The sequence below is a fragment of the Lytechinus pictus genome, unplaced genomic scaffold (genome assembly GCF_037042905.1).
Source record: "Lytechinus pictus isolate F3 Inbred unplaced genomic scaffold, Lp3.0 scaffold_20, whole genome shotgun sequence".
Lineage (NCBI taxonomy): Eukaryota > Metazoa > Echinodermata > Echinoidea > Temnopleuroida > Toxopneustidae > Lytechinus > Lytechinus pictus.
In genome coordinates, this window is record NW_026974141.1 from 14,570,752 (window position 1) to 14,642,840 (window position 72,089).

General features: G+C 36.7%; 1 protein-coding gene and 1 long non-coding RNA gene across 2 annotated transcripts; one reads left to right on the forward strand and one right to left on the reverse strand.

The window, feature by feature from the left end:
- Positions 1–17,991: 17,991 nt before the first annotated feature.
- On the reverse strand, positions 17,992–53,123 carry LOC135157813 (uncharacterized). The gene is made up of 20 exons (XM_064114754.1): positions 53,043–53,123; positions 50,546–50,650; positions 50,247–50,322; positions 47,161–47,472; positions 43,333–44,631; positions 42,416–42,498; positions 41,603–41,803; positions 40,614–40,688; positions 39,612–39,732; positions 38,728–38,941; positions 37,831–37,936; positions 37,062–37,114; positions 36,531–36,654; positions 35,507–35,610; positions 34,875–34,974; positions 33,556–33,709; positions 32,909–32,975; positions 23,576–23,734; positions 22,708–22,876; positions 17,992–21,753 (listed from the first exon to the last, which is right to left on the reverse strand). The coding sequence occupies exons 1-20, from the start codon at positions 53,121–53,123 to the stop codon at positions 21,538–21,540; spliced, it is 3,819 nt and encodes a 1,272-aa protein (XP_063970824.1). The 3' UTR covers positions 17,992–21,537.
- On the forward strand, positions 27,153–31,935 carry LOC135157794 (uncharacterized). The gene is made up of 4 exons (XR_010296765.1): positions 27,153–27,227; positions 28,527–28,920; positions 30,275–30,391; positions 31,084–31,935. It is a non-coding gene; the product is annotated as an uncharacterized LOC135157794 (long non-coding RNA).
- Positions 53,124–72,089: the final 18,966 nt, after the last annotated feature.

Below are 72,089 nucleotides of genomic sequence, written 5' to 3' on the forward strand. Positions count from 1 at the left end.
TGAGATGGAAGAGGGAGAAGTGTTTGTTTATATTCTAACGAAGGAATTGTTGCTCATTATACTGATCATCCTGATAACTGTTTTTCATGATTTTTAGCTATATGTTTAACCCTAATAAGACTGGGGGCTAATTCAACCCCCCTCGACGTTTTTCGCGATAAATGCGCGGCGCAACATTTTTAACCGCGTCGCATACTGACTTTTTACTTTTAATTTTTCTCATGTCACAGAAAAGTTTGTATTAGATGAATTATCCAAGTTGAAAATATCAAAAAGTACCGGACTTGACTTGGTTCCTGCTAGATTTTTAAAGGATGGTGCAAAAAACGTCTTTATACCTTTAACTTACATTATTAACCTATCTATTTCAACTTGTACCTTCCCTGATGAAATGAAAATCGCTAAAGTCACACCACTACACAAAAAGAAAGACAAAACTCACGTTGGCAATTATAGACCTATTAGTGTGTTAAGCATAGTGTCGAAAATTTTGGAGAAATGCGTGTATTCTCAAATTGAGAAATACTTTAAAGAATACAAAATCATTTATGAATTTCAGTCTGGTTTTAGGAATGGTTATTCTACTGAAACATGTTTAATTCACTTGTTGGATTTTGTTAGGAATGAAATTTCCGAAGGCCGTTATGTTGGCATGGTTCTTCTTGACTTACAAAAAGCATTCGATACGGTTAATCATGAAATACTCTTAAAGAAATTAGAAGTGATGGGTTTGAATTCAGCATGCTTGAATTGGTTTAGGTCTTACTTGACCAATCGCCGTCAAGTGGTATCCATGCAAAATGTACTTTCATATTCTATGCCTATAAAGTGTGGAGTTCCACAGGGGAGCATATTAGGTCCCATTCTTTTTATGTGCTATATCAATGATATGTGTATTTGTGTTGATGAAAGTAAATTACTTTTATATGCAGACGACAGTGTTTTACTCTATTCTGATACAAGTCCTAAGCTGATCGGTGAAAAACTTAGCTTAGAATTATCAAATTGTGTTAAATGGATGATAGATAACAAGCTTAGCTTACATGTTGGTAAGACTGAAAGTATTTTGTTTTGTTCGCGGGGTATTAGTCTAAGCATACAGATGATTTCAATATATACTATAACAATCAATTAATTAAGAGACAGAATTCCGTGAAGTATTTAGGCCTGATATTAAATAGTGATCTCTCATGTACATCCATGGTTGACTCTATTGTCAAAAAAGCTAATGCTCGCTTGAAATTTCTATACCGGTACCAAAATTGCATGAATACGAAATCCAGACGCATTTTAAGCTTTTCATTAATACAGTGTTTATTTGATTATGCTAATGCAGCATGGTACTGCAGTCTTGGAAAGGTTGATCAAAAAAAGTTTATAATTATTCAAAATAAGATTGTTAGATTTATTACTTGCTTACACCCAAGAACACATGTTGGGAAGAATGAAATCGAAAAAGCTGGCCTTCTTCGCATAGACTTGAGGTCGCAACAACTTATACGTCACCATGTTCATAAAATTTTCTATTCAAACGAATATCATTACATATCAAAAAATTTTACACGGTCATCTAATATTCACGGGCATGAAACAAGAAATAGTCTGTTTAACTTTGTTGTACCTATGAGAAAAGGTCGAATTGGTAACACATTTTATTATAAAGGTATACATTTTTGGAATTCCCTCCCTAATCATGTTAAATCGGTTAAGACTTTTTCACAATTTAAAAGAGTATTGAAACAACACTTTAAAAACGTCCCCACTCTGTAATGTTAAATATTGTAGTCTTATATATAACTATTTAGATATGATTTTTTTTAATCAACTTGTTTTACATTGTTTCATCATCTTTTGTTGTTTGCGTGAAAGTTTGATGTCAAACTTATTTGTACTTTTTCATATCTTAGGTTTTACGATTCATGAATCTTGTATTAGTTACGATGCATTTACCGCTACCTAAAAATTGATTATTAGTATAATTCTCATATGTAACTTAGAAGTAATGATCGTTTACTCAACCTGTTTTACAATTATTTTAATCATATTTTGTTGACTGCGTGTTTTTCATGGCAAACTTATTTGCTTTTGGCTGCGTTTATGCGACCTCAAGCCAGAATCATGATTTGAATCATGATTTGAATCATGATTCAAAACACAAACATGAATCACGATATCACAGAATCAGCGTTTAGTCGACCTTCATTCCAATGCTGTTTCTCCTCAGATTCGAGCCAATCCAGTGCGCATCACTAGTGCGCAGTTTGACAGAGGACGTTTTTCGCACGTGTTTCGGCTCTCGAAAAATCTTTTGCTTCCAGAATTCAGTCTATACCCAATTTTGTTTACTTCTATCATATAGGGTCCATATGCTTCTATTCATCTTGTTAGTTAATCCAAAATGGTGTTCGGAAGTGAATTTCAGCGTAGATCCAATTTAATATTGACACTCTATACTCAACAACAACTGAGATCATTGTCTGTCCAGTTAATTCATTTACTAGAACTTGAAGTTGAAGACATGACCAAAAAATGAAAAGTAGTGGACGATGCGAAGACCAACACAGAATTTGAACATGACAAGAAATGCATGCAGAGTAATCATGTACATACAATGAGCACATAGAGAGCCTTGAGCTTGGCAAGAGTCAAACCGAAAGCCGTATAGCCCGACACAGTGAGGTCATATAATCATGATTCAAATCACGATATCGTTTATTCGAACATTTTCGTACGTGATTCTGCAGAAACGTCTTTCCAAACGCCCCTTTTTTCGTGTTTCATGTTTGTGATTCTAATCATGATTATATTCAATTTCGACTAAACGCAAACGTGATTCTGCAGAATCATGATTTGAATCATGATTCGAATCATGATTCTAGGGTAAAAAAGTGGCGGATAAACGCACCCTTTGTCTTTTTATATATTAAGTTTTACAATTTATCGTGTTAATTTAGTGGTCTAGACTTAATTTATGTAGTTTGTAGATTTCTATAGGTGTTTTTTCATAGATGTACATTGTCTTCAATTACTGATGTAAGGACCCCATTGGAAATAAGCCATCTCGGCTTTCATGGGTTATCCTGTCAAGGTATACACTTCTGTTCATATTTTCTTGTACTTGTTCATAGTTGCCTGACAAATAAAATCAATCAATCAATCAAGTAAAACCAAACTCCCTGGGTACGAAATTACGCAACATTTCGCAAGTGCATGCAGACCCGATATTGCTATAAAAAAAGAGAGAAAAAAAGTGAATTTACACCATTGAACAGAATCATGTTTTACTTCAATTTTTTCTTTTCCAGATTTAGGGGATAGAGTACATTTTTTCAGTTTTTTGAAAGAAACGTTTCAGCTTCAGTTTTCCTCGTATTTGGCTGAGGAACTGTGCATCAATCCACATGTTCTTCAAGAGTGATCTTACAATCTTGATTTAATGCTTGATTGAAAAAAAAAACACATAACCCTTTTTTCGAATGAGATAGTGCGAATGACGTCATAATGGTGCTTAAGACTGCAAACCATCTGCTGTCAAAACTGGACAATCTGTCGCAGAGGAATATACATCTAGGTATAGCAGGATGTGGTGTATCTTGAATTATCATCTCTATACTATTAGGCCCGTATTCTGAAGTCGGGTTTAATTTAAACTCAGGTTTAAAGTTGTGGTTTAAGTATGGGAAGCCAAAAGTATCAACATTTTTATTAAGTTGTATGTTTCTTATGTTTACTGTGCTCTTTCCTGATTCATCGATGGTGAAGACAATAATCTTTTCATATTTCCTAGACAATTATGAATGATTTGAGAGCCAAATGAGCTGAAGTATGATATCTCTTCTGTTAGTGATTTATGTAACAATTGGCTGTCCATACTTAAACCAGAACTTTAAACCTGAGTTTAAGTTAAACCCGACTTCAGAATACGGGCCTTAGAGTTTATTTTTTTTGCGATACATTGAAACGCGTATTTTGGACTGCATGAATTGCCCGTGCAGTATCAGAGCGTATCCCTAGACAGGACCGAAATCCCATCCCATTACATAGGCTCCCGTACAAAAGTTGACATTCTGAGACCGTAATCATCATATGACACCTACCGCCTTTTCACACGGTACCAAAATCGTAATTTGAATGATGATTCCAGTGAAAAATAATTCTGATGACGAATTTTAGCACGTGTGAAACCAAACTAGAATCACGAACGCTAATCAAAATCACGAATTCAAATTCTACTCCAGAGGTGAATTCCATGGCCTTTTCACACGAGAATCTTGAATCATCATTGTAATGATTATTGTAATTCGTCTTTAGAATCATTGTACCATTCACACGTTCACTCGAAAACTGTGATTTAAATTCGAATTCCTTAGCGAAGACGATATTGTGTCCTTGGTGACTTGTCAACATATAGGCGGCGGAAGCGGGGGGGGGGGGGGGGACCTGTCCCCCTCTAAATTTGAGGTGGGGGGAAGATCCCCCCAAATTTTTTTGTCGATAACCTTTTTTTTTTTTTTTTTTTTTTTTTTGCTTGTCAAAAAATTTTGTCGGTCCACCCTTCTCTATGGTCCCCCCTAAAATTTTGGATACCTTTTTTTTTTTTTTGCTTGTCAAAAGAAATTTTGTTGTCCCCTCTAAATTGTTTGGCTTTCGCCGCCAATGCTTGTCAATAAAACCCACTCAAAGCATTGCATCGCAAAAAAAAGAAACTACGATGAGTGCATGACAATTGTATTATATACGGAAGTGCTTGAAAGGTCACGTAAGTTCCGCCTCTCAAAAGATGTTGTGGAGGTCAACCCTTTCAGACGTAAAATTCGTACCGTAATTTGAATGAAACTTAACTGGAATTCACCTCCGGAGTAGAATTTGAATTCGTGATTGTGATAAGCGTTCGTGATTCTAGTTTGGTTTCACACGTGCTACTACAATTGTTTTCACTGGAATCATCATTCAAATTCCGATTTTGGTACCGTGTGAAAGGGCGGCCAGTTAAGTTTCACTCAAATTGCGTGACGAAGTTTACGTCTGAAAGGGTTGACATCTAAAACATATTTTGAGGGGCGGAGATAGATGATAATAAGTATATTGAATGGCTTTATTTCATGGAATATTAGAAATATTGCACTTGTTATAGGGCCATATTCCCCCAATATTTCACTCATCTACGAATCTTGGAATATTTGCCTGAACTCTTTAGAATATTTCTGGCATTCCATTCTGGGCCATCCAATGTAATATAAATATCACTGACAGGGAAAATGTGTTAGTATCCTACATCTAGCACAACCTGGGCCCCGTTGCATAAAAGTTACTATTATGGTAACGTTGCATTCCAATGGTAACTACCATGGTAACGCTGATCAAAAGCCAATCAAAATTAAGGATTCCATGCAAGTTACCGTTGGATGGCAATAGTAACTTTTATGCAATGGGGCACTGACCGAGAGGGGGTGGGGGGGGGGGGGACAAGCGCTTGAATTTTACCATGAAATTTCACCTTGAAATTCAGCCACGAGAGGACTTGGATAAATCTTGCTCATTAACATAGGGGCTTGCAGACTGATTGTTATTCTGCGTTATTTTATTGCGATACTGAACGTCATGCAAGGAGGGACATCATCGACTATCTCATTTGCATGTCACTCAGTTGTGCATATCACTGTTTTGTGAAAAATAATCGAAACTTTAAAATGTCGTAACTTTCTTATTTTACATCCGATTTTGATGAAATGTTCAGTGTTGTGCTAGTTTGATTTTTCTCTATTTTTTTTAATCAACATTTTTTCGGGGTGGACTTGACCTTTAAGAGGTATAACATTTTGTGCAGTTCTAACGAAGGCGATTTTTATATTTTCCCCACTTCCGGTATTTTGATGAAAACAGGAAAAAGAGCTTTCCGGTGGTCTTCAGCTGTCTCTCCTTCATGTCCTATCCATGTCTACGTATGTATATCTGCATCTTTGATCTGCATATCTCTCTCTAGCGCGCGCGTGCGTGCGCGCACACACACTCTTACTCTTACCCCACACGCTGTCTTTCTCTCCCTCTATCCATGGAGCTCCTGGTAGCGCCAGGCTCTATCCATCTCTTGTATTATTGGCCCAATCCAGGCTCATAACCCCCTAACCCCTTTTTTATATTTTGAATGTCATGAGGCATGATAAAATCTTTAAGAAAATAAAGATTATAGCTTCCTACAAATATTTTGACTAACTGGTAATACATCCAATATACATGACCCAGAAAACAAACGGAAAGCAAATTACTAGAATGCCGTTTTTTCCCAAACTTTTACTCAAAATTTCATTAGATATTTTTCATATGATGATATTCCCATGGGGTAGCTGTAGGCATACTGACGTCCCAATTGGAAAAAAAAAATCAATGCTAATAGCCTTTTCATCCCTAATGGATTTTCTTCAAACCTTCGTCAAATTTAAAAAAATAAATTTTGTCTGTTATTTTTACAGTAAACTTTTTCTTTGTAGTTCCCTTTTAATCAACAAATTAACCGTGTCGATATATTGGCTTTAATAAAATCAGACAAATCGGAGAGAAAAGGTTATTTGTGATGGTTTGATAAAAATCTGAAGAATCATGGAGTTTTTATTTGTTACGACATATGCGAGCATCTCCTCATATATATATCTCTCTTACGCATAATAGAATAAGTCGACAATATATATTTTTTTCATTTCCAAGGGGGATCCACACTTTACAAGCTTTGTTTTTAGTTTTTCCATTTATGCTCAATTTTATACTGTTTTTTACGAAGTAAGAATGCTCGAGCGTCTGTAAAATTGTATCTGATTTATATTACTTTGTATTATGTTTTGAATGGACATGGAATAAGGAATTGAAATTGAAATTGTGTAACATAATATTTTTTATTAAAGGGAAAATATAGTTTTTTTGCTCATACACTGTTCCACGGGGTATGAATCGATATATCTAATGACTAGTCAGATAATAACATCCACCCATAATAATAAAATCGCTTTAACTTTTTTTTTTTAGGAATTTGCATCACAAAAGATAATTATGTAAGCACTGCTCGTCTGTGGTGTCACAAAACCATTAGTTTTATCAACAACAAAAAAATTCACAATTCCGGTTTACTCTTAACGGGTTTAAATCAAAGATTGACACATATGAAATAATTATGAGTTTCTGGGTTAATTTCATAGAAAATAATTGATGATTTGCATATTTTCGTTTCCACAAGTAAATTTTCGTATATACTATTCACATTGAGTAGCAATCCCATTGATTTACCTGAATTTGAATAATTGAAATGTAGGGGGAGGGGGGTTGTTTTTCCTGTATTGTAATACTGATTGAAATCTATATGAATTAACGTTACTTTCCTACATTGTATTTATATACCATCATCTTTTTTGCCATGTATTCACTTCTGATTATTTTGTATGTTCTGTTTGTTTTTTCCTTACGTACTTTGCTTGTCTGTTACATTGTAAATATTGGTTTACAGGGCCCCCTGGAAAACAGTACAAGACTACTGATGGGGATAGCCTGTATAAATAAAACGAAATAAATAAAAATGAATAAAATAAAAAACCTAGATATGTTTTCTTTATTTTTTCTGCCTTTATTATGACTAACTTATCATCAGGCTCGATTTCCTCTTTTAAGAGGTATAACGTTTTGTGCAGTTCTAACGAAGGCGATTTTATTTTCCCCACTTCCGGTATTTTGATGAAAACAGGAAAAAGAGCTTTCCGGTGGTCTTCAGCTGTCTCTCCTTCACGTCCTCTCCATGTCTACGTATGTATATCTGCAAGTCTTCATCTCTTTCTCGCGCTCGCATGTGTGCGTGCGCGCACACACACACACCCACACACCTTTTTTCTCTCCCTCACTGCAAAAACTCTGGTGTTGATTTAACACCAGCGCGGAATCAATATACACAGCAGAGAATTGTTAAACAACACCAGTTTCGTTTTGGTCTAACACCGATAGGTGTTTATACAACACCAATTAGTATTAAAACAGCATCGGTTTGATTCCAAACTGGTGTTGTTTCAATACTTCTCTGGTGTGGACATATCTAGATTCCGGGCTTGTGTTAAATCAACACCGGAGTTCTTGGAGTGCTCTATTTATGGAGCTGGTAGCTCCATGATCTATCCATGGAGCTGGCAGTTCTATGCTCTATCCATGGAGCTATTATAGCTCTATGCTCTATTCATAGCGCTATGCTCTATCCATATCCTGTATTATTTGTCTAATGCAGGCTCGTAAAAAACCCTCTTAACCCTTTTAATACATTTTGGATGTCACGAGGCATAATACAATCTTTAATGAAATAAAGATTATGGTTTCCTACAAATATTTTGACTAACATTTGGTAATACATCCAATATACATGACATAGAAAACCAATAGAAAGCAAAATGACTAGAATGCCGCTTCCCCCAAACTTTTAATCAGAATTACATTATTATTTTTTATATGAGGATATCCAATAAAATTAACAGTGTGTCATATTTGATTGCAGCCTTAAAGGGGAAAACCAACAATTTCCTGTTCATTTTGTACGGCGCGAATCTGTGAACATTCCCAATCGTCACCATTTGCTCGCCAGGACCCAATTTTATAAAGATTGTTATAACAAACACCCAATTCCTAGAATAAATCTTAAACAAATTTTAAGAATCAGGTCCCAAACTTCCAATTAAAGATTCAAAGTGTTGAAGACCTCTTTCTTTTCCATTTACTAAAAACTAAACAAAAATGACTAAAATACCAACACTTTTTTTCAATTTTTCTGGGAATGGTAATGATTTTTTTTGAGGGCATATATTGCATGACTCTTGACATGATTTTGACTACCATCCCAGTGGCGTAGCTACATGGGGGGCCTGGGGGGCACGTGCCCCCCCCTGAGATTTGGTGTGCCCCCAAGGTGCCCCCCCTGAAAAAAATTGGCAGAGCAAAAAAAAGAAAACAAGGGAGTAAAAAAGAAAAGGAAAATAAGAGGAAGAGGAGTGAATGAAATGATGTACTTGAGGGGAAGACTTGCAAAAAAAAATCTTTCATGTTACTATATAAATTTTTTGCTCGCGCTTCGCGCTCCCATTATTGAAATATATACCGTCTTCGTGGGTAACTGTAAGCAGTCCTTAACAGGTCCCTTTTCGATAATGCTAGAACAGTTAATATAAATTTCTGCTCGCGCTTGGCGTTCGCAGTTATCATCTAGTTACATACAAATCTTGTTCAGGATCATACATAACATTGCCCAGATTATCAAATTTTCAGGACAAAATACATGAAAGTAAAAAAAAAAATCGCTTCGCGCTCGCATTTTTTTATAAGGCTTATGAGATTATTTCATGTTTATGTTGTTTTATAAGAATAAAACTAAGAAGTGACTGATCGGGGAAAATAAAGATGAAGATAATTTCGGGCTCCTTCCCCTATTGGCGATAGTCGGATCCGCCCTTGTGACACATACACACACACACCGGAAAAAAGTGTGCCCCCCTGAAAAAGCAAGGACCCCCCAGTGCCCCCCCCCCCCAGGAAAACAATCCTAGCTACGCCACTGTACCATCCACAGAGGAAAGGGAAACCACAGAGTCTTGATTGTAATTGTTATTATTCAGGGGCCGGCGCGGCGCCATGGTATTTGATATGAGATCGAGGCAAGGCGATATACCGATGACCTAAAGGCGATTTAAAGGTGGTGTCTTTTTTCTCAATGAAATAAGGGGGTAATATGGGGTTATGCTTCCGGACCTCCCTTTTTTTATACTGGTGTCAACTCTTCCCTTTTTCCTCTTTCACTTTCCAAAGGTACCCGAAAAATTACGAGGGGGCGGCTACCCCCTGCCCCACCCTGCGTCTTTTTAACCTGTCAATATGGGCGCAGCTCTAGGATTTTTTTCTGAAGGGGGTGTATTTTTACCAAATATGTAATGAAAAACGAAAAAAAAAAATCATCACTAATTTTCACGGGCAGCCCCCCACCACCCCTTTCCTTGATCCGTGCCTGTATAATGATTATTTTTATTGTTATTGTTATTATTATCATTTATACTATTATTATTGTGACAATCAATACCTACCATTAACATGATCAGATGGAACGCGCCCATATTGAAAGTTCTCATATTCTCCACATCCTGTAACACTGTCGGTAATTTAAGAAGGCCTATACATTTATCATGTTTATGCTTGGAGACGTAGATTGTTTGGTAGTTGTCATGGTATCCAACACTTTGAAGATATTTCCTGGTTCACTTTTCCGAATTATGTCATATTGCATTGTCTTGGTTAACAATTTTACCAAATAAGGTAAAATCTGTTGTTATTGATATGACTAAGAATGAAATACGATTGTTCTCTACCCGTGTTTGTAACATTTTGACAGGAAAGTTATCGCTTAGAATAACAACATAATGACAATGGACGTACAGGGAATACTGACGTCAAGTGGTGGAAGTAGAGTCAGCAAGTGTATAGTGATGTAGTGTGTGTGTGGGGGGGGGGGGGGTGGGGAGGCGGAGAGGGTGCAGGGGCGTCGCCACAAGGGGGCAAGCGCAAACGACTTATAATCATTTTTCAAATATTGAACAGAAAAAGAGACAAAATGATGATAAAAATAGCTGGATTTACATAGCACATTTTGACTGAGGATACAAAGCGCTCGCTATTTATATTACCCCGGCTCGAGCTACCACCACCGGCGCTCAGTGCATTCCAATTAACCTCACCTGGGTCGAGTGCAGCACAGTGTAGATACATTTATTACTGAAGGAAAATATGCCATGGTTAGGAATCGAACCCACGGCCCTCTGTTTAAAAGGCGAGAGTCGGTACTACTAGACCACGACGCGCCCCGGAGAATGACAAGGGAAAGAAGGGAGAGTAAAAAAAAAACAGGAAAAAAAACCCGACAGGTCTGTGTCCTGTTGCTATGGTTACTCTATACTAATATTGTTATTCAACTGAGATACCCAGAACGTATCATTTAGGCCATCCTTACGCAGCCCGGGTGTGTGGATGGGGTATGTACGGGGAAGGGATGTGTGGATTTGGAAAAGTAAGCCTATTATTACGATAAGATTAAATTCAAAGATTTGATAGAAATAGAACACCGTCAAAAGCAAATACATTGTTGAAAAAATCATATAAAAACTGTTTTTAAATTATTGTTTCAAATCAAATTATCTATCTATTGCCAGTCCTTAGAATACCACAAAAAGAGTGACAAGAACCACTATTCTTTCGAAGACATAATACAGAATGAAGAACCTGCACGATTGTCATGATTATGTCCAGGAAAGCACAACTCAAACTCATAATATTATAGAAGAGTAGCTCCCTTAGAATATGTAAAAACATATTTGATGTGATCGTATGTATTTACCCTTGTAGTAAATGACCTTAGGTAGGGGTGGTGTAGAGGTGATATCTTTAGTATACCCCTGTTTAAACACCTACAGTAGGGTATCGACATCCAAATAGCCTTTCCCGGAAGGGGAAGGGGGTGGGACGAAAGTACACCTCTGAAGCGTATACCCCCCCCCCGGAAACAACGCCTTATACCAAAATGTGTTGCTCCCCCAATATAATATTACACGGCTTGCTATTCTCACATGAAAGCACATGACTAACCTTGTATGTACCAAAGTAAATGGTAATAATGATAATCGTTGAAGTGAATAACAGTATTACAGGTGTTGTGGCTCAGTGGATAAGTCTTCGGACATTATCTACATTTGCCACTCTCCACCCAGAGGTAGTAAATGGGTACCCAGTAGAAGGAATTCCTTGAACGCGTCCGATCAGGGTAGCCGTGCTAAAGCCTGGACAATAGTACGCATCGCTAAGGAACATTAGTATTAAGCTCTATATAAATGTTGCATATTTTTATTATCACTATTTCTTTGGATGCACTGACTGAGGGGGACTAAGGAACTTCCAGCCCCCCACTTTTTTCCAAAACCGTGTACAAAAACGTAAAATGACCATAATATTGTGATTTTCTGCATGGTCAGCCCCCCCCCCCCCCCACTTTGAAAACCGTTCCGCGGCCCCTGGTAGACATAGGCCTACTCGATTGCTCAACCGCGAAGCCAGGATTTGATTTTTGGAGGGGGCGGTAAGTGCACGAAAACCTTTTTTTTCTAAATAAATTGTCAAGGCGGCTCAGAGGTTTGAGCGCACGCCTCATGAACATGAAGTCGGGCATGGGCTCGATCCCCGATCGGATTATGATACAACTCATACTAAAGAGTAGACTAATAAAAGTCGGACAATCTGTCTTATCTGGTGGGCGGGCGGGGGGATGCTATATCTTAGGTATATTACTGACGGCTTGCTTGCTACCCTGGATAACATAACAAAATTATTATAGGCTTAAATTGGGGTGTGAACTTGGGTTTGCACATAATTGGATCCAATATTCTGATCATTATGGAGTCTTTGTCGAAAATTTGAAAAATAAAAAAAACATCAGTTTCGCCCTGGACTCTGGGTCGACTCCTAAACTTAAGACGAAACTCCTCTTCCGGTTCGCCATTTTTTTTTTACAAAGACCTCCCAGCTGTTCATTGTCATTTGACGGATATTTTCAGTACATTTACTGTATTACCGTCTGGTATTTGTTTCATCCCCTTCATTAAGACGCCTTATACCAGTAACCTATAATACATGTGTCCCGAACATTCCCAAGTAAATTGTAAAATCAGATTTTGTTTTCATCTTCAAGCTACAAAAAATAATTACACTATCAACACATAAATAAGTGAATACACAAAGTGAAATAGACGCACAAAAGTAATCGAATATATAGACTTAATCAAACATCAATTTAAAATGTATAAAATTGGAAACGAAAAAGAAAATCACTTACACTGACTAGGGTGAGGATATCGAGGTGAGTCATGTTGGTTGAAAGGCTGTCCTCTATTTTCGGTCCCTATGATAATATTCCTAACGTCACCCAGAGGCGACACGATCACGGGATAACAGATTTCCAAACGAGTTTCAAACTACGTGAAACATCCGCACTGATCTTCCTAACAATATTTGCTCTAAAATGTCAGCGACCGAGAAGGATAAAGCGAGTTTGAGCCTGCAGCTGAGCTCATCCACTCCCCCCCGAGGTTATTGGACGGTATCCTGCGCATGCGCAATCATTGATCGATTGCAAAGTGTCTACGACCAGGATGATGAAGCGATATTGAGTTGTTATTTTTTTCTCAGAAGGAAGTAGGTCACTGGATAATGACAGAGAAAGCCTTCCCAAAATATAATAAAACTCACCTGTCAGACAGGGTAAGACCAACTTACTAACCGTATAGCATCTTCTTACGTCCAAATATATTTCTCTTTCGGTTCTATACATTATTGCTTCGCTCCCATACATACGATTTTATTCCGATGACTGAATGTCAAAAAGCTTCAGTATATCCGTTTTATTTAAAGGCCATTTTTCGATTTATCTTTTAAGTGATATACCCATTTAACGTTAAGATTCTAATGGGCACATTATCTTACAACTTTTACCTTTAGTACTGCAACTTTGCATAAAACGCTGAGAGCAGTGGTGTTAACCGATGCATTAACCTAGAAACTTAATCATCAAAACGTTCATGCTAAAACGTTTTGATGTCAAGTAAAATAAACAGATGTTATCACGGATTAATTGAACTCATGAACTTGAGTATCCCTTTTGGTTACACCTGCTGAAATGTAGGCCTCCACAACATTAAACAGCCTCTTCAGAGTGACGTCATACTCGGTGATTCCTATGGTCACAGTGTTGTTCACGTAGTAGACTTTGGGAATCTGTTAAAATACTCAAATTTAGTAGTGTAACGATCTTTTCCCACTGTGTACACCTCCACAGTGTGACTATTCACAGTGCATTCACATAGGGGACTTTACAAAGGAAGCGATTCGCGTTATTAATATGCTCAAATTGCAGTGTTATGATAATTTCTAACTCTATAGTGTGCAGTCACAGTGCGTTCAAAGTCATATAGTGGGCCATGCGGATATGTGATGAAAGTGTTGCAATGCTAAAAGTTAGAAGTATAACGATCTTTTCACACTGTGGATATCTCAACAGTGTGACTATCCACAGCGTGTTCACATAGTGGACTATGTATTAAGACGTGATTCACATTATGTTCAAATTCTACAGCATAATAATAGTTTCTCACTGTGGATAACTCTATAGTGTGTGATCACAGTGTGTTCATAGTGTGTTCACTTAGTAGATCATACGAAGATGTGATGAAAGTGTTACAATGCTCACATTTAGAAGTGTAAATCATCATTTCACACTGTGAACACCTCTACAATGGCAGTATTCACATTATTTTCACATTGTAGTCTATTTAAGACATGACTCACATAATTACTATGTTCAAATTTTTAACAGCATAATTATAATTTCACACTGTGGATACCTCTATATTGTGTGATCATAGTGTGTTCATAGTGTATTCATATAGTGGAATGTGGGAAGATGCGATTCACACTGGCGAAATATTTAAATATAATAGAGCGAAATTCATTTCACACTGTGGATACCTGTACCGTATAAGTATTCACAGTGTGTTCACAGAGTGAACTATGTAAACACGTGATTCACACTGATTAAATGCTCATATTTATCAATGTGAAAATATTTTCACACTGGGGACACCTCTCCAGTTCCAGGGTCCACAGTGTATTCACACAGTGGACTATGTCAGATCGAGATTCACACCTTTAAAATACTCAACTCTAAGTGTGCAAATTATTTCACACTGTAGACACATCTACAGTGTTAGTATCACAGTGTTTTCACATAGTAGACTGTGTGAAGATGTTATTCACATTATGTTCAAATTTTACTAACTATAATTTCTTACTGTGGATACCTCTACAGTGTGGATTTTCGTGTTCACAGTGGATTCACATAGTGGACCATGCGAACTTAGATGCGATTCACACTGTTAAAATATTCAAATATTATAGAGTAAAAAAATCATGTCACACTGTGGACACTTCTAAAGTGTAGTGCTCACAGTGTGTTCACATAGATGACTTTGTGATTAACACTGTTAAGATTTGGATATGATTTTTCACTGTGGACACCACGGCACTTTGAGTGTTCACAGTGTGTTCACATAGTAGGCTATGCGGTGATTCGATTCACACTGTTGCATTTTCAAATCAGAAAGGTGGATGAAAAAGGCTCTACCTCAATGGTTTAAAATATCAGTGTAAAGCCGATTTTAGATTGTTTCACACTGTGTATACACTGTAAACATACTGTGATATTTCCAGCAGGATATCGTCGGGTGAAGTTCTATCAGCATTCTTTGACAATTCAATAACACAGATATATCAAATTTGTATTTTATTATCACTATCATCATGACCTTCGCATCCCCATCGTCATCGACAGATGTTATTTCACTCTTTTTTTATCCATCTCTTCCTCGTTTTTATGATTTTATCATGTTTATGTAGGCAAGACCTACTTATTCACTACCCCCCCCCCCTACTTCTTCTTCTCGTAATATGGGACTTATGGGGGTGTTGCAAGAAACTTGCGATCAATTGCAAGTCTATTTATGGTCCCTAAATCAATCACATGTCTTGTATTTAATTATAAATTAGTGATTGGTTGCTAATCTGCTCCTTGAAACAACAAGTTTAATCTGATTTGCTACAGCTAACCTTGATCTATCAGTAAATGTGTTTTACGATTTTCCTCTCGTCATGCCCTGTTTAATTTGCTGATATTTCGAGGTTTACTTGAAATTTCGAAATAATTTTTGTAGCATTGGATGGTAGGCCTATACGATGTACTTTTTCAATATTTGGAATAGTAAGAAAAAAGTAATAATCATAAAAAAATACCCCTTAAGTACCTCCTTGCGGGAAGCCGACTGGATGTTATTTTCAAAAACATTTCCATCGGGAACTTCATACTTAAAAACTGCTTCCTCTTATGTTTTTCATACGATATCCTCCCGTTTACATATTCAAGTGGATATTCGATACAAGTGAACGCCTGTTTACACGCATATTTGCCGTGTAAATGGCGTCAAGAGCAAAAAAAGGGGGACACAAAAAGGCAAACTTCCTTGACCTTCCACCATGAAATTATTTTTGGAGGATAGATCGTGACAATAAACATGAAAATATACATTGTATACGCGTTTGTGTCCCCCTTTTTTTTTTGCTCTTGACAATAATATTCCACTACATTTCCTTTTTCCTACATATCTCTCTTTTTTTCCGTGGCCGTCATGGTCGAGGAACTTTTTATTTTTTTTAAGGTCCAGTGCCCCTCACACCTATCGACACGCAAGTAGTTTCCTGGGCCAAGTCGTACAAAGAGTTGTGATTGATCCAATCAACCACACCTATGGAAAGCCAGCAACGTCAACATTATGCATGTTAATTGATTCAAAATGTTCAGAATCATTGTTTTTTTTTTTATTCATTGTGCTTCTTTTTGTTTTAATACAAAGGATATTGTGCAAATTTCCTGTAGAAAAGTAATAACATTGTTGGATTTCCATATACTTGAGGTTGATCGGATCAATCGTAGATCTTTGTAAGACGGGGCCCTGGTATACTAAAAGGACAAGTCCACCCCAACAAAAACTTGATTTGAATAAAAAGAGAAAAATCCAACAAGCATACCGCTGAAAAAATCATCAAAATCTGATGTAAAATAAGAAAGTTATGACATTTAAAGTTTCGCTTCATTTCACAAAACAGTTATATGCACATCTCGGTCGGTATGCAAATGAGGGAACTGATGACATCACTCACTCACTATTTCTTTTGTAATTATATGAAATATGAAATATTTTTATTTTCTCGTCATTGTCATGTGAAATGAAGTTTCAATCCTTCCTGAACACGTGGAATTCCATTATTTTAACATTTTGGGGTTCAGGCAAGGAGGTCCTAATTGTCAAATTCGTAAAAATTGAAATATTGTATAATTCAAACAATAAAAAACAAAAGAAATAGTGAGTGAGTGACATCATCGACTCTCTCATTTGGATGCAACTGACTCGTTCATATAACTATTTTGTGAAAAATAAGCGAAACTTTGAAATGTCATAACTTTCTTATTTTACATCCGATTTTGATGAAATTTTCAGCATTGTGCTTGTCTGATTTTTCTCTATTGATTCAAATCAACATTTTTCTGAGGTGGACTTGACCTTTAAATGGCATGTCTTAGGGTGATTCGACGATGATACATCAAAGGGGGAAGTTCATCCTGACGAATATTTTTTGCAAAACTACCAGCTAAATATGGTAAGAAATGTTGGTGAAGGTTTGAGAAAAATCCATCAAAGATTTAGAAAGTAACTACATTAGAATTTAGTTTTTGATTGTGACGTCATATACGAGCAGCTGCCCCACATGTTAAGCAATAAAACATGCAAAATATTTTTTAATGTCACTTAATGTCAACACGGGTGTGATATGATTTGTCTGTTGACATACTGAAGGTTCAATAAAAACAATTTACATTTTTTTAGAAAGTGGCATTTTATTTTTAATTCACACTACGTGGAAAGCTGCTCGAATATGACGTCACAAATAAAAAATTAATCATCTGATAAATTTTAAAAATATATTATGGATTTTCCTCAAAACTTCACCACTATTCATTATATTTTGTTGTTATTTTAAAAATAAAATTGTCGAAAGGGTGAACTTCCCCTTTTAGAACATCACGCTTCTAAAGAAAATCATCTTTCAAGTATGGATTGCAAAACACTCATATTTCAAGTATGGATTGCAAAATGCAGTTGATTAAAGTTTAGAAAGATTTTGTTACGGGTCTACATGAGAGGATACATATCACAAGGACATGCTGAAAGGTGTTGGCGATGGGGGTAGGGGTAATCGAAATACGAGTTACGAATATTAATCTGATTTATAAATATATATAGAAGACACATCATGGAACATACATTTACAAGCATATTTCAAATAACTTACACATTTATTAATCTTACATTTTCATACCAATTATTTATCAAATATATACACATTTTCAATTCCAAAATATAGAACATAGATTAATAGTGGATTTTCGAATGAAATACGAAATAAAAAGGGACAACGGTGACGGGGCTACGTGGAGGGGGTGGGGTGGGGCGAAGAAAATGAACTAGTCTGAAACGTGTAACTCTATTATCATCCATATTTTCCAATAAAACATTGTGAAATAAATGCCGTCAGTTTCGGGTCATCATACCAAACAAACATCCTGGTGCTTTCCCTGTTGGTAAATACTAAATATTGTCCAAACATAATGTCTGATATGAAAACTGCTTTATTGTGATTGGCTGAAAAGCACTTTGACTATGGTTAATATCGGATTAAATGGGTCTTGTCGGATCCGGCAAACCCTTTCATTAAACGTTCCCAAGGTTTCCATTAGTGGGGGTCTGTAGCATCATCAGGGCCACAGAACCTGGAGGGTGGGGCTTCAGCTCCCCTTTTTTCATAAAAGTGTAGAAAAATTTAAAAATGATTATCTGATTGTGATATTCTATAATTATGTACATCCCCCACCACGTTTAAAACCGTTCCGCGGCTACTGATAAACGGGTCACGTATCCAGACTATATACAATAATAATCAACGAGATTGTTTATTTTTCAGGGATGTTTGATTCCTTCACTTCTAAGTCCTTTTCCTTATTGCACATCATCACCATAAACCAAAGCCATAAATAAAAATATCAATAAAACTTTTGACATGTTTCCGATATACATAACACAATATTATAATGAAACAACAAACTTGACTCTAATTACTCTTAAACTTGTACTGATCGGGCTGATGCTTATAATAACCACAATTTCATTTTTTTTTTCGATTGGGACCTGCATTTCGTTCTTTTTTAATGTGAATATATTCATTAATTTATTTATCTCACATATTAAAAAAAGTAGGCCGATTTCTCAAAACACTGTTTTCCGTTGGGTACCTTCAAATCAATGCAAGGTAAATACGATGCTTTCCGCAAAAAAAGTGATTTTTTTTTGTTTTGAATGATATTTTATTTTCTTTCTCTTTCAAATCAATAAGTTTACAATCACAATTTATATAAATCAAGATTTTGTACATGTATACGAAACAAACAAATATATCAATATCAATGAGATAACAAATTTTCAAAATTAATACAATGACTGCTTAATAATATAAGAGGAAAAACATATCAATCGACAAAAAAACAGACTTTGTAAAAGGTGACCTTTTTTTCCTGAACAGAATATAAATAATCTCTTTTGCACATAATTGTACAAGGAAATAAATAAATAAAGATTTTAAAGGTGAATTAGAAGAAGGTCATTAGCCTAGAAAACATCCCTACACACTCATAACCCTACCCCCGTACCCCCTCACCTCTCTCCCCAGACACTCACACATGCTCACTTCAAAACTCACCACTACCCACAACTCCCCCCTTCCCTTCCGATTAAGGTGTACGCCATCTGCGTTCAGACGGAGGAAAGGATCGATATTATCGTTACCGATAACTGATCCAACTTGGAGGTGCCTGACTGTAATGGGGTCGCACGGGCGTTTTAACAACGGGAAGGCAATATATTCATTCCAGCCAACCCATTCTCAAATTCCTTATTTTCATATGGCTGATTGACAAAGTGTATGAATGTGATTGTCCATCTAACAATGATTCTATTTTTGGTAATTACAGAACTTCCTTTTCCCAAATATTAGCAACTTTGGAACTATATTTTGACTGGCGGAATGATAAGGGCTGTTTTACTTATTCAGGTGATGAATTTGATCCCTGAGGAGATGCCTTTATAAATGCTGATTTATTTGTAAAATGAGCCGGTCGAGGGACCCTTTTCTCGTCAGATATGGACTGTCAGATATATATCCCATCAACTGGTAGTAAAGATTCGAACCCCGAATTCTATCCTTATTTCATGTTTATAAGTGCTATAATTTTAACACAAGAGTCCATGGGAAATGTTTTAAGCCCGTGAAACCATGATGGGAAGTCCGGGGTTCAAACCCCGACCGCGGCACCTATGGCCGTGAGCAAGGCATTCAATCAACAATGCTCTTTTATCCTGCATTCTAATAAATGGAAATGCTATATACACATTCTTGGTAACTAGGTGTGCCCTTAAAAAAATACACGGATTCGCTGAAAGTTTAATTGCGTCATTCGCTGCCGAAACTTTGGCATTTTCACGGTTCGTCTCTGTAGCCTGTGTTTAATTTCTGACATAAATCCGTAATAATACACAATATATTGCCATTTCCATGAAAAAAATAACATATGCGTGTCCGTCATGAGGGAAATGCAGTTCTTCTATGACTTTCCAGGTTTTTTCATGAAATGGAAATCCTGTTATATGTACAACTATTCAACGTTTACAGTCCGAACAAAATCATGGCATATAAGACTTGACGAGTAGGGCCTATTTGGAACATGTTCTTGTGCTATTTTGGATATCCAGATGGTAATTTCAAACATTTTGATACTAAATTTCTGGTATTTTACCATTACTAAAGAAGTATCTTCCAAATATATTTCCCATCTTCAGCTGCTAATTTGGTCGAAGTGAAATCGTTATTCACCATTGCATTCATATGAACTAGGTCCAATTCTTGTAGAAGGCTTGTTACTTTGGTATAAACAATGCGAAATGAGTGTGTGTCTGAAAAGACGTGTTACCAAATGTGTCCATAACGCCCGTCATAGTTAAATGGGTGTTGGCAAGGGTGGGAAGTTCGATACCATCCGGTGTTACCCAGTTTCAGAATAGTCATACTCTTTTGAACCACCTGCCAACAACATTTTTACGTAATGATCTATATCTTTCACTTGTCGCCTCACTTTCTCTATCCGTTTATGCCCGAAGCAAAAGGGACAGCGTCTATGCTATAGTGCCCTTCCTGATTTTTTGCCGTTCAATTGATGTTTCTTTTTTCTGAAATCCAGTCTTTTGCCAAACGTTTGGTGTCAGAAAATTATATGTTTAATTCCCTATAAGGTACGAGCATTTAAAAGTCTCTTGCTTTAATATGTACCATTTCAGCTGCCGGCCTGCCAGTTCAATCCAATCCCGAATGTGCCAACGGCCGATACCATCACTATGTGTTTAGTACGATCTTCAAGTCAAGGTGTATAAGAGCCAATTGCGCAGGATCTTCAAGGGGCCGTTACACTTGGGACCTTTAAACCAGCTTTACCGACGTATGTATAATGAACTATGACAAGTTCTTATTTAATCACATTTCTTGATATGAAGCATTTCATTCTCGATATCAACAAATTGCATCTTGTTAACATGGACAACACAAAATATCAAGAAATCACTTTTTTTTTGTATAAAAACGTTTAAGGTTGCTAACAAAACACACTTCTTGATGTTAAGATAAAGTAGTAACTGGCAAAACGGCTTGGCATACATAAGTCAGCATACGCTGGCTAAAACGCACAGGTGTATCGGCCCCCCTAACTGCCCCTCAATCCCATCAGTTGCCATTTTTGTCAGGAATATCACCACCGTAGACCAATTCAGTGTTCATATTCATGAGTGTCAGCGTCTGTTCGGGTGATTTGGATAGTGATGAACTTGTCTTGTCGACTCCTGAACTCGATGTCTTCTTGGTATTCTTGACCTTGTAATCTCCCTGTCTGCTCTGGCTCACCAACCACCGGTCTCTCCTGCGCTTGACAGCATGCCGCACCTGAATGATAACCAAAATGAAGATCTTTGCTCAGATCGAATTTTATGGTTTTTATGATCAATTCAGTTTCAAATTTTGGGAGTGCACTCCCGACAAGCCTGACTTAGTTTTGATAAATTCTAACCATTTGCACTGCGATAATAATTAGAAGAAATGATTATTTCAAACTTTACAGAAGCTGATGGGAATAGAAATTATCAAGTGAACAATTCCCCAAGGAAAATTTGTTTAGCTGTCGTGCGTACAGTAATGCGTACAGTCTGCCTTCTTGTTCTTTAGCTATTCATCTGAATATAATTACATTCATCAACCAAAAACTCTAAAATGAATATATAGCTCCATAACTTAAAGGTCAAGTCTACCCTAGAAAGAATGTTTATTTTAATAAATAGAGAAAAATCAATCTAGCAGAACACTGAAAATTTCATCAAAATCGGATGTAAAATAAGAAAATTATGGCATTTTAAAGTTTCGCTTAGTTTTTTCACAAACAGTGATATGCACAACTCAGTGACATGCAAATGAGACAGTCGATGATGTCACTCACTCACTATTTATTTTGTTTTTTATTGTTTGAATTATATAGTATTTCATTTTTACAGATGTGACAATAAGGACCAACTTGACTGAACCATATAGTATTAAACAATGCTAATTCCACATGTTCAGGAGGAATTAATCGTTGTTTCACTTGACAATGAGGAGAAATTTAGAATATTTCATATGATAAAATACAAAAGAAATAGTGAGTGGATGATCAACGTTTTGTTGGGGTGGACTTGTCCTTTAAAAGCTCGCCTAAATACTGGTATAACTGAAGGTGGTTACATAGTGATATCGGATAAACTACCATTTCCATTCCATATGAACTACCCAATCTTCCTGCCCATACCCCACCTGTATGAAGAGTGTCAATATTAAATTAGTGTCTGCCTAAACCTGAGATCTGCCTACCTCAGAATTCCTTATGAAGTGGACGAAGAATATGAAGACTCCTTGGAAGGAATTCGAGATGACGAAAATATATTGGAAGGCGACAGACGCCCTCTCGATGGCCAAGAAAGCAAAGACCCACGTCAAGCCCATGATGGGGAGGAGGACGAATATAGCCTTCACGCCGTGTCTGGTTGATTGGTTGAAATTTCGATTAAAAATGTTAGTTGTGGGCAGTCAAAGAGTAATGAAACCATGAAAAAAGGTAAGCTTGTGTGAAAACATAAATATTAACGAATGTTTGCCAAAACTGAACAAAAATAAATAAATAAAAGTTATTTCAATGATGATATTACTATAAATGATCTGGTCATCGTTCCATTGGCAATGCGACCAACATGTGCCATGACACACATAAACATCTCCCCGATTACTTTTATGCAATACAATGGTCACTTCTATCATGTCTATCACGTCTATTCATAGATAGGCTTTTTTATACCTGGGAAGACATAATAATGTTATAGAGTTTTTGTATAATATCTGATGGATAAAATAGAGTGTATGATACAAAAATGGATGTTTGGGGGTATATTTGAAATGTACAAAGAGAAAAATGTGATAACTGAGAGAAACGAACGTGTGTGTATATGTGGGTGTGTGCGAGAGAGAGAGAAGGGGGGGTGGGATGGAGGGAAAATATTACTTCTCATTTAATGTCGGTCAAAGTGCTATTTATTAAATATTATTCTTTTATTATTCAATGCATGCTATTTATATGAAATCTCCCCCCCAGAAAAAAAAAAAAAAAACAATCAAACTTATGAATGTTATGATCCCGGAAAGCTGAGATGTATCGCTAATAATGATATTTCATCAGTGGACCTACCTTACTCGAGACTTGACGTCACTTTGTAATGTAGGACCGTCGGCCATTTTGGCTATCTGCCGTACGACCCGTACCATTACAAATAAATTGAAAAGGATGATAATTGCGATGGGCACCATAAGAAATAACAGACTGAGGTCATCGAGGCTCAGGAAGCACCTAATTAAAAACAAAGCATCAAACAAATAAATTGATTATACAAATTTAGTAGGAAAGATGATATAATCAGTATCTGTCAAGCGAGAAAAACAACAAAAATCAGCTCTTTACAGTTCAGTTTAAAGGGTTTTTTTAAACCAAAATTAACATGAGAAAAAAAATTGTTTATTAAAAATGGCGAAACAATGGCTGCTGAAACATGATATTGGCAATTGAATTCATACAGGCGCTAAATTTAAGTGTGTATGTATCATTCCTTTGTCTTCAGATGAAAACTAGATATGCTCGGCGGTTCGCGCGGCCGAGCACATGTATCCCCCGAACCCACCGCGTCATCCGTCATTGCGATATATAGAGCTCACACAGAAATTTGACAAATTAATACAATTATCATGGCGACAATGACCCTGCCCACAATTTGCCTGTGGGTACCAAATCTGACGACAATGATATGACGCAGCAGCGTGACTCTACAGAACCTATTTTATTGTCCAGTATCACCTGTTGAGGAATACAATTATAGAGTAATCTGGATATATTTGTAAACCTAACCCTAAGACCCCCACCAAAAATGATAGGCATCTTTGCTTCACCTTCTAATATTGGTTCTGTGTGCCAACTGTTATGACAAGCTGAAAAAAAAACAGAAGTTAGAGGTTTTACCAAATTTTCCACAAAAATATGGTTACCATGGCAACCATGTCTGCACCTACTCCAAAATCATTTGGCGGCTTTGCTTTACCATAATGGACCTTCATGACAAATTTGAAGATAATTGGAGAAGGAATGCAGCCAGTAGAGCACTCACAAGGGCATCTCTGCTATTTCCACGAAAACTCTTGTTACCATGGCAACGATGTCTCCGCCCACATCAAAATCAATAGGCGGCTTTGCTTAACCATAATGGACCTTCATGCGACATTTGAAGATGATCAGAGAAGAAATACAGCTGGTAGAGCGCTCACAAGAACATCTCTGCTATTTCCACCAAAACTCTTGTTACCATGGCAACGATGTCTCCGCCTACACTAAAATCAATGGGCGGCTTTGCTTTACCATAATGGACCTTCATGCCAAATTTGAAGATGATCGACGAAGAAATGCAGCTGATAGAGCGCTCACAAGGAAATCTCTGCGGCGACGGCGGACGCGGCGGTGGCGCGACGAAGCAACATCCAATGATAACGTTGCCTACTGGAAATGGTGATCTTTGTACAAAGTCAGGTGGCGCCGAAGGGGAGGGGCGCTCGCCGTCTGATCTTTCAATTAATGAAAAAAAGCGAAAATAAACAAGTAAATGGGAATACAAAGTATCATATGAAATGGTGGGTCAATAAAGGCCACCGTACAGCTTACGACTCGACTGGTCTACGACTGGCTTGCGACCGAGTGAGTAGAGATAAATCGCAAGGTAGTCACAAGCCTCGACACCGCACACCTTGCGATCCGACTACCATGCTGTCTGCGACTCACGCATGCGCTTTATTGCTTTTTGCCATATCAACTGAGAAAATGCGCTTACTACTGCGTATGCGCGTTGTTTATCATATATGCGTCGTGCAACTCTGCTGTCTGATTGGCTGGACGTTGGATTGAGCTTGCGATTCAGTCATAAGGATTCGACATGTCAAATCCTTACCATTTTTCTTGGGACTTGTCTCTGACTGGTCTGCGACTCTCAAGCTGACAAGAGCTGTGACGTCACATCTCCCTTCACTCAGTCGCAAGCCAGTCGTAGACCAGTCGGTTCGTAAGGTGTGCGGTGGCCTTAAGTTTCCAATTGTTTATCCACGGACCCAAATCATTGCCCGCGCTCAGAAAAGTCAATAGGCGGTGCTGCACCATCCCGAGTTTGCTCAATCTCGAGATTTTAGCCCGATCAGCCCTCTTCGCGATTAATCTCGAGATTCCAGAAACCCCGTCTGCACCATCCCACGAGGAGCTATATCTGCTCGAGCGAGGCAACAAGCCCGATATTCCGGGCATGCGCACTTTCGGATCTTGGAGTTTCAACGGCCCGCGCTTTTGAATAACTTCCCGCGATATGCAAGCACTGAACCTTTCACTAGTACTTTCGCCGAATTCAACCGGTGTTATGCAACAATCCTTTCAGCTCAGCGAGTGAAGAAGTGATGTATTCTTCGTGAAATATGATGGCGGAGTAGGAGGCAACGACAGAGAGAGAGAGAGAGAGGGAGAAGGAGGAAAGAAATGGTATTTGCTCACATTTTGCGAAGGAATAAGACAACACTGCTGTCAGTGTTGTTATTGAATATGACCATCGTCGATGCGATGAGCGCCTCCCCCTTCGGTCTGGTCTCTCCCGGGGTCTCTCCCAAAATCCATTCACTGGTGGGGACACCATCGTTGCTTATGAACGCTATTCGCATGTTTTGACCAAGGCGGAAGTGGAACGCGAATTGCATTATGGACTGACGTCATGAATAAATTACCCCGAGTCCAATCTCGAGTGCGTCTGCACCGACGAATTAGCGGGATAATTCGTAAAATAGCGCGCTATTTTGCAAATAAACCCGAGTTGACTTGGGATTGCAATCTCGAGATTAATCCTACGAACTAGCGCGATAATTGCGTCTGCACCGCCAACTATCTCGAGATTTTTCAGATCGGGATAATTTGCCGGATCAGAAATAGCGCGCTAATTTGAAACTTCGGGATGGTGCAGACGGCCCTAATGAGAAAATGCGTGTTCCTTATACCATGTATACGCGTTCTATTGAATCGAGCAGTGCTATACGTCATAATGCTAATCAAGATGACTACGGTGGATACTGCCTCCCCAGGCCAGGGATGCTCCATTTCAATTAAGTCACAAGTTCAAAGGCCAAGTCTGCCCAACATGACAAAATAGATTCACATTCTTGAAGGGTAAAACATTAATACATTTTTACGAATTTTGCTGTAGATATCTGATTTGGATAATGATTATATAATATTGACTGGCCTTGAGGGCAACAACAAATATATTGCCCGCAATAGAATCATATTAGCCCGAGTCTTTAGACGAGGGCAATATGGTTATTTTAAGGGCAATATTTTTATTATTTCCCAAATCAGAAATCTAGAGCAAAATCGTGAAAATTAAGATATTTTACCGTTTAAGAATGTGATTTTATTGTTTTCATGTTGAGCAAATTGTGCCCCTAGGCTAAAACACTGTGACGTATTTGAAATGTCGAAGTATACATCTGGGGCCCGTTTCATAAAACTTTTGACTTGCAACTGTAACATCTCCCATATCTATGGCAAATCTTGTTATTGCAATGGCAACTTGTCATAGTTGCAAATATCCGTTTCATAAAAGCTATGACAAATTGTTATCGTAAATAATAATAAATATCTGAAAAATAGTTCGCGAACGAGCCTGATATGATATGCAGCTCAGCTCACGGGCCGGGTTTTTTCTTCACACACGTCGTCTGCGATAAAATTTTGTTGGTGACAGAATTTATGTAAATTTTGAATCGGAGATGTAAGTACTTTTCATTTATCGTAGTCATTCAATTATTGCATCATTTGATATAGTAATAAAATGAATCACTTCCGAAAGAATGAGATTGATAGTAAATGTCATATTTCCATCGTTTTCTACGAGTTAAACTTGCATTTTGCCCGGGGATATCGTGGAGGCATCATCGAGATGCTGAGTGGTCGCTATCCCGGAGCTTCGGCGTAGTACACGGCAGTGTAGTACCTTGCGTTGGAGTGTATGGGGTGGAACTCTGCTGAGCGGCGTTCCGAGTTTCAGCTGTCTTTCTTCTGACTTTCGGACCTTAGTCTTTAATTACCGAATTAAGTCAGTGTGATATGTGAACAGTTGTGTGAGAGCGTGCCTTGATTTTTTTGTGGCTTGGGTTGTTGTGGGTGACAAAAATACAGTCGAGTCTTGAGAAGCATTGGATTTGGAATGGGTGCCGCGTCTGTCGATAGGTGTTCATGCTCATGTTTGACCTTGCCTTGGCTTGGGCATGTTTTTTTTTCTTAGGGGGGGGGGTGACAAAAAACAATATTGTTCTCTGTAACTGTGAGGGATTTTTTTGTTTCTAGAGAGGGGGGGGGTGGCTTGCGAGTCTCAAAAGTTTGGTGGCCAGACATTTTAAAAAGGCAAAATTGTTTTTTTTTTTAAGCTGTGCCTGTGAGTGAGCAAAAATTTTGGACTTTTTTAGAGGATTTAACTTAGTTCTAAGTTAGACTCTATACAAAATCTGATTTTGTGTTAGATTTTGACCAACCCAGGCAACTGCAGCCGGCTGTGCGGGCCGCAGCCCAGGATTCGTCCGTGTAATAGTTGGCAGACAAATGGGGTAGAATTGTGGTCGCCATAGCTGCACCCAAATTAAAGGGAAAAAATGAATTATGCACTTAACCCAATTATATGGTGAAGATTGTTGAATGTTACGATGCACATTTATATAATTGACACACACTGTGAATGTACATGTGCATGCATGCATGTTAAGAAATAATTGGTCAACGTAATCTGTAGGGGGTATTTTACAGTCCGATTGATCAACCAATGATAAGAGTTGTATTCTGACATTTAAATCCATGTTCATCTCTGACCGTTGTCAAATAAAAACTTTGCTCTGAGCATAACATCCTCAAGGTGGTCTAAAATTCTATTAGATGAAGGTACATGTACTCTTCTGTGCGAGTTCATTTACGCTTTGACTGCTATATCTACGAGTTTTATAATCAATATACTGGTTCTCTGAAGTTGATGTGTTTATAATCAAATGTTTTTATGTTTATTCTCCTTAAAACATAATAGACGGAGACCAGCTGCGTGGCAGCAAGAGCAAATGTTTGTTGTGATGAGGCGTATACCACCATCACCAACGCTGCAATTGCAGTCACCACCACCAATGATGGTCCACCACTTCTGCCACCACCATCAGTTCTGCGAATGCCACCACCACCACCAAGTCTGCTTCTGCCATCGCCATTGCCACCGCCACTACCAAGATCATTCCTGACACAAAGCCTCCAAGTCCTCAACTGACCAGCTATTGCAGCTGGAGAAGGATAGACCCGCAACTTCAAAGTCAGGGCTTGCTGGTCTCCTACAATAAGAAAAGTGCCTGGGGCCAATCTGATGAACGTGTACTTGTAGCACAATATTTGGCCACAGTTGTAGAAATACAGAGACTAACATGCAGCCACAGGTAAAAATCAATGTCAGATATATGATTACAAAATGATGGATAGTCTTTGAAATATGGGTTGCAGAATGAATATCAGTAAAACCCATCATGATGTGCAGTCTGATTTAACCCTAAAAAGCGGTTGGGGGGGGCAGGATTTTTTTCACGATAAATCCACAATGTGAAACGTGGTGTTGCGTCTTATGACTTTTTTTTCAAGTTTCATGAGTTTTCAGACAAATTTGTGACACCGGGGTACCCGGTTGTGAAATTATGCAACGTTATGTAAGTACATGTCAGAATTGCTTAAAAATGTGATTTCATGAACAAATCCAATGCAAATTCTATTTCTAGCCATAATTCATAATTGTATCATACCAGTTAAAATTTATTTTTACTGACTGAAATCAATTAATTTCATGTTGCTTATGATCACAAAATTTTGTCAACAATATAAAAAAAGTATAAAAAAACCCAAATCTACAGATGAAAGGGATTTGATATCAATTAATTTTTATATGTCTGAAAAAAATGACACCTCAAGGGCTTTGTTTATAGATTTCCAGCCAAATTCTGATTTCATGCATGAATTAGTAAAATTTGTTAATAAGAAATAAATTTAAATAATTTTAGAACACTCAAATTTACATTTTTTTCATCTGTGACAGGCATGTTGCATTTTGTCACAAGTGCGCAATTAACGGTCAAGATCTTGAGGGCCCCCACCCCCCTTCCGCCCATCTTTCCTGCCTCCAAAATACCCTGACAGTCTTATAAGGGTTAGATTAATTTTACATTAAGCATCCATAAAATTCTTACAATGGATTTCAGTGGCATAATGAGCCAAATATTTAAAGGGAGCTAAATATTGTTGGAATTTTAAATACAGAAATTGAATTTTTGGAAAGATTTTGACGTAATATTCAGAAAATGGTATACTATTTAACCCATTCCCGTTCTTTTTTTCTTGGTCATGAAACATTGGAGGGGGGGGGGCACGGCCCCCATCTATTTGCCAGTGATGGATTTAATACTTTTTGCATGTATGATGACAATGCTCTCTCTCTCTCTCTCCCTCACCCATCCTCACTACGTGTACATGTGTGTGCAAGATAAACTATGAGGAATAATTGCATAGCATATGAAGTAACATTTCTCAACCAGAGATACCTTTGATATTATTTACTGTTGCATGTTTGCATTTTTGTTTATTAACCCATCTTGACCACTTTACCCCCCCCCCCATGATAAAAGCTAGAAGTCAAACCATGTTTCCTTTTATTTCCTTTTGATATTCATGCAATGTATACATGTGAGAAAAAAAATTACAGTGCCAAACATTTTTTGAAAATTTCAATTTAATTTATTCCTTCAGGTGAGGCTTTGTCCGCATTTCCAGAAAGACACAAGATAGTATCAGAAAGCCATGCCAAATTCAAGGACTGAAGGGTTTGGAGAGCCAGACAAAGAGCCTAGAAATGTGATTTAACCCGTAAGTTAAACATATTTATAATTCTGATTCACTTAGGCATAGAAAGTAAGTCACATCATAACAATTTGAATGATTTTTGTCTTCTTGAACTGCTCTTTGCCAAGAATCCAGTCCAAATTTTAGAATTAAACTCTAAGTTTGAGGTGTTGATGAATTCTTTTTTTTCAGCTGCAAAATAACAAACCAATATCAATCATTGGTAAATTATTAATATTAATAAATTATTGGCGTGACTTGCTTTCTCTTGCCAAATTGGTACATGAATATTCTGCATTTCTATAATTATTGACCCCCACCACTACCATCTAAGATGTCAAATTACTGTCAAATTCACTTCATCTTGTTTTTAATTATTAATTTGTCAGTAAAGGAGTAAAATGACTCAGAAAGATTACCCGAAGAAGCTCACAGATTTTTTTACTGGTAGACCCTTAACATTCATTTGATGAATTGAGTTCATGCAAAATCAGCTGAATGTAATGAGTACAAAATACACCTTACTAGGTGAGGCTATTCTGGTAGATCATCCCAGGGGGTGCCTGAGGATCTTGTCCATTTGGAGAAATCTTGCAAAGTATCAAAAAGTGCCTCCACCCCCCCCCCCCAGTCTATTAAGGGTTAACAATGAAAATGAAATTAGGAATAACTTTGGTATCTTGCTTATATGCATTATAAATTAATTTCTATTTCAGGTACTTCAATCACATGAACAGCAGCAGGAGCAAAAACAGCATCAACCACACAGGAGATGTAACGACAGCATTGACCAACAGCAACAACAACAGCAGCGTAAACAATTTCTGCAGGAGGTGCAAAAACCACACCGGCAACCTCAACAATATCAAGATGTCCAACAACCACTCCGGGAACAGCAACCACAACTTCAGCAAGAGTTTCAACAAACACATCAGCAAAAACCAACAGCAGCAGCAACAACAGCACTTATGAAATGAATTTAATTGAAACTCAAAAGCCAATGAGGAAACATCTTTTACAAAATGAGACATCATTTGTTCATTCTTTTACAGGATAAAGAAAAGCTTTTTTGAAAGTGTAAATTTGCAGGAACACAATGTATGTTCCCTATGAATCTATTTATTGAAATAAATTTGACTTTAAAAAGAATGAATGGTGATTCAATAAATATCTACTTTTTTATTTGTCAATGAGTAAAAATACATGTATTTTCTATTTAGAATGACAAAAAGCAATTTATCAAATCAAAATCACAAAAAAATTGACCAATATGGCTCTTAGGCCCTCAAAATTGTTGGTATTTTGATGAAAAAGCTGTTTCTGCGGCAATATTTGACACAGCTCTAATAGCTGCGTCAAATTTGCCGCAGAAATTGTCATTTGCCGCAGCTCCTTGAGCTGCGTCAAATATTGCCGCTGAAATTGTCATTTGCCGCAGAAAGTATCTGCGGCAAAGTTTTATGAAACGGAAACTTGACGCTGTTTTGAGATTTGCCGCAGAAACACAGATTTGCCGCAGAAAATGGGAGTTGCCGCTGCGGCAAATGTTTTATGAAACGGGCCCCTGGATTGACATTATGACGTATGTATTGTGCTGCGCGGATCAATATGACGCGTATCTTTTTCTACGCATCCTCAGATGCCCGGATGTGAGACCAGGGAAACTACAAAGGTATATTTTGCGTCATCTCTGCATGCAAAGTCAGTACGCCCAGACAGACCGAGGAAAATACGAAAAATATACATATCCCTCCCGATATTCATAAAATCTAGGGCAATACGGTTTTGTAAATGACCTGCTCATATGTTTGATACGGGAAATAATAAAACAAAATATTGACTGGCTTTTCTTCGGGAACATAAACTATATTGCCCTTAAAATAAAAATTTTGCCCTCGTCTAACGACTCGGGTCGATAGGATTCTATTGCGGGAAATGGAGTTGATGTTCCCCTCAGGCCGGTCAATATTATAAAAATGTCTTACATTTACTGTATATCATGTAAAACTATTTAACTATATAAATCCCTGTTATTAACTGAGAAAAAGTGATGTCACCTTCAGATCACCTGCCCCCCCCCCCCCAACCCGTCATAAAATACGCTGGCGCCTCCCCTGTACAAAGTCAATGGAAATTTCAAAATCCAGGAGGCAACGGGTCAAGAAAAAGCCCAACATGCCCAATAATTTTTATAAAACGCTTTTCGCATAACGGCTCAAAGCGCTTTACAGCACATTATTATACCCGGTCATTTGATTTGATAATCCCGCACGAAAAGTGTACAATTTCTACTCCCTTGGGAGCATTCCTTGCATTCATCACAGCCTCAAATGCGAACATCCAATAACTTTCGCATCCTTCCGAGTACCCATTTAGCCCCTGGGTGGAGAGTGTCAAGGTGTAGATTGACGCCTTGCCAAAGGACGCTGTAGACCGCGGTGGGATTCTGTTTACAAGGCGAGAGTCAGAACCACAACACCACGGCTCTTCTATAACATGCCCAATGATCCAACATTGCTATAAAGCTTAACTTGTACTCACGCATTTTGATTTCCCAGCTCTCCAGTCTGGACTGATAGTAGCACAATCAAAAAGACAACTGGAACTCCTGTATGCAAAAGTAATATTGATAAAGATTATGATAATGGTTTATATAGCGCCTTTCCATGAGATAAAAAGTGCAATGCAACAATCATAAAAACTGAAACACAAATAATAATAATAATAGTAATAACAACAATAATAATGATAATAATAATAGTAACAATAGTAATAGTAATACTACTACTACTAATAATAATAATGATATAATGATAATAATAATTTCAGTTCCGAAAACTGTTCTCCCAGCGGGCCCTGCTATTATTATTATTATTATTATTACCCCGGTTAAAAAACCAGGAAATATACAAGTAAGAAACTGCAAAATTATCAAACTGTTAAATCAAGGTAACTTTATTTTGCTACATAGACATTTCTTCATGTCGCTGTTGTACTTATGAAAATGAATATTTTATTGAAATTATTGTTTTGATGAGACATAAAGCTGCATTAAATGAAAAAAAAAAGGTGCCGCGGAGGAACGTTACAAAATTTCATTTACCGATAAAATAAGGACATCAGTAATTATCATAGATTTTTTGTTTCATTTTTCTTATGTTAAACATGTTAAAAGAGACTTTGCTCACCCCATCCGCATGCCATATAGTGCTTGATTTTGCGTCGTTCGGCGTTCCATACAACAAACGTAAGTAGGTAAAGATGAATGCCTTCAATTGCCATCCAAGCAAACATGGTTAAAAGTAGATAATAGATCAAAGATCCAACAACAGTACAAGGTATCTGAGGAGTAAAGTAATTTGAAAAAAATGTTATGGCCCGTATTCTGAACTAGGGTTTAAATTTAACCCTGTTTTAAGGTTTTACATGTTCGATTTATTAAATGTTATGACACTCAAATCACTGTGTCAGAGACTGAAATATTTTTTTCATTATGAAATTTAAAAAAGTAAAAATAAGACATATTTTAGGGTCTACAATGAAAACAAAACTTTTGAGGTTCTGGCTCCCTATAGTTTTAGCACAGAGTTAGACCATGGTCTAAGTTAAACCTGACTTCAGAATTCGGGCCATAATATTCTCAATGACATACGGTAAAAGGAAAGAGCACCACGAGGAAAGGTTTCATGTAATGATAGCAAAGAAAATAGTAAGTAATATAAATGTGAAGGTTTGAGGCAAATCCGTCGAGGATTTAAGAAAAAAAATATTAAAATATTAATTTGTTGATTTGTGACGTCTTATGAGAGCAGCTTTCTCATATATCGTGTCGTTAAAAAATAAATGAATTTACATTCTATAGAAAACGTAAAATGTTTTTTTTTTTTTTTTATAGTATGTCAATGGACAAACTGTTTTACAACTGCTCGAGAAAAAAGTAAAATTTTAGTCCTCATGAATCATTAGAAAGAATAGTGAAGTCACAAGTTAAAAACTTGAAATTTAGTTAACTTTGAATTCTTAATTCTTTTTAATTTTTGTTAAACCTTCATCAATATGTTTTTTTTCCTGGTATTTCCTCAACAAAGTTTTCGTCAGGGGAATTTTCCCTTTAATAAGAGAGAAAGAGAGAAAAGCAACAAGATTTTCACAGTATTAGTTACAGAGTACAGAATTTCCACAAATTGAGAGCGTTTATTTGAACGTTAGAATTCAAATTTAAACTCTTATTTATGCATTTCCACATAAAACAACGCAAAATACTACATAGAATGCCTATACATTAATTGCAATAACATAGCTGAGAGTAAACAAAAGCAATGTACAAAAATACATTATTGTTATATTTTATAAAACATTTGTAACACTCAATACAATAGAAAAAAATGTTATATTAGTTTTGCTTCTGCCCTACTTGAAACACCCAGAAGTCAAACAGCTTAAGATAACAAAAAATTAACGATAGTCTATGACTTCCAGGAAAGTACGGCAATTATTACAGACTTACCGATGGAAACTGGACGAGATTTAGACACAAGAATGCAATCTCAGTTCCCCCGACAGCTAGGGCTAGGTTCCCATGAATCAGGATCAAATCACTGTGCAGTCTGCAGAAAGAAAATTAGATCGAAAACCGATATACTTGAATCAGACAAGAACTTGCTTGTATAGGACTGTTACGAACCCCCACACACGCACTTTACTCACCCACCCCCTAACATATACACGCGCGCACACACACGCCCACCACATCCAATCACACACCACACACACACGCATCCCCTACGAAGTATGGCTTAAACACACACACACACCGACCCACCCTCACGCACACTCGTCCGCGAAAGTATATACAAGATGATTCAAGAGTTTAATATATGGACGTTTGTAATTTTGGTTTTCTGAGTAACATTAAACACTCTTTGATACATTTTCGTCAAACCCTCACCAATATGTTTCTCTGCTTGTCTATTTTTTCGGTTTTTTTTTTATCGTTGATCAAGCATCTCCTCGAACACATACTTTAATGATATCTAATTTACATTTTGTCCATTTACTTTCATTGTAAATGTCATCCCCTCAACAACGTTTTTTGTGTAGGCCTATAGGTTTTGTTGTGTTTTGAATCCTATATCTTACTTTAGAATGGCGTAGCCGAAACAAGTGAAAAAGCAGGCCACGATTGATAAGCTGCACCCGACCCAGGAGATGACCCCCATGGCAAATTCATGACCAGGAGGCACCTGTGATGAATACAATAAATACACAGTAGGGTTATAATTTTGTCCATCTTGACATGAAATAGAAATAATATTCAACATTTATATCGTATACACATACTAATCTCCGAGAAAGGTTAGCGGGGAATTATTCATCCGAGGTTGGACCGGCATTTTTTTTTTCTGAGTGACTGTTAGCGTTAGCTCCGAATAGTGTTCGACATTTTTGCTGGGAAATATCCATATTGCATTTCAAAGTAGAGGTCTGAGATTAAACTCAAAGCAAATCCCCATGATTTGATTTCTACGATTTGTTTTTGAGATAATTGAACGTTAAAGGGATGGTCCAGGCTAAAAATATTTATATCTTAATACATAGAGTAGAATTCACCGAGCAAAATGCCGAAAATTTCATCAAAATCAGATAACAAATAATAAAGTTATTAAAGTTTAAAGTTTAGCAATATTTTGCGAAAACAGTCGTCATGAATATTCATTAGGTTGGCTGATGATGTCACATCTCCACTTTCCGTTTTCTTATGTTATTACATAAAATCATAATTTTTTCTTTATTTCATACTTGGGGGAATAATATGTCTCCCTTATAATGAAATAAGTTGCAACAATAAATATCTAATGCACTAAATCAGTTGTCGATCAAATTTTTCTAGTTCTTGGAGGAAAACATTTGAATAAACCTAATTTCATATAATAAAATACAAAAGAACAAGTGGAGATGTGACATCATCAGCCCACCTAATGAATATTCATGACGACTGTTTTCACAAAATATTGCTAAACTTAAAAATTCAATAATTTAGTTATTTGTTATCCGATTTTGATGAATTTTTCGGCATTTTGCTCAGTGAATTCTACTCTATTTATTAAGTTATACATACTTTCAGCCCGGACCATCCCTTTAAACTTTTTATTAATCTTCTTACTTGAGTACTAGACACGTTCAGCAGTACAGCAAAGCTAGTCAGGTGATCACAGAGGCACGTGACCATTTTGCCACCATCCGTGTCCGTGATCCCATCGAATGTGCACCCCGAAGAGGACCAGTTGCTAAACAGATGAGGAGACAATTTCGAATATTGTTATTTAAATGAATTTGCCCACTTACATAATAGATTTCACTTTAGGTCGATAGATAGATATGGCACTGAAAAAAAATCATTCATAGATGAAGAGTCTCATTGGCATTGGGGCCGTGCCATAAAAAGTATACAAAGTAAAAGTCACACAATCTTGATTACCACAGAGCAATTTCATTTAAAAATTCCAAGAATATTGATCGAATTACAGTTTCGCATCATCAACATAAACTTAGTTAAGTCACTTATATATATTGAATTGATTTTTTTCTTCAAATATTACAGGCTACTGGAAACAGTCGCCTTGCATGTATTAAAAGAAATACTCATCAAAATAATTTGTAAGTGATAATTATCAGATCAAAGATCAAAACCTACCTAGTATTGTAATCCCAGTACGAACAAAGAGTGTTATTATCCATCAATTCCTCCTGTTGAACACATAAAATGAGAAATATCGGTAATATCTATCATCAAATAGGACATTTTGACATTATATAATGCTCGGTCTCTTTGTGTTCATCCCATTTTAGTGGAGATGTGTTTCATTTGAAAGTGAAGACCCTTTTTTTTTAATTGCTTGTTGAATTTTTTCGTGATATGGCTTATCAAAATTATGGTAAAAAATGCCATCCCCTATTGGAAATTCCTGGGTCCGCCCCTGCCCAGAAAAAGTAATGAGAAACGGACATGTGTATAGTTTCATTGTGTTCCGTGTAGGTAATTAATTGGTATTAATGTGAGATTTGACTGAAGCTAACTTTAGCTTCCATTTTCGAACGATTTTGATTTTATAAAACATTTCAAATTTTGTTCTTAATCATTTTCAATCGATATCATCTACTTTATAATATATAATTTTTACCATATTTATATTCATTCATCATTGATGTATTCAAGTGTTAACACTGTAACCATTGTTATCATTATTACGTAAATATCCTTTCTTTCTTTCGTTATTTATCTATTTATTTATTCATCTTATTTATTTATTCATTTATTTCATTAATCTATTTATTTGTTTTTATGTTTTATTTTATTTTTATTTTTTTGTTGGGGGGCATAGGCCTACCTCAAATGTGAGTGTCATTATCATATTATATCAACATCATTATCTGGGGGGAATGGGGGTATTTCATAGGCCTACCTCTCCTTTCGTTATTGGAAACGTGAGTGTTATGTTTTTGCTGAAAGACGGTACTTTTCTCTCTGATATCAAACCAACTCCAAGGAGAGGAGATGCAACAGCGATCCTGGGTTAGAGGGGTTGATTAAGAAAATTGGGGAGAAAGAGAGAGGGGAGAAAGAGAGAGAGAGAAAGAGGGAGGGTGAAGATTGAGATGGGTAGGGAAGAAGGGAGGAATGGGATGGGAGTAAAAAAAATTAAAGAGTGAATTTAAATAACATGATATTGTGTCTTACTCAATACAAATTCATGACAAAAAAACAAAACAAAAAACAACTATGATGTACAGAGGTGCAAAAGGCGAGTTGTGGGGAAAGGATTGGAGTAAATTGGAACGAAAGATGGGCTAAAATCTGATGAAAATGTGAAGAAAATACATTTAGAGAGGAGAATGGTGGTTTTAGGTTAAGTATTTAGGAAAGGTGAAAAAAAAATCTCATTGAGATTCTCTTGCAACGAAATCGCTGAATCACATCGCTCTGGTCGAGGGATATAATTTATATATCCAACGATAACGAGTGATATTCAGATGACTATTTGCTTTTAAATTCACATTTGACGATTTATTTTCTACACAAAATTCATTATTTTACAAAGATATTTCCTATAAAAAAAAAGAAATTACATTATCTTATGTAGTTTGTTACTGTGTTATGTAGAATTATGATAACACCTATACGGCTTCATATCCAACTAAATTTGCAAAGTGCTTAAATTCGATAAAACATTAGATGACACTGCCATCGCAGAGAAATGGAGAGAAAAGCGATGTGGTCTCATAAAAAAAATAATGGTAATGTATAGTATAAATAAAATCCTTCTAGTGGATAAGAATTAAGCCATAATCATGATAATTACTTTGTTTCGTCATATTTTTCGCAGGATGATCTGGCCACAGCCTCCGCTCCATGGGGAAGGTTGATACGGTAGGAAGCAGAAGAACCCAGTTCCCGGAGGACCTCACACGGGATATGCACGCCATCCAGCACCAGGTCTAGGGCGCCCTCACAAACAGAAGATTCTGTCGCAATCGCCGAAGATCTTGCCTGACCCGTTGATGTAACTTCCAACGCTATGTGACGATTCAACCAAAGTAGAATAAGGTATGAAGAAGGCAAGTATTGTAATTATATTTTTACAGCACTTTTATATCCAAACATATTATTTCTGCTTCATCACTTCTAAAAAAAGGGCGCTTACAATGCTTGGTCGTCCTCAGCTTCTGCACACTACTGGGTTGCGCTAGGTGGGAGGGCGTAGCGTCAGAGTATGAAAATGACATTTTGCTAAAGGGTGCCAGTGTCCTAGTGTACAAGACACATGACCCCAGCTCTGATCAATCGGCGAGAGTCATGATCACCATTTTATCGAAACATCACTTATAAAGTTTTAGTCTGCCGTGCGACTATGATTATCGAAATTTAGAATGGGTTGCAATTTCAGGTATTTAGGGAAGGGGGGGGGGATTCCCAGATACCATAGTTAATATTTCCAAATGTTCGTCCAGAAAAAAACACATTTATATCTGCAATACAAGTCATATGATCTTTGTAGGTTTGCATGGTGGAGTGAACCTTTTCCACGTTAATACAAGTCATCTCGCCGTTGAAGATAGTGTTGCGTTGAAAGCAGCAGGAGAAAAAAAACACACACATACGTAACACCCGGATACGCCCTTCCGATTGGTTTAAAATGTAGTTGCGTATGATTTCAAATCAATCTGCAATCCGATATAAACCCACCTGCATTGTTAGTTGAAACTCCAAACGACTGCGATCCATTATTCACGATTAGACTCGCTGCGTCATTCATCAGACCCTCCAGCTCCCTCTCCGCGTCCTCAGGGGTAGACGTAAGATTGATCTGGCGGGAAATGGATCAATTATAATTTTTGAGAGAAAAAAACAACAACATTTGTCTAATATTAAAAATATAAGTTTATCTTTAATTGCTAGATTCAATTAGACAGGATGTCTATAGCTTCAAAGTGGGTTGAACCAACTCGTCATCACCGTCAAATTCATTGTCGCATTCAAGTTAAGTTACTGATGTTCATAAAATACTACACCCTTGCTCAAAGCTAAGCAGGAAATTATTATAAGATTTTTTTTTTCAAATGGTCAATTGTTAAATTGTGTGTAACTATATATCGGTACATGGTAAACTATTTATACAAGAATATAATCAATTTTAAATATGAAGCATATTATCTTGCCTTACAATCCCCTGTTATTATAGCCTGTGGATGTACTTGTCCTTGAGCGGTCCGCACAAGTATCAAACTCGCGTTCAAGGGTCTGCTCTAGGTAACACGAACATCGTGTGAGATTTCCTTTAAGAAGTTGTTCTGCCTTTCAAGTACGACCCTTGAAGCGACTAAGTGTTTGTTGTTGCTTAAAGTGAATCCTCAATTCATTTTTATATTAAACATATAGATATAGCAAGAATAAGAAAAGCGTTTGACGTCATAATTCACTACTCGAGGAGGCGTCTGCGCTGCCCCCTTGTCAGCAACCAGGAGCACATTAATATGCCAAAAAAAAACATTCTCGAAATAATCGATAATTTACTTTCCTGTGAACCACTTTATTTTCCTCAAATGATCTGTGCTCCATGCTTTTTGCAAATGAAATGTGCTTCTGGCTTACGCCTTCAAGATGGATATTGAACATCGATGACTTTTCAATTTTATAATTGATCGGATCAATTGCAACCCTTGGTATAAGACAAATGATATCGCTTACCTGCTTTGCACACGAATCCAATAAGAGTTGATTGGTCCGGTCCGCGAAAAGCACATTAATGGCGTCAGAAGAAATCTATACAATTGTGGAATAGGGATGATAGCAATAGAAAAGATGAAGAAACAATATCGCGTTTTTGGTCTACGACGCACATCGGATTCAAGAACATAGAAAACTTATTCTCAAATTTCTTCCATGACAACGAACAACCGAGAAGTCAATCTAAACAGCAGTTACGTCCTGACCAAACGACATATTTGAGAATTTTCGCCAGCTCCGAAACTGCTTTTCCGTTTCACCAATTTTCGACAATGACCTCCAAGCTGTTATTTTTTGTTGTTATAAGGGGATTGTCAATCAATTATGGTTTTCTTAAATCTGTCGCGCGTCGCGGATCGGAATGCCCTTATCATTACCGATAGTGCAATATATTAATATTGACCAGCTATTTAGCTTTGAATTTAGTTATAAATATCTTATTGCTGATTAATTATAGTACACATGGTGGTCGATTGTCCAAAAAAAAAAATTCCATAGTTTGAATAGTATAAGTTTAAATATATCCAAAACGTGATCTTCAAAATAAAGTTTTGGGTGAAAATTTCTTGATGTAATTGCAGTGGCGTAATAAGCCCACAATGTTGAGGGACCAAGCATGGTTTTATGGAACAACATTTCGAAAAAGTAAACAAAAATCTTACCCAAATAACATGCTGAATACGAAAAGTGAATTTTGTGATAGATTTTGGCATTGAAATCCATATTTCATCTTTTTCTTTTCCTCTTTGTCCTTCTTTTTATTTGTTATTCTTTAATTTGATTTATTAATATTTTTTTCGTATTCTTCCTTTCATCTTCTTCTTCTTTTTTTCTAATTATTGTTATTATTACTGTCATCATTATTATCAATATTATTATTACTATTATTATTACAATTGTTGTTGTTTTTATTATCATTATTAATATTATTGTCATCATTATATACTCACATTGAGGAACGACTTCGCATTGTCTCCGGTGGCGTATTTCAGCGGATTGCGTTTGAGAACACTGGTGAAATAATCAAAGGCGAAGACGAGCTCGTCGATGGATCCGAGTTCCTCACGATCGCCGAGGTAGTCGGTGAAATCAGACATGGCTTGCTCGGCCTCCCCGAAAGACTTAAAGTCTCCTGATGAAAGTCGAGCCGACTGATGAATGAGATCGTCACCGACATGGTAGTGATGAGAATTGGAGGAAAAAGTCAGTTTGAGAGACAAAAAAAAAATCAGTTAGGGGGACAAAAAAAAAAGAGGTGAATGGCGGTGAAGGAAAGGTGCGTGAAAGCATGCCAAACAATTTTATATTTGTTTTGTCTTTTTTTTAATATTTCATTTGCAATTGTTGCATTCCACGATCAGATCACTAGCTTTGAATTTGTAGACAGATTGAACGGCTACAGATTATGTGTTTTGCCTGACACAGACATTCATATTTTTCTCTTTATGATGCGATAGGCCTACCAAACGTTTACATAAAACACTAAATTGTTTTTTTTACATTGAAAATATAAATACACAATAAAAAAGATAATTTTACAATTGCGTCATTTCCATGTTGGTCGAAAACAAAGTCGAGACGCGATGAAAATAGGGAACACAAAACGAAAGAATGACAGATTGTAGAAGGCATGCTAAAAAGAATTAACAAGTTAAACAGTACAGAGCGCTAGAGTACATAATTGCATTGGTAACGAAAGAACGTTCTTTTTACATTCAAATCCAACTTTCTGAATGAATTTGAAAACTTTGAAACAAACTTACAAGAGAAGCACGTTTTTGTTCCTCAGACATCATGGTTGCATTTATTGTGGTTGTCATGGTGGTGCCAATAGTAGTAGGTTGGTCTGAGAGATAGAAGACATGGAGAGTGAGAGACAAAGAAATAACAAAAGAAAGAGAGGGTGATAGGAAGAGACAAATAGGAAAATCCTAGCACATTTATTGCAATCATCAGGATGGCAAAATTGTCAAAAGAGAATATTGAATATGAGAACACAGCTTTATAAGGCACGATACCAAAATTCAATGGTGTGTCTTCCCCTCAGGTAACCGCGTCTTCGCGGCATAAGCGTCCATTCATCGCTGACCTACCCACTTTACACTGCTGCAGGAAAAACCCGGTATTCCATGCGAATGTATTTTAAGTTCACTTATATGCGAAAAATGAATATATGAATATAAGAACAGCCAAATTCCATGATCGTTCATTTTGGGTAAAGGGAGAAAAACAGTATGATTTGTGTGTATGTCCTATTAGGATTTTAGTAATATTGTTATTCATCATTTCATTTTGCACATATTCGGAAGGAAATTATATTTCACAGAAGATGAGCACATGTCTACGCAACAATATTACATGTTTAGCTCAATATGGCCAAGTGATAGACTTGGTTTATCATCATATTCACAAACTCAATTACAGGTGCTAAACATCCATATAATTATATCGAATGTATCAACAAATATTGTTTTTTCTTATGAAGGGAAGATGAACACCTTAAGCAAAGGTGACTTTATCAGGTGCACATAAATTTTGTTTTGTAACCGTTGATCCGAGTGACCAATTAGATAGTCGAAAGTACATCTCTCAACTCCGTGGTTGAGCTCTCAAACAAATTCTTTCCAAAGATCCACTTTATTCTCAACTTGCTTTATTAACCCGTAAAGCATGCACTTACCTGTGCTAATGATCATCGTTTCAGGATTTTGAAATGACACGCCGGCCAGCATCGCTCCTCCAACACGATAACTTTGTGCGTAGAGTCGAACAAGGAACCTCTCTGATTGGTCACTCTGAGTCACGTGGTATGTACCGTTCTTTAGCTGTTTGTAAAAGTAACAGTATTCTTTAACCCTGGGAAAATTGGATCCTAATGTCGCCTTTAGATCTTCAGATACATTGAAGCAATGACCAGTGAGATCAGTAACCGAACCGCCATTTATTTGAAGACTGTCTTTCCCGCGTTCTGATGTGATTATATCTACATATTGCAAAATGTCGCCTGTATTGTTACAGCGAAATGTGGTATTCCCATGGTAATCTTGCACTGGTGGGACTAACGTCATACTCGGATCGCCATACTCTTCCTTGGTAGAACTTGCCATATATTGCATGACTTGAACTGGCTTATCGGAGATTATTAAGCATACAAGACTGGTCATGTCCTCTGCGACTTCGACGTGAGTAAATTGTTGTCTGTTAAGCACGCGGTGTTGTACACTGCCGTTCCCACACTGAGACAGGGTTAAATTGGTATTGTGGTAGAACGCCGAAACACGAATAACCCATCCGTTTGTGGCATTTTGAAAAGGAGGAACAAAGTGGACCCTCCCCCACTTTGAGACAGGCATCAATTGTTCTATAATTACTCCATGGTCTAAACTAGGCTTCGAAGACCAAGACGGTATGACTACACCCATTGAACCTACTACGACCGAGACTGACTTATCAGCTCTGATCAAGGTTCCAGTCAGGTTACCGCCATAAGAACCTGCTTTAAATAGAAGTAACTCATTTATACTCAGGACAACAGTCCTATTCTCGAAAAATGTTTGATTGTCGATAGTACAAGGTTCCACACATTCGATCACTACGTTTGTGTCGTTGTGAATGGCTGTTATTGCGACTTGGGCACGACGTATGTTTGACTTCGGTGTGTATACATCTATCAAGTATTCCTCCCCGAGGAAGTCATTCGGAAGAGCTAGAAATCCACCGGTTATCAATTTTTCACTTCGGACTATACCATGGACAGTGATGTCCGCAGTGGAACATACTGTAATGACGTCGCATCCAGTTGGAATATCAATATCTTGAATACCTCTGACGTCCATACATCCAGGTACAACACATGATACAGAGATATAAGTGTTTTCATTTGAATTGGGAACTATCCTCAGGTGTTTTGTGAAAACATTGGTTAAACTGATGAAGCCGAAGTTATATTTTTTTACCCACGTATCGTTCTGCGGTGAAACTGCAATAATAAAATCCAAAATGTTAACATTTTAAGAAATGAAAATGAATAAAGAACTTTTTTTGCACATTATACAGTAAGGTTAAGCTTTAAACAGTGACGTAATTTTATCCAGGTATTTCGCCCCCAATAATAATAAAAAAGGATCTGCATACGTTCAAGTATGTATTTCAGTTTGGATCTGGATTCGACAAAGGGCATATGATACGTTCGTGTTCCGACCAAAATGAAACTGGGATATATATATAAAAGAAACATATTTCTTCATCAAAATGCATTATTAAAACGAAAGAAGTGATGGTAGAAAAACTAAATAATAATAATCCGCTTTTATATAGCGCTTAATCCATCGGAACGACGTGTCTAAGCGCTTTACAGATATATTATTACCCCGGTACATGCAAAGATACATGCATAGATTATTAGGAACCAGTTATTAGATTTCGTAGGATTTGCCATTTCTTAAAGGGGAAACCAGCCTTGGCCATAAAATGTTGTGTTGGGAAGGAGAAAAATAAATAAAAAAGAACAGTGAAAGTTTGAAAGAAATCAGACAAGCAATAAGAAACTTATAGCTGCTTTAAAATTGAGATCACTAATAGTATGTAGATTTCAAATTGGCAACTGGGTAAGTAAATTATGACAAGGGGCAAGGACAACTTTCCCATAGGCCATGTACTTTATTATCAGGGATTTGTGGTTTTCTCCTAATAGTACCCATTCCCCATGGGGCTGTAATCTAAATATAACCCAGGTAGTATATTGTTTAATATTATCATGTAAGAAAAAAATAATTTGAAATAAACTTTTGGGAAAAATGACATTTTAGCCATAATATGTATTGGAGTACATGAAAGAGTAGTCCTTGCCTTACATCACTATGACATCCCATATGCAGCCAATTTGAAGTCTCCATGAGTATAGTAATTACCAATATTTACAACTTTTAAAAATTCATAACTTTATTGTTGTTTGTCCAATATTGTTCAAACTTTCACCTAAACTTGTCTGATTTTTATTTTTCTTATAAAAATAATTTTTTATTTGGGTTGGATTCACCTTTAAATTCATAGCCAGTGCCATGAAAGGAAGCTAGCATCGATTTTTGTCCCTTTGTTATAATTGTCTCTCCGGACAAGCATATTAAAAATGGCCAGTGGCATTTCTTTCTCTTTTTTTTTTCTTTTGCTTGTCCGATAAAAACTGACTCTGTCAATCCGAAACTCTATCTCCTCTCTCCATTCTCCCTCTCTTAAAAAACATCAACAAATGATCCCTTCTCTGCACACATTTTGTATCCCGAGTCCGGCCGTACGCACATTGCAAAGTACGCAATCGGTGCAGTTATCATAGTTATATTCAAAAGACAATCGCAGACCTAAACCAAAACTAATGATGTGGAGATAGTGCGGAGGACAAATGCATAGGCATGATGAAACAGTGGCGGCACCACAGGGGGGGGGGGGGCACACGGGCATTTGTACACCTTTTTTTTTTTACTGGATTTGATGAGATATCATCTTCACTAATCACTGCAAAAACTCCTTAACGGGTCCCTTTTCTAGTCAGTATGGCCTTAGTTTCAAATTTCATCTCGCGCTTCGAGCTCTTTTATGTGAAACAGGCAAAATATTTAGTGTCTGCCTTTGCTTCCCCCCCCCCCTAGTTTAAGATACATGGTGCCGCCGCTGTCATGAAATTACAGTGATAAAGCGATATATGTATATGGCAAGGCAAGACTTCAACCAAATGCCATGAACAGTCAAGGCAATTTCCCTTTTGGGGAAACACATATTCATCACAATATAGGTCTAAGTGATCGGCAAAGTGGCATTTAGTCATTAAGATGCAGTCGTCGGGGGGTTTAAGAAGACGCATGAAATTCTCGGATACTTTAAAAACCCCACGAGGCACTTACGACTTTGACTCTCAAACGACAAACTCTCAAACGGATGAAGAGTGGAATACTATGAAATTGTGTTTCTGAATATGTTACGAAAACTTGCCATCAAACATGGAAATATTGGTTGAAAATAAGCCTGAGGTAAAATTTGACATCTTGTTTTCCGCCGTTAAACACCCCTAGAAATATTTTGAGAAAAAGGAAGCTATATACAACAATTACCGCTTTGGAAAAACGAAATGAATGAAAGAGGATAGACTGAAGTGACGTCACTTTGCCATGAGTGTCGAGGAAATGGTCAACAATCGAATCATTAATTACTGTTATCTCCACTGAGACACTGACTGTCATTAAGCTTCCAAAAGTATAAAAGGTTTGCATCAAACTTGAAAACGTATATTTTTCAGTTACGTCTACCAAGAAGAAACTCTATCTGTTCATGAAAAGCTTGTGTTAACCTAAATGATGAGAAACGTGTTAATGGCAAACACATTACATGCATTATGATAGAGTGAGCTTGAGAAAATGTCAGGATCATAGATACTAATGTAGATGCAGAAAGCAGTGCAAAAGACAGAGAAGAGGTACACTATGAATACAGGTATGAGTCTCTGATTGTGTCTAACCTGGAAGAATCAATTGGTCTGTAAGATTACCCTTACAGGAATACGTGATGTTCAAATACTTGAAGATGCCATGACATGGGTCTCCGTATTGACCATTCGAAGATTCAACCTCACAAAACGTTTCATTGTCGCAACGTCCACGTACAAGGGTCGTTACGTCTGTGTCATTGCATTCCATGGCAGAAGCATCTTTTGCCGAAGAGTGTGGACAGATTTCAGCTTCAGTGCGGCCGTAAACGGCGGAGCCGATGTCGATTAAATCTTCTCCGCAGTCAAGTGTATCATTTTTATTTTCGCAAATTATCTTCGTAACTGCATGGGTTAAGACGGGAAAAACAGTTAAGTGTCACTGTGAATATCTTTGTCTTTGATTATAACTTGTCTTAACCGGTTTTCCAACTAGAAGTCCAATTGTTTGCCGATTTCCTAAGAGAATTATAAGTACAATAAATAAAACTTATGGAAATTGATAATTAAGGAAAAGAAAGATAACATCAAACATAAATAATGTATTTAAGATTTCGATTCAACGTGGAGTCAAACCTGTTTTTCATTATTCAATATCAGGAAACAAATTTTATCAGTCCACATGTCTATATTCCTAAACCGATCTACAAACAAACGCAACGTGGTTTACAATATATTAGTAGTCTTTGACGAAATAAAATTGTAAGTACGAACAACCCATATGCTTATCGGACGAGTTGTATTTGAATTTTCTTTTCCTCTGTCTCCACCGATGATTATGTCTCCATTTCGCGATATTTGTACAGAATGAAGAAGTCGTTATCTACAAATTAGGCCTACAACCGTTCCGCTGGACATGGTTGTCCGTCCTACAATGCTATCATCGACGGCTTGCAGCAAGTTGGGGGATCATGGGAACAGTAAAGAGTCTGGATTACTTTCGTATTTGTAACTGCTATAAAGATTCATGCAAGATTAGGAGTGCAATTATCCTTGATAACATTTAGATTAGTGTTTTGCAACTTTACAATTGCCAGGTTTAATGCTTAATAGCGGAAGAACTGTGAATACTCATAGTTTCATACGTCTCTGCACGAAGTCTCCCTTTTCATAAATTAAAAAAAAATAAAAAATAAGATAAAATTAAAACGCTCCTAACATCTTACGCTCAGGCAATCCAAAAAGGTCACATGAAATAGACAGACAGAAACAGTGCAAAGCAGAGACTACAAAGAACGAGATAGCACAAGCTGCATGCGGTTCTTTTTTATTCATAAATATTTTTTTTTATCAAGCATTCTGACAGAAAATGAGAAACAGAATAAGAAAGTTGTGCGTGCGTTTATTTCCCTAATTTATTACATATTGTTTAGGTGCTATCTCATATGTTGCATACAGGGAAAGGTTGGGGAAAATTTTCATGCTAGTGGTATTAGTTTTAAAGTGCCGTAAAATAATAAATGTCATATGCAAATACAATACATGATCAATGCTCTTTTATTGGAAAATGCCGCCCTCTACGCCTGAAATGTGCACATTACGAAAATACCCCGTTTGAGGTTTCACCGCACTTGGGATCGCAAACTGCGGTATTAGACCCCATTTTTCGTTTGAAACTCTAATTTCTCATTTGAACATTTCCAAGCCCCGATAAACCCATCTTGGCCAGGTAATCCCCGTTGTCTCAATTTCACCTCCACAGGCCAGTAAAGCCAAGGACGAAATGATAAACAACAGCTGTGCTATTACGTAAGACTTCTCTGCCTGTAGAAGGAACTTCGGAATGAAATTATTGTCTTCGATATTTAATCACGTTTTCAAAGGCATATTGTATTCAGACATCCAATATTAGTCCTTTCTCTCAATTTCGAACGAAGAAAATCGACCTCGAAATAAGGAAAATAAGCGAATAAAAATTAGGGTATGGTTTGCATGCAGGGACTGCCCTCAGCGCTGCGATGCATCCCATAGTTTCTGTCCGTCCAGCAAGAAAATATGGGATGCATGCCGTTCACTCGCGCATTGATAAAACAGCCAGACAGAAAGAAAGAAGGAAAGAAAGAAAGAAAGAAAGAAAGAAAGAAAGAAAGAAAGAAAGAAAGAAAGGAAGGAAGAAAGAAAGGAAGAAAGAAAGAAGAAAAAAGTTGCACTTCACCGCGTGTATACACGGAACTCCATAGCAGGCTCTTATTATTGACACGTTGCAATCCATCGTGTGTGGCCCCCTGCTGTGTGTGCTGGACTGTCGTGTTATCTTTGGACCGAGGTCAAGAAACAGGTGTTTTGATATTTAGGGCTTATAGTACTTGGAGAAGAGAATTGGTGAAAAAGAAACGGGGGTAAAGTCTTCTCAAACGGAGGTTTTTCGTCATGAGTGTCTTTGAAATGAAAATAAAATGTGGCAAGGACATTCACTTGTTGGAGGTATGCCTGACAGTGCAGGAAAATAAGGAACATTTTACATGACATGCCTGTTTCCGGTGGGCATATGCAATAAATAGGCGTGGGGGTCCCCAAACTAGACCTTTGGCTGTACCCCGTAGGAGCCGGCGAACCATCTTCATCTTTAGCTGCAGTCAATACGATAAAACAACAAACGCATAGTCCAACTAAAACTGTACATGCATATTGGACGATCTGATATAAAGAGGTATTGCATTATACACATAATCATCTATAATAAAGAATTAACAAATTTCTGTTTAATTTTAATACACGACAAACATAATTTATGTGATTCGATTCCAGACCTGTTGCGGCACTTAGCCCCTCAGCTGTTGAGAAAGCCACTTTTTACATTGCTCGTTTAGTACATATTGAATGAATAAATATTTTGTAGTCATCATTAATACCAAGTTATTTACATACAACTAAATGTTTTCCTTAAATTCATTGATTTTTTGGGGGGGGTGTTATGTCGAGGTTAAATTGTCAAATAGCAATTATCCAACTTAATAAAAAAAATAATAAGTACCTTTGATTTATAATTTAGTCCAAATTCTGTAGAATGATTGTACGAAATGTGCATAGTTATGATGTTATTCTAAAATATTGAGTATTTTATTCATATTCTACAGTGTAGCTCTAAAACTATGTGCAAGAATGTTCAAGACTAATACCTGTCACTACGGCACTGCCGCTGTCACTTTCCTCGCTATCAATATCGTCACTGAACTTCCCGAGTCCGAGCACCATCTGAAAGTATATAATAATATATACAAAAATATATAATTCATTTGCCAAAACATTACTTTGTTTTTGTGTGTATGTATTGACTATTATTATTTCAGCAGAAATGTTTTTGTTGGTTTCGTTTAGTTATGTTAATGTATGATATGTGGTAAATGATATATTTACAAGTGTGTGGGTGTGTATTTGAGTTTTGTCAGACGTGTATCAATCAGATACGATAATTTACGTCTGGGATCTTTAACGTCACAATCCGAAAGACGGGGGCTCGAACCTCTGCATCAGTTTGTAACTTCACCACCTTGCTTGGATTACAGTCACACGTCACAACGCCCTGATAGAGATTATAGAATATATTATTGCATATATAATACATATTATGCGTTTAAATTATCTGAACACCGAATACTCACCAACGCATCTTTTAAAAATAATATTAATGTGATTGTCAAAATGGAATATTTTGTATGTTTAGATAATGAGTAAAATCAATCGGTCGATCAGTCGGTTTTTTTTATTGACCATCATATATATACATATATATGTATATACATATATATATATATATATATATATAGTTTTCCAAAAGAAAAAGAAAATATAATTGAACAGCATTGGTTTGCTTTTTATTCACTCGTAGAAAAAAATTGAACTTTTAAACGTTCCCTTACGTTTCTAAACAGCCAATTTGAAACTTATTTTTAGGTTCTTTACATTTAAGTTTCCTGTGCACGTAAAGAACCTTCTTGGGAACCTTTTTTCTCGAGGGTTCAAAATACGGGTCAGAAAGGTTCAAATTCGCACCATTTTTTTCTAAGAGTGTAGATGGAAGCGGTAAAAGACGTAAATCAACGGAGAAGCAAATTATAATTTCATAACATTCATTGGCCCGTATTCTGAACTCATGGTTTAACTGAAACCGTAGTCTAAAGTCATGGGTTAACAATTATAAGCCAATTGTGACATCAATTTCTACAATTAGATAATCAATATATATATATATATATTCATCACATTTGGCATTCAAATTGAACAAATAAATCTTGAAATAATAATTACAATATATTCAACTTCTGAAAGTTTCCATGGCGAAGAAGAATATAGTTTAGTAGGTTACACGGTACACCATGTATCTTTCTTGGGCAAGTGTTGGTCCTGAAAAGGACCACCCAATATCTTAAGATTTCTCAACCATTACACCATGGGAAGTATCCTACTAAACACATTAGGCATTTAAATATTTTAAACAGTTCTTTTATACTCATAGCTTCCTATAATTTAAGACCAGATTTAGCCCTTGGTTTAAGTTAGACCGGAGTTCAGAAGGTTTATTTCAAATTCGTCTAATGCCAATTCGTCCAATTGCCAACTCGTCTACTATCATTTGGTCTACCATCTGTTCGTCCACTCACCACATTGTCTATTTTCATTTAATGTAATGCCACTCCGTCAAATAACCAGTAATGGTCCAATAACCATTTAGTCCATATACCATTTGGTCTAATTGGAATTAGACTAAGTGTTAAATCGTGCAAATAAATGAAAATGAAATGGATATTAGACCAACTGGTTATGAGACGAAATGGTCATAGACGAAATGGTGATTAGACGAAGTGATGATTGAACCAAATGGTTAATGGACCAAATGGTTGTTAGACGAAATCTTAATGGACAGAATGGCATTAGACTAAATGAAAGTAGACCTTGCGGTGAGTGGACGAGTTGGCAGTAGACGAATTGGCAATTTACCGTTTAGAATACGGGTCATATATGTTTATCAAAAGTAGTCTTTAAAATCTGACAAAATATAGGGGCCAACATATTCTTCTGAAAGTAATCATTGAATATACAATTATATGCAAACAAGACTTTCAAATGCAATCATGGCAAACAAACAAATAAATGAATAGATGTATGACTGAGTAGATAGATTGATCAATTAGATAATAAAAAAAACTCCTTATTTTATTCATTTATTTATTAGGTTTAAAACACAGATACATGATACAAAGGTCTAAGGACCGTAACTGAACATTTTTAACAATAAATAAATTGAAACATAATCGTAGATGAAAATGAATAATAAAAACCAAAACAGACTACTGAAGATCGCAAAAAGAAAATATACATGATTTCAACAAGAAAATTGTTATTAACCTATTAACAAAAATACACTTTGGATACTTCGAAGGATTTTTCGAAAACTTTTATTTTTCTCCCATTTTCATTTTCTCCTGGTTTTACAGGCCTAATTCATATTCCATAGACTCGTGTGTTAAAGTGGCACTTTAAAAAAATCATAGAAAATAAGGAGGAAATTCGAGGGTTGAATGTTTACTACCAGTGGATAGGATACATGTCTGACATTCCATATCTGACCAGAGAAGGGTACCTCGACCGGCTCATTTTAAAAATAAATCGGCATTTATGAAGACTACACCTGACGGGATCAAATTCGTCACCTCAGAGATTAAAATGGCCCTAATTCTTCCGCCAGTAAAAAATATTTCCATTGTAGTGATATAGCTTTCCAATATGGAAAAAGGAAGTTCAGTAAGTACCCTCCCTAGAATCAGTGTTAGATTGTCAGTCATATTCATTCATTTTTGTCAATCAGCAATATCAAATTTAAAAATTAAGAATGGGTTGGATGAAGGAATATATTTTGCCTGCCAGTTGTGATTAGGTCCGTGTAACCTCCTTGTATTATATAAATACCAACAAACGTAGAGGGCACCAACAAACCCTGCCGTGTGTTGCTGCCCTCTACGTTCGTTGGTAAACACCAACTTCACTTCAGCATGCATGATGGTATCACAGGCCTAATTCAATCCCCATAGACTCGTGTGTTAAAGTGTGACCTTTATTGTATGACACATGGATGCTTCTTTTTGAATTACCTCCCTGGCTTTTCTTTAACACCTGTACACTCACTTTATAGCAAAGAAATGCATGAAATATACATATGTGTTATGTAATGACCAATTCTAATATTACTCCTATGTCTAGTGCCCTATGGATTTACACACATCCTACCTGCATATATGTAGTTCAACAATGGATGCAAAGTAGGGCCCAAAATCCTATAATGCAAAATTGTAGATATGAAACGTGTGCATATGTGGATTCAAGAACTGCCCACAATTTAAATACCAGATTCACATGAGTTAAATTAGATAACAATAAAAAGAAATGATAATTAACATACAATCATACTATACATTCATATCTTCCTATGACAAGGGGTGTAAGAGAGAGAGAGAGGGGGGGGGGGTTAGATGGCTTGTTTTCTAAAGGGATGGGGGCTAGTCTGGCTAGAAGTAAGTAAAAGTTAGAACAAGATAGCAGTAGCACTCATTCTCAGCCACCCCCCCCCCCCCCCCCAAACATACTTACTATGCCTTTCTCTAACCCCCTCCCTCTTGAATCCACCACTCTTCAGCCAAATTCTAAAAAGTTCTCTCTTCTCCATCCCTTTACCATGAACCAATTTCACAACTGCAATTGATCAAGGCCTATCTAATGTTTAGTGTATCCTGTAATGGGTGCTATACACGAATACAGCAGCGCTCGTTGGTATACGTAAACACACGAAAACATGCAACGCAGAGACTAACGTTAGCCTACACAGTCACAGCCTAACCTAGGCTAGGTTCACAAACACATATTTACTAATCACAATTTGTTACCTGTTATACCCCCTATGTAGCCTTGCATATAGCCGTGAAGTTCAGTTTTTGGACCTCTTGATGATTGAAATATGTATACTAGTGAAAGCAATCTGCTACTGAAGAGTTTGGGCAGGTATTTCATCCACGAGGGAATTTCCCCTGTAATAGGCTAGAGTCAAGGTTATATTTCTTATAAAGGTATCACAGGCCTAATTCAATCCCCATAGACTCGTGTGTTAAAGTGGTACCTAAAAAGAATTCCTTAAAAATAAGGAGGATATTCGAGGGTTTAATGTTTACTATCAGTGGATAGGATATGTCCGACATTGCATATCTGACCAGAAAAGGGTACCTCGACCGGCTCATTTTAAAAATAAATCAGCATTTATGAAGACTACACCTGACGGGATCAAATTCATCACTTGAGAGAGTCAAATGGCCCTAATTCTTCCGCCAGTAAAAATTTAGTTCCATAGTGATGATATATCTTTCCAATTGGGAAAAAAGAAGTTCAGTAGGTCCCCTCCCTAGAATCAGTGTTAGATTGTTAATCATATTCATTCATTTTTTTTCAATCAGCAATATCAAATTTAAAAATTTAGAATGGGTTGGGTCGAATGAATATGTTTTGCCAGCCAGTTGTAATTAGGCCCGTGTGACCTGATGGACTTCCACTATTTGGACGAGTATTGTAAACTCTTTTAAAAACAAATTTTTATACAGATTCACCTTTCCTATAAGACAAACCGTTTGAGACATTGTTTGCCAACTACAGCCTTATAAGGTACACTCTTAAAATAGTTGGGCAAAAATGCCCAACTTTTAACCAACCCTGGGCAACATACTGTCCACACAACTATTGGTTAAAAATTTAAAATCTGCCCACATTGGGTAATAAAAACTAATAATTGGGTAATAAATGTTATCAATTGGATAATAATTGCCGAGAATATATATGTATATTTACCAACATACATTACCCAACACAGTGGATAGTATGTCGCCCAACGTTTAAGTGTGTATTATGTAATTTTATGAACATAATGTTACCATCTATAACAAAATATTATTTTTATTTTACAAAGTTCAAAGTTTTTGCTCGCTCGCTTCTCTAGCTTGCACTTATAAGAAATGTTGTCACACATGTCATGTTGTGACCCTGACAGGTTTTTGACCCATTACGTCTCTGGCAACAACCGTAATACTTGTACTTGTTTTACACAGTATAGAAACGCTGTTACAAAGCTAGTTACGATATGAACCTTGCCAAGCTTACTGTAGTTGTTTAAATAGTTTAAACAAGTGTTTAAAATCTGAAACAACAAAGTAGAATTAATAGCCAATTTTTATAAAGCGCTTTTCCCAGGATGCCTCAAAGCGCGTTACAGCATATCATTACCCCGGTCATTGGATTCATTTCAATCCCGCACGAAAAGTGCACAATTTCCACTCCATGGGGAGCATTCATCGCAGCCTCATTATGGCGCTGGCAAAATCAAACATACAATATCTTTCGCATCCTACCGGGTAGCCAAGCACCTGGGTCGAGAGTGGCAAAGTGTGGATTAACGCCTTGCCAAAGGACGCTAGACCGCGGTGGGATTCGAACACACGACCCTCTGTTTACAAGGCGAGAGTCAGAACCACTACACCACGGCTCTTTTTAATGTTTAATTCTCAATGAATAATAAGCATATTTGTTTAAACTATTAAACAACTACTCGAGGTATCATACATCGTTTTTACTGTGTACATGGTTATCAGAGCATTATTTGAACTGGAACAATATTTCCTGATATTGCATACGTTCTTAAAATAGTTGGGCAAAAAATGCCCAACTTTTAACAAAGCCTGGGCAACATACTGTCCACACATTTATTAGTTAACATCTGCTCATATTGGGTAATAAAAACTAATAATTTGGTAATAAATTTGCTCATTTTGGATAATAATTGCCCACTTACCAACATACATTACCCAACACAGTGGACACTATTTTGCCCAACATTTCAAGTGTGTAGAAATAATTTGATAGCTCACAATTAAACAATTACATCTTTCCCACAATTTTTATTTATCTATAATTCAATTTACTGTATACCCCTCTTTTCTCCTGCTGTTGCATGTTCGTAAAATTTTACTTTTCATCAGTTTTTTATTATAAATTTTATCAATGTATTTCAGTTAATTTTCTGAAACCAACCTGTACACTAGCTTCGCTTATTATAAGTATGTATATTCCAATTTATCCTAGTTATATTCGATCACCTTATGGTTAAATTAATATAAAAGGAAATTCAATTTCGAAAGCGATTCTTGTTTTTCTTGCTAATCTTGTATTTTCTCTCACTTTCATATAATTTTAATTACTTATTTCTTACTGTTCCTTGAAATCACCCAGATGTAGGCCTATTCTAAATATAGACTTACTTTTGAAGTGTGTTTCTGTTATGATAATGATTTAAAGGAAATATGTATGCGTATAATACTCCCCTGCAAGTTCCAGACATTTATTGTACGTGTCTCCTAAAGGATTTCCTTTATCTACACTCTACAAATATACACATTTTACCACGTTTACGTGTGCGGCTTTCTCGATATCTAGACTAGTTCTCTTCCCCTATCTCTGCCCCCCCCCCCCCCCTACACCCCCTCTCTCTCTAGTATTGCTATTCAACAAGTCCGATACCGTTCTCATCTACATACAACTGTCATAAAATCAATGATTAGTGTAATTAGACCGCTCAAATCGATTCTTACTTTCTTCCTTATGATATTACCAATAATAACGTATACTCCATTAAAATATGGAGGAGTGGCGGGGGGGGGGGGTACAACAGGATCCATGAACCCGTGGTGGGCTTCATCTCCATATATTTTCAGTAACCATGTACGAAAGACATTAAAATGACCATCAAATTGTGATTTTACGAATATTTGCCCCCCCCCTCTCTCTCTCTCCCATTTTCAAATTTGTTCCAATCTCATTATTTCAAAAGCTCGAGTTTGGATTACAAACCCTTCATCTCTTTCGTCAATATTTACACCGACTTGAGTCTCGCGCCATGAATCATAAGCTATTTGTTACCCCCACCAAGGGATATGACCAAGTCACCTTAATATCTCCACCCCAGCGAGTTCATTTCAACTGTCCATTAACCCATATTAGACAATTAAAAAACCGCGGGTATTTTTTACGATATCGGACCCAATGCTATATACAAGCACACCGAGACAGCCGGTCCCAAACTAACCGATGATACGCCATTGGTTCTAACGTAATAACTTCTGTCGGTCAGGGGTCGATTTTGTCAGTATCACTGTACCAAGGTTTAACCCCCCCCCAAAAAAAAAAAAAAAAAAAAAAGACAAATATTGTTTCATTGATTTTAAAGAGATTTATACCGATAAATCTTTTTCAATATCCTATTTCATATATATCATTTTGCTGAAAGCATACCCGTGACTTGTGACAAATCAGTTCGATCATGGCTATCAATTTCATATTGATTACTTTTTGTCGCGATCCTTCTGCCCTTCTGTTATTTGTGGCGATTTCGTGAGATTTTTGGTCCACGGGGAGAGGAGGGGGGGGGGGTGACAAGTCTCCCATACACTGTTGTGCATAATTCGAAATTCCGGAAGGACAATTCGCCGCCTATTGTTTCATCCTACTCAAACCTATTAAATTTATTTATCATCTCTTCCATTTTCCTATCTTCCACTTCTGAATTTCTTTCATCTGTCTAACTGTTTTTTTTCTTCTACCTCTTCATTAAGTAGTATCTTACTACAATATTCAGTGAGTGGCATACCAAGGGGGGGGGGCGTGTTGGGGGCTCCCCCCCCAAAAAAAAAAAAAAAAAAATGACGACCAAGGAAAAGAAAGAAAAGAAAAGACAGAAGGGTGAAAACTGGATTTGTTTGATAAAGATGTTGAATTTTTCATAAATTATACGCGATATGCCATGTAGCTAGCCCCTTTAAAATATTTGCCTCATGTAGCGCCACTGATTTGTGTATATGTAAAGGCCACCATTACAATCATACATGTCTTGTATTTATTTTATTTATTTATTAGAAAATATTTATTCAGGATAAAAAGATCAGCTAAATTGCTGTTTTACATCAATGTCCTGATTTAACAGGGATAAAAAACATATAAAGTTACAATAATATCATGATGCAAAATACATATAAATATTTAAACTTAGCTACTAAAATATGATAAAAAAATACTGTAAATAATTATGTTAAGACATTGAAAAAATGAGAACTTGTACTTGTAGTATAAACGCATTTTTCCATGTATACGGTCAATGTGGAATTGTATGCAATTTCTCATATTTGATATAATATTTTGAACAACAATTAATATCCAATCGTCAACTTTATTAATTGAAAGAATGTAATTTTTTTATCTTGAATCTTAAATATTTCCCCCAACTTTTCAACACACAGTTAATTTCATATTATCATTGTCCCTCTATTTTCTAGCACGGAAAAGAGAACGTATACATGTAATTGTTTTGTATTATACCTCCATTGAATTTCGTGGATCAATAAAATGATTTTGAATATTGAGTCTTAAAAATAAGTAGGGGAAGCGAAAGGACCAATCGTTTGAATGCTCAACTGAATTCACAGTTTGATTCCATATTGGAAATTATTTAAAATATAAAAGCAAGATGACATACTTTTTCTTTAAAACTATGAATTTAGTATAGGCCTACTGCCAACAAGGAAGTCAATGGTATTTTACAGGTAACTTCCCCTTTCCCGTTCCAACAAAAACAACCCTCAAGAAAGATGTCTGTGGATCTATCTTATCTCATCTATCTTAATAGATTTTAATGTTTTGATAACAAAAATGGTTTAGATTATTTTGTAAGGAGCATCAATCAATTAGATAAATATTAGAGACTGTCAATGTCTCACCTGCTTTGTAAACGGGCTTTCACAATTGCTCGTGTGATCATTTGGTCACTATATACGTTGCACAGAATCGCAACGGTTGTAAAGCCCCTTTCACAATTGACGTACGACCTGTTTACGACCACCTGCAACAATTTTTTCTTGTTGTTGCACGATCGATCCCTTGGTGTCTTGCGAGCACTCGCAGTCGTTGTAGACGATCGCACAAACTCGAAGTGGTCGGAGGTGATCGTGACTGGTCGCATCTGAACTTTGAACATGTTCAAAATCCAAACGCGATCAAATACGATTGATTCACTCGCAACAGGTCGTACCATCGGTCGGGCGACCATCGTGTTAGTGTTGTTCAACGTTGTACGACTTGGTGCGAGAGGTGGCACAACTAAGTATAGTCACATTTAGTCGACTGGAGGTCGTACAACACTTGCACATGTGCTGGAGACCTACAGAGACCAGTCTTGCGACTGGGTGCGATAATATAAGACTGTTGCAAGATCGATCGAAATTACGGCTTACAACATTCCACTACCGTTGCATTCGCTTGTATGCGACCGTTCAGCCCCTTTCACAATTGACGTCCGACCAGTTTACGACCGCCTGAAACAGTTTTTTCTTGTTGTTGCACGATCGATCTCTTGGTGTCTTGCGAGCACTTGCAGTTGTTGTAGACGGTCGCACGAACTCGAGGTGGTCGTGACTGGTCACATCTGAACTTTGAACATGTTCAAAATCCGAACGCGATCAAATACGATCGATTCACTCGCATCAGGCCGTACCCGGGGTCGTACCATCGCTCGGGCGATCATCGTGCGAGTGTTGTTCAACGTTGTACGACTTGGTGCGATAGGTGGCACAACTAAGTAGTCGCATTTACGTGACTGGAGGTCGTACAACACTTGCACATGTGCAAGCGACCTACATGTACAGAGACCTGTCTTGCGACTGGTTGCGATAATAATATGGGCCATAAGACTGTTGCAAGACCGATCGCCACGGCTTACAACATTGCACTACCGTTTCATTCGCATGTATGCGACCGTTCCACTCGCAATCCCTCGTGCAACACTCGCATGTGATCGCATGAGCACAGTAAGAGCATATGCGACTTACTCGTGCAACGGGGTTTACTGGTTGTTTTTGTTGTACGACAGCTGTTGCAACTGTGAAAGCCTCTGTGCGATCTTATGAGATGACTAGCGATTGATGCCTGTTGCAGCCTGTCGCACGACCAAAAGGTCGCAAATGGTCGTACGTCAATTGTGAAAGGGGCTTAAGCAGTCGCTACGAGTATTGTAAAAGGGGCTTTAAGGAACCGCTTTTGAAGGCGATATGAAAAGAATCACCTGAACAACGGTGTGCGCTTTTTATTTCGAAGATTCGTTTTTACCGAAGGTTCATTACTTCGAAAGCTCGTATATAGACCAGTTCGTAGTTATTCATGGACGATTTTGGTCAAATGACCTTTCATTTCTTTCATTATGATAGGCAGATTTCAAAGCAAGATATTACGTAAGCTTGCCTTACATAGCAGGATGAAGAAATTGAATGGACTAGGTGACTAGAATAGCACACCAATGAACACTTGTATTTGTTGCAGTCCTACTTTGATTGCATATCATAGTAGGTTGCACAATGTACTTGGCAAACTGTGAAATACCAGTCGTTCGTGGACGCATTGTTGTTTTTTGTGGATATAAAAGAAAACCACAATTCAAAAGAATATATGAATAATCAAGACATCAAAGTTGGTGCTTATCTCATTAGATTTTAAACCACCATGTCACTTCAGTACAAATGACCTTCCTCTGATCATGCGTAGAATCTTTTGATCATGCGCAGAAAGGAACTACGAACTGGCTTATTTCTCAGGTTTGTAATTCTGAATATGAAACAAAGATCGTTATTCAGAATGTTCGATGGTAGGAAACTGAAATGTTTTTTTACAGTGTATCTCATATACTATACAAACCTTACTTCATTTTCTTAGGATAGAAAGTTCGTAATAGCAAACCATATTCGTTTCCATATTAACGAACTTTCTGAGTAATGAATCTTTATTTCTTTTTCGGAATTGACAAATTGTCGGACCCATTACTCTTTGGATTAACAAACCTCATTTCTTTTCCGTATTAACGAACCGACAATGATTTTTTTTCTCGTAATAACAAAACGCGGTCTCTGGACATTCAAAACAACGAGCTGCACTGCTTAAAGTGATTGGTTAACATTGGTTTGACTTTTAAAAAATCCGCTGGAAGGTCACACTTGTCACCTGTGTCTGTGATATGTTACAAAAATGAAGCCCAGAAAAAATTGCGTTCGAAAATAATTATTTAGTGCTTCAAAAATTGAAATAGAAAGTGACCGGAAACACCATCTTGATTTCATCCCATACACTTATGTGTACTGTTTAGGCGTCTATAAGACGCCTATTTACAAAATCGGGGTTTGCCTTGTAGTTTTAGCTTTTCATTATCGATAATGGTTGTTTTCAGGGTTTATTAGTTCTAATACATGCACTTGTACACATGTTTCATCTTGGTTTAAACATTTTTAAAATCAGCTGCTCACAAAGTTAAACAATACCTTTAATATCCAGTGTGGAATTGGAGATTTATCAATTGTGGATTGTGCGTTCACCTGCTCACAAATTTAAACTTGTGCATTTTCACATTGTCAATACGATTTATGACAGTTTTGAAATAAAAAGCGTATACGATTGTTCTGGTGAGTTTTACATGTGTGTATGTCAGTGAATAGTGAAGAATCAAACAAGCACAACTTCATCAAAATCGGATGTTAAATAAGAAAAATAGGACATTTCGCTTGTTTTTCACAAAACAATGCACAACTCAGTAATATGCAAATGAGAGAGTCGGTGATGTTCCTAACTCACTATTCCTTTTGTGTTTTTTTTTTCATTGGTTGAATTTATACAATATTTCCATTGTTTACACATTTGACAATAATGACCAACTTGCCTGAATCATTATAATGTTAAAACAATGGTAATCCACATATCCAGGAAGGAGGGTTTTTTTCATATGACAATGAGGAAAAAAACTAAAATATTTCATATTTCATATAATGAAATACAAAATAGATTGTGAGTGGGTGACGTCATCAGTCCCCCCATTTGCATACCGACCAGGCCATTCATATAACTATTTTGTGAAATTAAGCTAATATTAAAAATTTCATAATTATCTTATTAACATCTGATTTTGATGAAATGTTTAGTGTTATGCCTATTGGATTTTTCTCCTTTCATTCAAATAAACTTTTTGTTGGGGTGTCCTTTAATAGCAGTCCCTGATATTCTGTCTAATTGGTCGGTACCCCTTCATAAATAATCAAATTTTATCTTTGTTATCATCGAACACACCATATCATAAACATTGTGTTCCACGTAGCTCTATGGCACACCATGCACACGACCCTGCGAGTGTACACATTTAGTTTTCGCAGACGGTCTTCATTCCTAAAACTTTACCTTCATAATGTTTCGCTTTCGTATTTAGATTAAAGTAGATTCAAACAGGGGGACGATGTTTTTACAGCGCCAATCACCAAGTTTTTGTCTTATACCTTTGATCTCTTTGTATTTCATTAATTTATGAATTCTTAAGATAATTAAACAGTCTTTATATTCTTCAAAAATATTATCACAAGATACAAAATTGAAACCCCGAGTCAGCTGTATATTATTTCAAAATTATCGGTAACGCCCTCTGTACTTGATGTATGTTTTCACGATCAGGCACTATAAACAGAAAATGAATATTGTATTCTCGGGTCATTCCGTAATTAGAATGAACAAATTTACAATATATACATGTTTTTTTTTTCTCGGATATGGTGGGTGTTTCATTGAAGCTGTTCGTGGGTTATAAATGGCTTTAGACAGGACTAGTAAACCTTTCTTCGGAGCTAGATCAACAATAAATGAAATTTTTGGTAAGGATTATATCAGACATTAGCACAAGAAATGGGTCATAGGGGGCGATCGCCCCTAATAAATTGGACAACTTGACAAAGCAAACAAATTTTCATTGTTTTTCGCCTACCCGGCATTTTAACATCAAGGATCAATGCACATTTAACCAGTTGTGCGTTGAGGCGTTCGTAAATTAAATTACGAACATTTATTATGAAACCGCCCTTGGACTCCATCCCATTCACGGGTTCACTTACTAGTGATATCTCTTTATTACCAAACATTTTTTTAATGCACCAAAAATGTTGCTATTACGATTGAAATGATTTTCCTTCTAAATCCTTGGACACGTTTCATAAAGAGATGCGATCATGGCAACTTTGCAATTACTGTAGCTACAATCGAAGCCTTGATTGTGATTGGCTATCTAGCCCTGTTACCATGGTAATCGTCATGAACAAAAGTACTCCTTTCTTTATTGCAGCATGGGTCAAGGGTGGTTTCAAATTCCACAATGTTATCACACATATTGGCAAATCATATTCACTTTCCGCGCTATACAACACGGAAACGAAAGTGCGAAGGACGGTTACCCGCTGCTGCTATGGCAATATGAATACGTTTCATAAAACGAGACGAAAACGCCTACAGGAGAGAAAAAAAAGAGAGACTGATACTCTTTAATAGCTTTTGATTTCGCACCTGAATATCAAAGAAACAATCATTTATCATATCCATTCACCCATCAATAAATCAGAGGGGCGTGGTTCCCAATGACATCCTAGCATCCTAGCATGCTTTTAGTTTTGAAGCAAATGCATATTTTTTTTCATTAATATTATTACATTAAGGCTAAATAACAAAAGGAAGATCATCAAAAGGTCATGAATCAATGTATCAGCAAACTTTTACCTTCCAATGTATATTCTCAGTAGGGCCTAAATAATTACTTCGTAGGAACGAAATAATATTTCGAGGGAACGAAATAATCCACGGAGATTTATTTTTTCTCCTTCGTGTCACCTGGCGGACTCCGTTTATACCGAAGTACAGTCAATATACAAACTCTGTTAATATTTTGAGTGAAAGTATATGTTTTACATGAACATTCTGTACACAGCCATGGTATCTGCATGATCAAACAAAATGATCAATATCATTTCTGAGATCTGCCATATCCATTTCATTGAAAGATTCCCCCTCATATAACGCATCAAATTTATCAGCAATCATTCCGGCTAGATTATATTTTCCTTGAACACCATTATCCAGGGGCGGATCCAGGATTTCCAAGGGGGGGGGGGTTTGTATGCAGGAAAAAAATGACAAGCAAGAGAAAAAAAAACGGTTTGAGGACAACCACATCGAGGAAATTCTCTTACAGGGAAATTTGACCCCCCCCCAAAAAAAAAAAAAAAAATGGCATCACTTAATTTTGTTGACTATCAAAGGGGGGGGGGGAGCACGGGATTGATGTGCCCCTAGCTGGATCCACCACTGCCATTAACTACATTTGGATATCTACTGACATTCCTAGATCTATATTGAATAGCACCTTATTTGGTTATTATATAGCACTATTTTTTGGACAAGGTCAGGAATCAGAAGTGCGCAAAATAATTTCCTGTATTTCCTTAACCATGTTTACACAATCGTGTACATTCATGAAAAAAGCAGAATTGTAAACGATTTTTGGAATAACGATGTGGATAACCTTAGCCATTCTCTGAAATCTATGATTAACCAAATTTGACAAAGTACCTCGCTTGGGAAATAGGTATTCAGCCAAGGTTAGGTGACAAAATAATTTATAAAACACACGAACGAAATGAAAATGGGAAATGGCCGATATGACAAATAATGGACACTTGGTATATGATTTCAGTTTCTTCCGCGTTTGCGTTGAATTTATTAAAAGGTTTTTTTAAGGTATAAGCCGCCCGAAATGATCTGAAAAATGAATAAAATGATCTTTTAGAAATGAAGGTTATTAAAAGAAAAAACTATTACAATATTATTTAGCTCACCCGGAAAGAAATGCTGTGGATTCGAGCAAGATGGTTGAGCTGAGTAAGCCCATAATACCTATTATAGTATCACATTTCATTCGCATAAAAAATTAGAAGATCAAAAAATTAGAGATAATGAACATTTTGATAAAAGGAACCTCATCTGAAGAGGTCCCACGCCAGGGTAAGTTTCAGGAGATTATTTTAATCCCTTCGTCAATCAAAACCCGAATCGGAATCGACAGCCCCTCTCGATATTCATACTTTCATTTACTGTATTATATTGGTAAAATCGCTTTAAAATTAGCATGATTAGAAATAGGTCACCCCTTTTGTGCCAAGAAATGGCAGATTGAAAGACAGGCTGTTTGAGGGCTGTATGTCTTGCGAATAATAATAATATGAAGACATCAACTGGTTATCTTATCAGAGTTTTGAAGACCGAGGGAGGCGCGGCAGTACGAAGGGGAATAACCGCTCCCGCAAACCGTGAAAAAAAACGGGAAAACGAAGAAAAAAATGGAGAAAATGGAAGACACAAGAAAGAAATTTAAATCATCAAAAAGAGAGTAATAAATTATGTCGTGGGCAATCTTTACTCCTCTTGTAACATATTTATATAATTAGTGTTTATATATTTGTATTCTATTTAGCTCTTTTCACTCATCTGGTCTATGATTACAGCAGATTAAGAATCAGATTCAATTTTGCCATCTAATAAGAGCATTCATGCCTACGTGAAAGTCGAGAATAGTGGTATCCTGTTCACGTACCAAGGACCTTGGACTTTAGCCACATTATCAAATTATTGCACCAAAAGGATAATAATGAATAACAATACTATTCTCAATTTTCAATTGCTATTTCCCTTCATACGAGGAAGTATAATCTCTTTAAAAAACAAAAACAAATACTTTTGGCAATTTCAAATAATCCTGTGTTTAAAGACATCATGTCGTGAAGCACCAATTCCCTGCATGCATTGTGAATATGGCTTGAACCGGGGCGATTTCTATTTCTTCTTACGAACCGGGGGAAGGGGTGGAGGAGAAGGGGGTGGGGAGTAGTGGGGGAGGGGTCAAAGTAGTTTTCCAATTCTTTCTCGCGAAGGAATGTTGCTTTAATTGGGGCTATATTATACAAAACTTATCAGGGGATTTCTTTTTTGTATCGCGTTTTTTTTTTCTATGGGGGGGGGGGGGAGTGAGTATATTTTTTTCATACAAACGTGTTCATATTACATTTTTCAGTAAAGCTATAACATAATCATGCGGTATGGAAATTATCGTTATGGAACATTCTTAATTTTTGACATATTTTGGGAGCGTTTTTTTTAAAGGTCTCCTATAATGAGATTTGGAAGCAATTTGGGGCTACAGTATACACCAAATCTCCAATCTTTCTAACTTCATTCCTACGCAGCCTGCGTCACATCCGGTGATGGCAGTATTTTTGTAAACCAAATATGTTGGTCTCCGTACTTACCAATTCCTTCTTTTGTCATTTTTTTGTTTTTATGTTTTTCTTCTTTATTCATATTTTTGTATTCCTCTTCCTACTCTCAAGTAGGTGGGATATCAATGACCGAAACGACAATAAAAAGCAAGGAGTCATAAATGAATTAAGTCATTAATAAGGCAAATTGCTTTCTGTTGCTTCTCTTCCAACATGATCTCATCCTAGTTCGTCTGTAACCAGTTCCTATCCTTACCATTTGTTCTGATCGCAATTTAACCCATTAATTTATTTCGTATAATTAAAGGTCAAGTCAACCCCACCAAAATATTGATTCGAATTAGGAAAGGAGAATCAAACTAGCATAACACTGAAAATTTCATCAAAATCGGATGTTAAATAAGAAAGTAATGGCATTTTAAAGTTTCGCTTATTTTTTCACAAAACAGAGATATGCACAACTCAGTGACATGCAAATGAGTCAGTCGATGATGTCCATCACTCACTTATTTTACATCCGATTTTGATGAAATTTTCAGTGTTATGCTTGTTGGATTTTTCTCTTTTTATTCAAATCAATTGTTGTTAGGTTGGACTTGTTCTTTAACAGATATAGCCACTCTGTCAAGTATAGCGCGTGAAATCTAACACCACCTATATGGTTATAGATGAATGAGCCGAACATTCATTTGGCCAAGTCAAACATAAGATGGCATGGAAATCAGATTAACTGGGCATTGGACTAAATGAGAATTAGACTAGACCAAGTGTAGTGTAGACCAAAGGGAAACTGGACTGATTACGTAATCTTTGTTTAGCCCACGTGGTATTAGACTAGCTGAGAAGTACACAAGCTACGATATAAGCAAATAATATAAAAATCATAACATGTATTGAGGCATGAATAATACTTTATCTAGCCAACTACAAACTCAGAATACTCACGAATCTCAAATGAACATGTCACATCCATTTAGAATAGCAGCATCTTAATTAATCAATTAATTAATCAATATGTTAATGGTCTCTTTTTACAGGAATAATAACCCGATCGAGTTCAAATGATGGATTATTTTTACTGTCAGAATTTATTAAATATCACATTCAGTAACCGTATATAGGATTAAAATACATTCCCGTTTCAACACCCCAGTCATCAACTCTTGCTTTTTCAGGTGGGATTTTAAGAAGTTGAAGTTTGGCCAGATAAGATGGTGATGACAAACATGCTATCATTTCTCGGCGACCTTGAACGTGTCACCTAACCGTGATTTCCCCTGAGAAATGATGTACACTGTGTCTACCAGTCTGGGCTCCAGTCATACAAACAAACCGATTCCAAACCGATCGATGATATGGCATTTAAAATACACGTTATAGCTTTGATCGGTCTGGCTATCGTTCTCTTGTTGTGACAAGTCCTTATTGCTATAAACCAGGATACAGGAAAAGGATGAAATCTTACTTCATTTGCGGGAAAGGAGAAGACTTATTACGACACGTGCGGATTGTTTAAAAGGTGAAACAATAGCTGAGACGGATATATAGCACGTGTGAAGACGGGTAGCAATGGGTGTTATCAAATTATCTCACCCGTGGTGATGATGGAAGCCGGTCATTAACCCAGACGTATGGACTGACCCGCGCACAGGCTTATGAAGCCATGAATATATAAATATTCATGGACTATATGATGAGATATTCGTGGGTTTTTTGTCACATCTTATAGTATATAAAAGTTAATCAGGGATGGCGAGAATAGAGAATGGTTGATGATCGAGGGAAGAGGGGCCGAAGAGAGGGGATCGTAACTGTAAAGGGCAAACGAACCAACAGCCATGATATAGCCCCACCTCAAAACCTCAGCTACTCATATCTGGCCATGTTCATTACCCATAGTGCAACATTCTGTGCAGTGTAGTCTTGTGATATAGACCCAATTGAACGGTAACACATTCATTAACTGCTCAATGCATACAAAACAATTATGTTATCAAAAAGCAATACATGTACCTTCCTTCTCAAAAACACAATAGTCTTTCTCTTCGAGTAAAATCTGATGACAATTTATCCTTTGTATTACTAATAATCATTTCAAGGGTATATTAAAAGACTATTCATTTATATACACTCTTAAAATGTTGGGCAACATACTGTCCACACAATAATTGGTTGAAAAAAATATCCAACTCTGGGTAGTTTTCAACCAATACTGTGTAGTTTTCACCGTAAGCACAAATGATTGGTTTAAAACTACCCGGAGTTAGATAAAGTTTTAACCAATTGTTGTGTGGAACAGTATGTTGCCCAAAAAAATTAAGAGTGTAAGCATGGGCTTTAGTAGGTTCATGATAAATAACACGTAGTCAATGAAAGACAACACAGTGTTGGCGGGTTTGTTTCCTCTTTAAAAGTTTGTTTATTAGGTTTTTACAGGTAGGCCACGATCCAGCATGAAAATGATATTCAAACACACTGCACGACAAAATGAGAGAGAAGTCAAATTGTCAATTTGAGATTTGCATCAATTTTCAAATATCCATAAATGTCAGTGCCTCTGGTATTTCTTTGAATTTTTACAATCTTTTTGTCTGATTCCAATCTTTCTCTACGATTAGATTGCCATCTTTAGGCGGGGTCAAACCACAGAGGATCACTGTGTGTTTTACATCTATTCAAAATAATTGTATCGTGCTTAATGAGTGTCACTGTTTAGTACATGTAAACCTAAAGAAAAGTAACATTTTCTGCCGATTTTGATTTAATTGACAATGTGCTTTAATTGATTGAAATTGAAAAAAAAAATCAAAATTCAAAATTCACTTTACTAAATTCCATTACTTCGATCTCTTTATTATACGAAGTTATTCTATTAAAATATGAAGGATTGTGCCCGCCTTCATATCTTACTCCATTATTTCAACCTTAAAGGAAACCAAAACCAAAGAAGAGAAGCAATCTTATTAGAAAGAGTAAAATAAGAGGAGCAATTTAAAAACAGTTTCATCAAAATCGGAACTTATGAAATAAGCAAGTTATGGATGTTTGAAAAGTCTTGTTGTACTTTCTATGTAATGGGGATCCTCAAATTGACAAACGTGCTTCAAAATGGCTGATCTTTTGGACAACTCTCCATTTGTTTTGTACACAAATTTTCAGATTTTCCCCTTTTTTTGACATATTTCACATTATCTCCTCCTGACCTTGACATATGTGGTGTGAATTATATTATCCCATGACATATGCTGTGTTCAGAAGGAGGCAAGATGCAATTTGAAAGATAATGGGGAAATCTGAAAATTTGTTTACAAAACAAACGGAGGGTTGTCCACAAAATCAGCCATTTTTAAGCATGTTTGCCAATTTGAGCATCCCCATAGAAAGTACAACAAGACTTTTTAAACGTCCATAGCTTGCTTATTTCATAACCGATTTTGATGAATAAAAAAAAAACGTTCCTCTCATTTTACGTTTTCCAATAAGATTGCTTCTCCTCTTGGGTTTTGGTTTCCTTTAAAGGAGGTCAGCATATCATTGATTAAATATAGCTTTAATGTCTGGATAGAGAATAGATTATACATCACCTCCATGTTGATATATTTGTGGTTTTTATCACATCTTATTGTATATCATTTACGGTATATCAAAGTTAATTAGGGATGGGGAGAAAATACAGAATGGTTGAGGATCGAGAAAAGAGGGGCCGACAGGAGGGGAGAGTAATTGTAAATGGCCATCTTTACTAATCGACCCCCCCCCCAAAAAAAAAAGCCTACATGTGACGTGATATTTTATTCCTCGGTTGAACAACACGGATATTATGTTATTCACAACTCATACTTCTTTTTTATTCACTCTTCTTCCTCCGCTTTTTGTTCTCTTCATGTTCTGTTTATCCACTAGTTGAAAAATAAAATCATAGGGGACGCCCCCCCCCCCTTCCTGGTATTACCGCCCTGGATTTAAAGCCACTTATGTAAACGAGTAACTATAACTGGATTAACATGCTGTGCATAATTTGCAGTTTATTATTGCGAGCCAGCAAACATTCTTTACACATGCATGAATTAACTGAACAAGTTCAAGTATACTATGCCCTAGCTCTATAAGTTTTGTGGTAAAAGCGCATTTTGACCTTCCCATCGTTTATACAAAGCAGGGGAAATATCTAAAGAGATCGTTTAATTTCCTAACAGCATGAACAGAGGTTGGCAACAAAATAATAACATCATATTTTTTTCTCTGGTGACAAGTGGATATTTTTTTCTTCAGAAATCATAAATCGATTACATGTAATATAATGATATGTGTATACTTGATTTGTAGTATATATACCATAAATCTAGGTTTTAATAGGTTCTCCGACCCCCAAAAGAGTACGCTGAACTCCCGAGAGCAAATTAAGCGGTTGTTTAGGAAATGCGGGCCTTTTTCTGCTCTTTATGAAATATATATTTTTTTGTATCGAATGCTTTCATTTTCTACTGGTCATGGGTCAGGTTTTGATATGAAAACTATACCGGATTTGTCACATCCGGACATCAGTACATTTGTCATGTTTGTCGTGTTGCTGGTTGTTGGATTTGGTGTATCATAATTTAAATATGAAAGAGCAAATGAATGGGTTTCAGAAAACTTGTACTACTCATCCATATATCTTGTGTTTAGAAGTTCACATGAATTTCAGAAGAATGCCCGAAAATAAACAAAATAATTTCTCAAAAAATATACAAGTCATTGAGCTGTTATTACGAAACGTGAAAATAAGTGAAAATTTCTCGTCAAAGTGTTTTGGTCCGAGCCAAAATGAAAAGAAAAAAATCAGTATTTTCCTTCTTTTTTCTAAACAGAATTTTGATAAGATCATAATGCTAAATGATACTTTGGCCATGTTAACAAAAGTCAAACTTTTCACAAAGCTTAAGTAGTGGAAGTAAAATAAATGACATAAAACATATATACAATAAAATTTATTTGGAGTTGCCCTTGGTTGTTATATTTTATAGCACATTTTGAAGAGAAAATTCCTCCAGCCTTAGTATGATATGAATAAAAACATAATTATATCACAGCTCGTCTATCTTTTGAATTATGCTTATTTATGAAGATTATCCATATAATTATCTAAACGAAATATCACTATTGACTTCTCGAGTCTAAATTTAGTACTGACTAATCATCTACTCACCGATAAGATGAAAAGGGAAGCAACCAGCCTCATTTTGAAAGTTAATCCGCCAAACAAATTAAGAGAATATTAACTCCTTATCCACCGATTGAACATATGCACATGTATTACAAATTCCACTTGCGAGCGCTCTGACTGCTATTCCCGACCCCTGGTTTAGACGGGTAGGGCTGGCGTGCAGGTTCGCTGGGTCCTCGGCGAGTCCCGCAAACGAGGATGTAAATATTAATACGTCCGTGAGATTGTGTGTAAATTTGGTTTGTGTGATGTCAACTGAATGATTTACATTGAGTCAGAGAGAGCGTGACTGTGTGAATGAAATACGTCACAATATGAAGTATTTCGTCACGGTTGATGGACCGGGAAAAATATGACCACAAAGGTTATTGCACGCCATACGCATGCGCCAAGGGTGGATTCTTTTTTTTTTTAATCACAGGTCATATTGTTTGTAATGACTTCTAATGTAGGAATATACTGATATTTGTGCAATGTTAGGTTGCATATTTATTTTTTAAGAGAAGAAGGAGGAGGAGGACTCGAGAGGAGACGAAGAAGAAGAAGAAGAAGAAGAAGAA

What these genes read in the sequence shown, in the direction of transcription:
- LOC135157813 (XM_064114754.1), bottom strand. Translation starts at nt 53,123, where the DNA reads ATGCATGCTGAAGTGAAGTTGGTGTTTACCAACGAACGTAGAGGGCAG. An exon ending in AGTTTCAACTAACAATGCAG is followed by an intron (nt 38,942 to 39,611) that starts GTGGGTTTATAT and finishes ATCGTCACATAG; the next exon opens with CGTTGGAAGTTACATCAACG. An exon ending in ATCTCGTCCAGTTTCCATCG is followed by an intron (nt 33,710 to 34,874) that starts GTAAGTCTGTAA and finishes TTTACTCCTCAG; the next exon opens with ATACCTTGTACTGTTGTTGG.